The sequence below is a fragment of the Panulirus ornatus genome, chromosome 3, assembly GCF_036320965.1.
Source record: "Panulirus ornatus isolate Po-2019 chromosome 3, ASM3632096v1, whole genome shotgun sequence".
In the NCBI taxonomy this organism is placed as follows: domain Eukaryota; kingdom Metazoa; phylum Arthropoda; class Malacostraca; order Decapoda; family Palinuridae; genus Panulirus; species Panulirus ornatus.
Genome location: NC_092226.1, coordinates 19,675,780 through 19,747,868, shown reverse-complemented (window position 1 = coordinate 19,747,868; position 72,089 = coordinate 19,675,780). Strand labels below are relative to the sequence as shown.

The 72,089-nt window shown below is 45.5% G+C and overlaps 2 protein-coding genes across 5 annotated transcripts in view; one reads left to right on the top strand and one right to left on the bottom strand.

The window, feature by feature from the left end:
- LOC139759766 (uncharacterized) overlaps positions 1-12,943 on the top strand; it is a 19,078-nt gene extending 6,135 nt beyond the window's left edge. Inside the window, exons 2-13 of the mRNA XM_071682216.1 lie at positions 1,254-1,360; positions 1,773-1,817; positions 2,410-2,548; positions 3,988-4,118; positions 4,763-4,891; positions 5,187-5,291; positions 5,598-5,867; positions 7,292-7,395; positions 8,603-8,727; positions 9,194-9,411; positions 10,662-10,894; positions 12,453-12,943. Coding sequence (XP_071538317.1) covers positions 1,254-1,360; positions 1,773-1,817; positions 2,410-2,548; positions 3,988-4,118; positions 4,763-4,891; positions 5,187-5,291; positions 5,598-5,867; positions 7,292-7,395; positions 8,603-8,727; positions 9,194-9,411; positions 10,662-10,894; positions 12,453-12,617 — 1,771 coding nt within the window. The 3' untranslated portion in view covers positions 12,618-12,943. The remainder of the gene's footprint in view (positions 1-1,253; positions 1,361-1,772; positions 1,818-2,409; positions 2,549-3,987; positions 4,119-4,762; positions 4,892-5,186; positions 5,292-5,597; positions 5,868-7,291; positions 7,396-8,602; positions 8,728-9,193; positions 9,412-10,661; positions 10,895-12,452) is intronic.
- Positions 12,944-33,518: 20,575 nt separating this feature from the next.
- On the bottom strand, positions 33,519-56,577 carry LOC139761149 (uncharacterized). Of its 4 annotated transcripts, none has more exons than XR_011715469.1 (4): positions 49,005-49,137; positions 37,591-37,773; positions 35,472-36,486; positions 33,519-35,408 (listed from the first exon to the last, which is right to left on the bottom strand). XR_011715469.1 is itself a non-coding variant. In XM_071685127.1 (3 exons), the coding sequence occupies exons 1-3, from the start codon at positions 55,695-55,697 to the stop codon at positions 36,349-36,351; spliced, it is 357 nt and encodes a 118-aa protein (XP_071541228.1). In that variant the 5' UTR covers positions 55,698-56,577; the 3' UTR covers positions 33,519-36,348. The 4 variants fall into 4 exon arrangements, 2 of the variants coding, with proteins under 2 accessions (XP_071541228.1, XP_071541211.1); XR_011715466.1 differs by having other exon boundaries at positions 33,519-35,328; XM_071685127.1 differs by lacking the exon at positions 49,005-49,137 and adding an exon at positions 55,662-56,577 and having other exon boundaries at positions 33,519-36,486.
- Positions 56,578-72,089: the final 15,512 nt, after the last annotated feature.

Here is a 72,089-nt window from a genome sequence, read left to right as displayed (position 1 = left end):
CCAGATACAGAGAAAGTGTGTCACTAGTAATGCTTGTAATAAATCATGATATTTCTCACACCGCTAGTTTCTCTGGTGTGTGTGTGTGTGTGTGTGTGTGTGTGTGTGTGTGTGTAGCTCACGCGTGCAATGATGTCTCTGTAAGCCTTTTCATGCTACATAAGCAATGTGTATTTAGGTACTTGATAACCAAATAGATATAAGATGTGTAGCCTGTATGTAGGTATATACATACACACACATGGACTTGCGTGGTCATTTATATGTAGAGCTGTGTGTGAAAACAGTCACATAGGAAGGGTTAGCTTTATCACATATACTAAATTATTCTCCAAACCACATTTTATGAAAAGTACATTACTCCTATTAACGACCAACCGCCCATCATCTTTATAAAAGAATCTCTTGTTTAACTATAAACCAAACCAAACTACAGATTTACAGTCTGCAAGCAAGTTGTTCTATCTATATGTTGTACATATTGTTTCCTGTGTTGTTGTGTACTTATTGTACAGCGGTACGATACTTTGCCTAGGTTAGAATACTGTACAGCGGTACGATACTTTGCCTAGGTTAGAACACTGTACAGCGGTACGATACTTTGTCTTGGTTAGAACACTGTACAGCGGTACGATACTTTGTCTTGGTTAGAACACTGTACAGCGGTACGATACTTTGTCTTGGTTAGAACACTGTACTGCGGTACGATAGTTTGTCTTGGTTAGAACACTGCACAGCGGTACGATACTTTGTCTTGGTTAGAACACTGTACTGCGGTACGATACTTTGTCTTGGTTAGAATACTGTACAGCGGTACGATACTTTGCCTTGGTTAGAATACTGTACAGCGGTACGATACTTTGGGTCGTATCAGGCGTAGGACAAGAAGGATGGATGCGTCAGGCGCACGACGCTCCCATGACATAACTATACGACAGTACGACCCTATAGTACGACGGCAGGACCCTTGTGTACTCCTAGACTTGAACCTGGTCCCTAAGAGGTCAGGTCAAAGGTCAGAGGATGTGGCAGAGTCATGTGAAAATGAGGAGGAGAGGATCAATGTGGTGTGGTGAGTGAGTGTAGGTACGAGGCGTTGAGGTGGTATGAGGAGCGAGGGGCGACACTCCCGCTGTGTGCCAACGTTGATGCAGCAGCACGAACGCGCCACCTGTGTTCTAAGCGTACCGTCCAGGATGAGGATCAGTCCTGCGACGCTGTTCATCTCGTGACGTTCAGTTCCTCGGTTGCAGGACGAGTCTGAGGTTGTCGACGGCGCTGGTCGTGGCCGTGATGTGGACGGCCGCCGGAGAGGACGCTGCCTCCAACATGGACAGGACGTTGCAGTTACGTCCCAGGCGTGAGTATGGGGAGGGTTGGTGAGTGGGGGATAGGGAGGTAGGTAAGGAGGGATAGGTGTACATAGCCTGAGGTAAGGAAGGAGGGAGGGATGGGTTCTTATGGGTACCTCCCTCCACTGATGTAGCCAGGTTCATGTGGGTCCCTCAGAATAATTGATAAAGACTAATTGAAAAAAAGAGAGAAGTAATTCTAATGAATAAATAAATCGATAGAATACTGAATGAATAACTACATAATCATATATGAAACTGTGTGTATATGCAAGGCTGGATAGTGGATATATGGAGAGATATAGATCAGACTCACATGTATTCGCTCACTGTGTAGGTGGTAGTGTTACATTTACCCCCACGGTAGGTGGGTGTGTGTTACAGCCAGTGTCCCGCCTGACCTCTGACCTCATGTTTCAGCCTTCCTGACTGCCCTCATGAACTTCAGTCCAGCCCGCAACCAAGGTGAGCTCCTGCCCCAGTACCAGTACTCCTCATGTCCACACCTTCCATTTTCCATCGCATAAAAATCACATAAAGAAAAATAAAACGTACAGGAAAGAGGATATAGCTGGATATAGAATTCTTCAATAGACCTGTATGTTACAGTGGATTTATCTATTCTAATCACGTCATCATTCAAAACAGCTTTAGAATTAAGTTGTTCTCATCCACATATCTGACCCTTGATGTCTGACTCATACACACCAACATAAACAAAGTCATATTTTCAAGTTTTCAGGAAAAAATAGACATAGACACGTAACACACAGACACACATGTATCGACCAACTTACAAGAAATAAAAAGGTCTACTGGTATAAACCTCCCTACTCATACTGTAGAAACAGGTCATTACAAAGAGGTTATTAAAGAGAAGAACATGCACACAAACACATAACAGTGGCAACAGTGGACAGGATCACCCAAGCCTAACTGACATGTTCTGAAGAAGACACAAAGAGACGACAAAGACACAGACAGACGACAGAGACAGACAGATGACAGAGACACAGAAGAAGGATTAAGCAGGGTGGTGTGTGTTGCCTCCTGACAGACACTGTGGTGACCTGTGGCGAGGCGTCGGACTCTGAGTGGACGGTGTGGCAGAGCCCGAAGTACCCGCAGCGGGAGGACCATCTGCCGGCGCTCTGCACCCTGGCCCTCACCCCACCCAGAAACACCTGTGCACTTAGGTAGGTGGATAAAGGGGTTGGAGATGGGGAGGGGAAGGCGGTGGGTGGAGGGGTGGAATTAGTTGGAGAAGGGTTGGGATCTGTGGGTTGGAGGGTGGGGTTGATGAGTGGAGGGGTTGGGTTTGTGGGTGAAGGAGAGGTGTTGGTTGGTGTAGTGAGTGGGTGAAGGAGGGGAGGTTGTTGGATGGAAGGGCGGGGTGAGGGGGAAGGGCCAGTGGGTAAGACTGGTGGGTACATGGGAAGGACAGATAACAGGAGACCTGATGATCTATGACGAGGTCGCCTGCAGAACAGTAGTTCCCACTTCCATTTGAGATAGACAGAGGATAGTAATGCAGAAAGCAACCTCCCTACCCACCTCTCCCTCCGGCTCAACATATGGCAGTGGAAAACACTAATAAGGTGCACCATGTGGTATAGAGAGAATATACTGATATGGAAGTTCTTTTGGAAAATGGGAATAGGAATCATGAGATATTAGACATTTCAAAACTGGATACTGAGGAAGGAGGCTCAGACATAAAAAGATATAGGCTTTTCTGCTATTTTAGAATACCGACGTGTCTTGCCAGAACAGCATTACTTACTGATAAACTGAAATCATTTCAGCATTTGCACCGTAACTGATTCCAATGTTCATCTCAGCAGCTGGAGAAGCTTTAGCCCAGGTTGTTGTCGCTCTCCTTTTTAACCTTCATCCTGCCGACCGTGGCTGTTCAATCTCTGACTAACATGAAGACACTGGCGTGTTTATCGGTAAACACATCGACCAAATCTCGGGGTCTACGTTTGCTTGAGGGATTTCCGAGTTTTTTTTTTTTTTTCATACTGTTTATTTCTGAGGCGAACTCAGACCAATAAGACGACAGGTCGAAGTGCGGTTTTTATTTCGTCTTTCGAAGACTTGTGTTATATTCGGAAACTTCAAGTCATTCAGCACTTCCCCTTCCTGCAGCGATTTGCTGAATATTTCAGTGATCGGAATTGCAATTTGCTACCTTACTTTCTTCATCATTACGGGCAAGATGTCGTCAGGACCTGATGACATATTTGGATGTCAATTTTCCCCACATATCTAATGTTTCACAGGTTTAGATATTATAACGTTCTGGTATGTTTTCTATCCTTGGCTATATGATTTGTATTTGTGGTATAGTCGGCATAGTTTTGGTAGTCGACAGTTGGTGGAGAGGAGGGAAACAGTGGGTGGAGAGGAGGGAAAATTGGGTGGAGGGGTGGAGACAGTGGGTGGAATCAGTGGGTTTAGTGGTGGTGATGGAAGGCTGGGGCAGTGGAGTGGATGGTTTACTGACACGGATACAGTGCGCCTCCTCCACCTCACCGGCCAACACACACACACACACACACACACACACACAAACACACACAATGACTCCAGTGTAACACTTTGTTGTTTGTCTGTCTTCTCTCTCATCTAGAGTCATGTTCGATGACCTGTACATCGTGTCACATGCTCCTGGAAGCTGCGAACACAACAGCGTCGTCTTCAAGATGTCTTACAGTAAAGGCATCACTCCCGCCATCTGCTCTGCCGTCACAGGTTACGAAGGTACGTCCAAGATTCCACAGCTCGTCCTCAGATACCACACTGCTCCCCTGGGGTACGTTAGGTTTCCCCTTGGGTTAAGTAAAGTTTCCCCTGGGGTTAAGTAAAGTTTCCCCTTGGGTTAAGTAAAGTTTCCCCTGGGGTTAAGTAAAGTTTCCCCTTGGGTTAAGTAAAGTTTCCCCTGGGGATAAGTAAAGTTTCCCCTGGGGTATGTGTGATGTGATATCCGACAGCTAAGGTGACGTATAGATTAAACGTTACGTTGTCCCAGATCTTGAGGTAATATGAGGCTCTCTATATACACCTTTGAGACAGTATTGTATACACTTGTGGCTCTGCGGTAGAACCTTCAGTCTGCACTCACAAGCACAGACCTCGCTCATGCACACAGGTATAACGCTTCGTCATAATGACAAACCATCTAACTACAACATATACAATCATATCAGTTGTGATCTCTCATATAAGGTTGCCACCAGACCACATAAAAACAGACTTAGGTAGAAGTAACTGTCATGCACCTCACTTGGTTCAGCCAGGAGTGAGGAAGAACCACAGTGGTGGGTAGGAACTGATGGAGTTAGCCACAGGGGTAGAGGAAGGTGGTACAAGAGGCAGCGCCACGTGACATGTTCCTCCTCCCACAGGTGTTCTGGAGGTGGATCCACAGAGCTACAAGCCCTTGGTGCTCCTGCTGGAGCTGGACCCCAGCCTCACCTTCAAGTTCAAGATCAGCATCACCGCAGTTGCTTGCAAGGACATCCACCAGTACCGCTGTAAGTAGAGAGAGGGAGGGAGGGGAATGGTCTGGGGACAGAGGGAGAGAGGGAGGTAAATGGGCATGTGACTGAAGTCTAGCCTCATACAAGGTTTGATCTCTCTCCATCTGAATGGCCTTCATTAAACCTCATATAAACTACACATGTCTCTACCCCGGGTCTCAGCAACTCTGTAAACTGCGGTCGTCTGATCGCAGGACACTTGTTCATCACAGAGACTCTAGTGGCTTAGAAATTCCAACAGTTCATTTCTTTCTTTCCTTAAGACTCCTAATTGTCGTTTCCTCTGCAGCGCCTAACATCTGTGGCATCAAGAACCAGATGCCATACACTCCCAGCAAACCAGACGAGATCTCGTCCAGCCCCCTCGATGTAACTACGAAGTTCCCACACAGAGGTCAGTCTACCCTCACTATCTACTTCCCACTCAGAAATCCATCCTCCCAGTTCTTTGCAACCTCAACAACAGGTGCCGTTCATGTACCATTAACTCAGCACATATAACGCAAGATTTAATGGCGTTAGCAAGGTTATACTTGACTCAATCCACTTCATATCTCAGTTGTGGTCTAGAAGTCCAGTTCAAAGATCAAGGGTTTAATATCTAGCTGCTAGATGGGGGTAGTAGGCTGGTGTGGGTGAGCACCTTGGTCAAATGTGGAGCAGTCGATTTTATCTCTTCCATCCCCTTCTCCGTCTATAGGGGCGACTGTGGTCCAGAACGAGTCGACCGTGGCTCAGAGGAAGGAACTCCCACCCCAGGATCGGTCTACCGCCGGTGATGACGAATACGTGGAGGAGGAGGAGGAGGAGGAGGAGGAGGAGGAGGAAGAGAAGGTTCTGGCGTCCGAGGCGTCGGATGAGGCTGGTCAAGAGCGGGAGCCCAGGGGACGCAGGAGGTTCAACAAGTCTGAGTCTCACAGGAGAAGCTTGATCAAGATGCTCAAGAAGAAGGGAGACTTTTTGTCCAACTGTGAGTCGTGTCGTGTACTGTAGGGTCGTGTAGTGTACCATAGGGTAGGGTAGTGTACCGTAGGGTAGGGCAGTGTACCGCAAGGTCGTGTCGTGTACTGTAGGGTCGTGTAGTGTACCGTAGGGTAGGGTAGTGTACCGTGAGGTCGTGTAGTGTACTGTAGGGTCGTGTAGTGTACCGTAGGGTAGGGTAGTGTACCGTAGGGTAGTGTACCGTAAGGTCGTGTAGTGTACTGTAGGGTCGTGTAGTGTACCGTAGGGTCGTGTAGTGTACCGTAGGGTAGGGTAGTGTACCGTAGGGTAGTGTACCGTAAGGTCGTGAAGTGTACTGTAGGGTCGTGTAGTGTACCGTAGGGTGGTGCAGTGTACCGTAGGGTGGTGCAGTGTACCGTAGAGTGGTGCAGTGTACCGTAGGGTGGTGCAGTGTACCGTAGAGTGGTGCAGTGTACCGTAGGGTGGTGCAGTGTACCGTAGGGTGGTGCAGTGTAGCGTAATGCTGTTGTAACGAGTAATGCAGGGATGGTTAGTGCAGTTTAAGATAGTGAGTGGTCTGTGGTGTAAGGTAAGGATGGTATAGTAATACGCAGGGGTTTGGTCAGTCTTGTTTGTACACAGGAGTGTGAGCAACAAGGAGCAATGGTGTAGCACGTACACCCAGCAGACGCCGGGGAGGAGGAGGAACGATGAGAAATAAGCGTGACAGGATATCATAGTCACTGGTTCCAGAGGGTCACGAGACGAAGCAGAGTGAGGTCACACGGCTTGAGGTCACTAGTTCTGGAGGAACCCACGGCTGAGGTCAATGATCCTTCTGGGGCACACAGTTGAGGTCACAGGTACTGAAGAGAGGGTCATGCGATTGAAGCGGGGTGAAGTCATCAGTCATAAGTCCTGGAGGGTCACACGGCTGAGAATGGTGAGGTCACTAGTCCTGGAGGGTCACACGACCGAGAATGGTGAGGTCACTCGTCCTAGAAGGTCTACAGGGAGGAGGAGGAGGCTGGAAGTGCTTGAACGCTCATGAGATGTCGATACAAAAAAAACTGTACATATCAGTCCACCATCTTCTGGTGTGGGGTATAGATAGAGTTCTGCTGTCATGTAGAACACCGTTTATAAGACATAAGAAAGATATCTAAGTACACCGTGCGGGAGATTAGATCCAACAAACGACTAAAGATAGATGTAGGACAGGCAGAGAGGACGTTTGTTGCATGGGGGGTAATGGAAAAAGAGAGAGATAAGTAGAGTCATATTAGAAGTAACAAATCGCAAGAGATATGTTGATATGGTACAAGTATGAGGAAGACCTTAGACGAACGAAGCCAAGATAGTATGAAAGATACGAGGCAGAGTGTGTACCTGAGTGAGCTGATAGGATTGTGTGTCAGGCTTGACTAACCTCCTGGTGCGTGTCCTCCTCAGCGATGGCCTCGGGCATCCAGGCGGGTGTGGTCGAAGTGCTGAACCCCGTGAGACAACGCTTCTCCCAGCTAGACGACTCAGGCATCGGAGAGTGGCCCTGGATGGTGCGTAATACACTTGATCCTCTGCTCCATCTCTCATGTGCCTGTGGAGTTTCTACTGTTTATTGTCTAGTATATATATATTTATAATCAATAACATTATAATTATTATCATTATCATCATTATTATCATTGTTATCATAATTGATCGCCTTTTACCGCGTTAGCAAAGTAGCGCCAGGAGACAGACGAGAAAAGACCCACTCATATATGCCTATACGCACATAACGGATATATATATATATATATATATATATATATATATATATATATATATATATATATATATATATATATATATATATATATGTGTGTGTGTGTGTGTGTGTGTGTGTGTGTAACAGAAGGGTAAGAGAGAAGTGTGGTAATAAAAGAGTGTAGATGAGAAACCTGAGGAGAGTTTGCTGAAATGGTTTGGACATACGGAGAGAATGGGTGAGATTAGGTTGACAAAGAGGAGATACGTGTGTCAGAAGTGGAAAGGACAAGGACAAAGGGGAGACCAGATTGGAGGTGGAAGGTTGGAGGGATAAAGATTTTGAACGATCGTGGCCTGAATATGCAAGAGGGTGAAAGGCCTTCATGGGTTTGAGTGAACTGGAACTATGTGGTAGAAGCGGGTTGACGTGCTGTCATGGACTGAACTAGGACATGTGAGGCGGCCGGGGTAGATATTGGAAAGGTCTGTGGGGCCTGGATGTGGATAGGTGTGGTAGGTTGGCGAACTCCTACGTGGACCTCCTCTCAGAGTCTCGTCATGTACGTTGTGACATACATAACACCCTCCTGACAGCGGCAGGACTCGAACCGGTACCATTTGTGTTGGAGCTAGAAACGCTACTTGGGATCTTGTAGCTTTCCTAGTTCCCACACGAACGATAGTGGTCAGAATCTTGCTATCAGGAGGGCATTATATGTTCTATGAGAGTGGACGCATGTTGTACTATAATCACATTGTGATATATGTACATTACTCCCTGACTTTCAAGCAACGCTGAATGATCATGCTTCAAGGAACAGCATCAACGAAGGTAACGATATATTCCAAATAGGGACACAAATATTTCACACTATAGACCAGAGTCTTGGATCTCAACCACAGGATTAACAAAAGACATATAAAGTCTGTCTTGTTCTCGCTCCTACGTCAGTCTCATCTACTGCCAATCAATGTTGCCAGAGATGGCGATTGTAAAGATACGTCTTGCAGGTGGCGATTGAACGCAAGATCACGGAGGACTACGGGAAGATCGAGCGGTTGAAGCCGTGCACGGGCGTGCTGCTAGACCACGCCCACGTCCTCACCGCCGCCTCCTGCCTCCTGCCCACCGACAAGTACGTATGTCCTAAGACCGACCGAGACTGAAATACGTAGAGCAGATGATGTTCTGAGATCAGAGTCAATCGACAGGATAGATAGATAGATAGAGATAGAGAGAGAGAGAGAGAGAGAGAGAGAGAGAGAGAGAGAGAGAGAGAGAGAGAGAGAGAGAGAGAGAGAGAGAGAGAGGACCTTAAGTCAAGGATCACTGGCGTTAGTGCTGGAGGAAATGCGAAACAATTGACCTGTCCTTGTGAGCAAAGTGGACATACAGACAGCATCATAATAGACGTAGGTAATGGAGAGAAATCACAAATCTATATAGAAAACGCGAAGGTAATGCAGACGTGGAATTGGATTGCAGTAGAAATCAAGAGACTTAGAAAAATGATTCAAGCAGTGTGAAAATCATGAATTGCTGAGAAAGTGAAAGTACTGGCGAACTGATATGAAGGACTTGGGTGTTTCTTGCCTCCACAGGGTCGGATCCGTCAAGGTGAGGGACATGAGGGTACTGGTAGGAGACCACGACTACAACACCACCGAAGAAATCGACCACCAACGGGTCGACGTCTCCAGGGTCACCTTCCCACTGACCTTTGACGACAAGGTCTCGGGTCACGACCTGGCTGTGCTCACACTGGACACCCCTGTGGACTACACTGGCCACATCAGGCCAGTGTGCCTGCCCGTCAAGCGTGAGTATTGCTTGCTTTGTGTGTGGACTGCCATGTTGATACGTGCCTCCTGGCGTACATGGCCCACCCACCGGACCGACACATTACTACACACACACACACACACACACACACACACACACACACACACATGCATATGTATTCAATCTTGTCCGGCGTTTCTCGCGTTAGCGAAGTAGCACCAGGAAAAGACGAACACATGACTTCATTCTCTGGCCGTCAAGTGTAATGCACCTGAACCACAGCTCCCCTGCCTACAGCCAGGCCCCACAGACCTTTCCGTGGTTTTCCCTGACTTCTTCATATGCCCTTGTTCAGTCCAATGACAGTACGTCGACTCCTGTATACCACAAAGATTCCAATTCATTTCATCCGATGCACGCCTTACACCGCCACCCAACACTGCATGTTCAGGCTCCGAACACTCAGTACCTTGTTCATTCCATCCTTTCATCTCCAATTTGTTCTTCTTGTTCCCTTCACCTCTGACACATATATCCTGGTGTTAAGTGGTTTGATCAAATAAGTAACAAAAGTGTAAGAGAGATGTGTGGTGATAAAATGAGTTTAGTTCAAAGAGCAGAAGCTGGTGTGATGAAATGGTTTGGACGTAATGGAGAGAATGAGTGAGGGTAGGTTAACTAAGAGGATGTATGTGTCAGAAGTGGAAAGTACAGGGATAACGGGTAAACGATATTTGAGATGGAAGAATGGAATAAAAAAAAGAATTGAGTGATCGGGGCCTGAACTTGCAGGAGGGTGAAAGGCTTGCGCGGGACGGAGGAACTGAGACGATGTGATATACAGGGGTCAACCTGCTGTTAATCGACTGAACCAGGGCATGTGAAGTGGAAGAGGGGAAATCATGGAAGGTCTGTGGGGCCTGGTTATAGATAAGGGGCTGTGGTTTCGGTGCATTGTCGTGAAATATAGAGAATGGATGTGAACGAATGTGGCGCTATATAACTAACGCAGGAAACGACGAAAAAGTATGATATATATATATATATATATATATATATATATATATATATATATATATATATATATATATATATATATATATATATATATATATATTACGGATCGAAAGAGAGTTTCCATAATCCTGTTCTGATTTTGATAAAAGGAACTGCTTTTCTTTTCGTGTTGCTATGATCAAATGTGAGAGGAGCTCCATCCATGTTTAAAACGACTCAAATCATCGCGACGCCCAAACCCAGAGCGATGATCCTCTTGTTCTTCCTCAGACAACGTCTTCCCGAAGCAACGCGGCCTTGTGGCAGGCTGGACTCGAGACACAAGTTACTATAGCAGTAAGGCGACGTCCCTCTTAGCGGCTCAGGTGCTCGTCCTGCCCCAGGCAGAATGCACGGAGAAGATATCGAGTCTCGTGTGGCCCAAGGAACATCGCAAGATCAAGTTTGATGAGGGAGGCTTCATGTGCAGTGCTACCCATTATTATTCCTCACCCGTGTGTATAGTAAGTATCCTTCTCTCCGTACTAAAAAGCTTTCATTTTGGTCAGTGGCATAAAGATTCATCAGTGTCGTCCATTTGCTCAACACTTCACAGAACAGAGGTAGGTAAGTACCTCTTCGATATGATCGTTGCACCAGCAAGCTCGTGGAGTGTGGTGAGGTACCATTTCAACCATGTGCGTTTCTCTGCAATTCATCCTCTGTGTCAGTAACTGAAATCCACGTCTGCCATTACATCACAGGTCACCTCGTCAACTGGGCACGGGGTGTGATGAAGACTGTAAGGTCATTAGGAACGTCATATCATCGTCAGTAGGTTGTGTTCATGATGGGGTTGAGGAAAGCTTCAAGTTGTTGGTCTGATGATTGTCGTCTGCCTGTAAGGTTAATTTAGCTGGGGCGTCTTTAAGATATCTAGAGGTTCGCCTTGATTCATCTTGTTTCTAAATCTGTAATTCGTAGATGGTTTGTTAAATGCGACAGAGAATGGCGTCTGGTACTGCACAGCAACCAGAGTAGAACAACACCTTCAACCAAAAATATTTTCATACACTGGACGTAGATCTCCCCATTCAGGACGTCCTGTCAACCGTGACTGTATTTCGAACGTTGTTCTAATACACATCCACGTCATAAGCCACAGTCCTCTAGCGCGGATGGTGAACACCTTTGCTCTGCTCCTGCCCTGGTGATCGCGGCCAGTCTACTGCAGAAATGTTCTCCACCCCGAGCTATGTAGTAGGGTACTGCCTCGTCTCACCAGCAGAGTAGAAGAGGACTCAAATAGCATCAGCTTTGGCGCTTCATGGGAATCCATACTGACCCTCCTCATCCAGGGTGATGCGAGGCGTCTTCCAGAGGCAATGTCAAGGGTCGTCGAGCGTCCTGATAACCTTGATGGCTCCACAAGTCTCACTAGAGTCTAGAGTAAGGCCGGAGGGACAATACTTCCATACCAACCAGTGTTAACATACACCGGGTATAGTAACACAGATATGTTGTGGCTGAATGCTTGGACTTTATCATAAGACCTGGGCTGTGTCATAAGACCTGGGTTGAGTCATAAAACCTGGGCTGTGTCATAAGACCTGGTCTGTGCCATAAGAGCTGGGCTGTGTCATAAGACCTGAGCTGCATCATGAGACCTGGGCTGTGCCATAAGACCTGGGCTGTATCATAGCACCTGGGTCAACACGTGTATCCTACAGTACCTAAGTGTTCCACCTGGGCTGGCCCTGCTGGCATCCTCCTCCCCTCACCCAGGGATCACATCCACGCCAGTAAACACCATTGGTCTGAGCCAACTGACCTGATGATGACCTTGACCGTCCGTGCAGTACATAGGTAGGTATGGTACATGATATAGGCATCTAAATAACTTTAAACAAAACCTCGTATCTGACCATTCTGTCACCACTTAGGTCCTCGTTCCTGACTCAAAAAAACCTCAGCCTTTTCTCAGGACGAAGTACATTATCATAATCTCTTATCAGACTCATCGTCGTCTGCGATATCTTCGTGATGATCATATTACATTAAACCATCCTCCTGATCTTCCAGTTTGGACCGGGGGTGCCCTTGGTGCAGCGGGATCGGACGGGGGCCCATTACGTGATGGGGGTCAACGCCGGCAGGACCACTTGTGGCACCAACTTCCCTGACCTGTACACACGAGTGGCAGCTCACCAGTGGTTCCTGAACCTTGCTCTCTCCTACAACTCTTGAGGAACATTCGATTCGCTAGCACGAAAGAAGTTCGACCGCGTCCCAGGCTCGTACGGCCTTAGTTTCATCGTACTCAGAGAAGCTGCGGAAATAGGGTTTTCATCCCTTGATGTTGTCGCTTGATGGTAATCAAGTCCTGGAAATTCTCAAATAAATGTTAAGGAAATTTTGAGTTAGTGGACTTCACTTGGTTTATCTCAATGGCGGGCGAAGTGCTCAGCTGGAGTCTGAACTGGGCGAAGTTACGAGAAAAAAACAATTTCGGAGTGACTAATTTGTTGTTATTTATATCTAAGTTATTTAGTATCATTGTTGGAGGAAATAGATCACCAAACACGCTGGACGTGTTCGTAGACTACATTGTTTCCATTCTCCCTGACCTGTGTCATGACGACCTGCCCAAGCACGAGGCTGAGGGAGGAGGCTTCCTGTATCGAAGACACACTCACACACACACAAACATACACACACACACACATGGATGAGAGGTACTGACACATCGTCATAACTAGATCTAGCTATGTTCATACATACTACCAGTGTTATAATCGGTATCATTTATGAGACACTGATTGGAAAGTTTGGTCATGTAAAGCTGAAGTTTGATTATGTGGTAGACGAGGAGATACAAAGGAGAGAGATGAGAAAAGATTTGTAGACGAGATATAATTATGGAAAGTATACAAAAATTCAACAATCTTCATGGTAACAGGGATCGGGAATTGGAGGTCATTAAACAGACTCCAAAGTTTTGTGGCAAAATGTTCTGTGAGATTTACAACGAATGTGTAAAAAAAAAAAAAAACTTTTTTGAAATCACACGAGAGAGCTCAGTTTTAGACTTAGAGAAGGCTTTGGTGGATTATTCGCATCTGGACTGCAAGAAAGCATTTGACACTATCCCACATGGGAAGGCTGATTAAGATGCTGGATCACACGGCAGGAATAAGGGAGAGACTCCTTCGTTGGAGACGATTATGTACGAGGAATTGAACAAAAGAAGTATGTCAGGAAAGCCATCTCGAAGGAGGATCAGGTCAGCAGACAGAAGATGTGGGACACCTTCCTGAACATGTCTGCAGATGATGCCAGGGTCATGAGGGATGTGGCAAGCGTTGAGGAGATGGAGGAATGAAACGAAAGAAGCTTTTAGATGTCGGGGCACACAGCGCCATACAGGTATTTACCACTGGGACACAGAGTACCTACAGGTGTTTACCACTGAGACAGACAGTGCCAGGCAGGTGTTCACCACTGGGACTCATAATGCCAGGCGGGTGTTTGCCACCGGGACAAAGTGCCCAGCAGGTATTGACCACAGGTACAAAGTGCCAGGAAGATGTTTACCACTGAGACAGACAGTGCCACGCAGATGTTTGTCTTAAGGCCTGTCTACACGAGCGGGCCTGATCGGCGGGTTTGCCCGTTAACGAGCAAATTCTGGCGGGCCTGCCCGTGAATGTTGTCCACACGACCGAAGTGATGAACAGCCGGGCCTGCCCGACGATGTTGCCAGTAGCGGGTGGAGTGCGGTACGAGAACCATGGTGCCTAGCGTTGTCAAGAAAAAGATTTTGTGCTCTATGATAATAGCTTTGTGTCTCAAGAAGAAAAAGAAGAAAAGGATATGGTGTAAAGACGTATCCTCACCATTCCCAGTGTTTTGGCTTGTGTCCAAGTTTGACAATGAAGGTCTTGGATTATCACTGTCATAGAGGAAAATCAGGTCATAGAAGCACCACAATTTAGGTACATAGATATCCTCACTCCCAGCTCCTGACATCTGTGAATGCTTTACTTTCTTGCATTCACGCCGAAATGGGTTACGCAGCGTGTCTATTTTCTTTTTTATGTCATCCGTCGTAACGGAAGTACCATGCTCTCTCATCTCCGCAGCAATAGCCTTCACTGCTGTTATGCGTTTGTCTCTGTTCTTATAGCATTTCAGCTTCACATTCCATAAACATGGATTCTTACGATAAAGGTCAATCAAAGTACTAGTAAGTGCTTTAGACCAAAAAATTGTTGGTGGCTCACTAGAGTTATCCTGGGCTGCCATCGTTAAATGTTCACTGTGCTACTATGCCGTGGGATGTGGATGAAGGCCCGCTGTGGGTTCACGATATTATCTTGCGTCTGGCAGGGTAGAAACTCCAGCTACCGGGCACCAGTTCAGTGATTTCGCTCGGCGGGCTTTCGGGCAATTTGATCGTTTGCCCGTCAAATATGCCCGTTAACGGGCAAGCCCGCCGATCAGGCCCGCTCGTGTAGACAGGCCTTTGGGGATAAGGTGCCCAGCAGGTATTTACTACTGGTACAAAGTGGCAGGTAGGTGTTTGCCACTTGGAAACACAGCACAATCCATGCGTTTACCACTGAGAGCTAGTCAGACTAAGATATAAACAACATTGAAATACAAAGAGAATATATATTTTTTTTCATGTATTCACTGTTTCACGAGTTAGCGAGGTAGCGTAGGGAACAGGTGACTGAGCCTTTGAGGAGAAAATCCTCACTTGGCCCCTTTCTCTGTTCGTTCTTTTGGAAAGGTAAAAACTGGAGGGAAGGATTTCCAGCCCCCTCCCTCTCTCCCATTATAGTCGCCTTCGACACGCAGGGAATACGTGGGAAGTATTCTTTCTCCCCTATCACCTCTCTATATATATATGTATATATATATATATATATATATATATATATATATATATATATATATATATATATAGTCCCTAAACTGTCAAAGCACCTAAAGATAAAAAAAAAAAAAACAGACCAGAAGACTTAATGGATGTACCCATTCGCGGCTCTAAGGGTGGCCTGCGGCAAGTGGGTGCGGTGTGGCCTGCGGCAAGTGGGTGCGATGTGGCGGAAAACAGACAATGTGGCTGGGAACGTACCGCAGCCGACCAGGGGAGACGAGCAGTTTACCGTATGAATGGATCTCATTGTCTCCAGCATGCCAGACATTACCCGCCATGACTGTAATGCTGGCCTAATGCCTTCAGACATGAATGCCTCGAACTCGCCGCGAAGTTCTGAGTAGTCTATTCCGCAGTGATCTCCTCCTCCTCCTCCTCCTTCTCCTTCACTTCCTTCTCCTCTTCTTCTCCTCTTCTTCTCCTCCTCCTCCTCCTGCTCCTCCGCTTCCTTCTCCTCTTCCTCTACTTTTCTTCTTCTCCTCCTCCTCCTCCTTCTTCTATATGTGACACTAGATGTATGTAGACGTTCTAGGACTCTTTTATCCCTCGAAGATGTAAGTAACATGAGTGTGGTAACGTGTGGTGCATCATGTTTCCTATTGACGGTAAAGGAATTGGGAGGTGGAGTCGAGTGACCTAGAACCTCAATGTTGTGGTGAAAGGGTCTGTGAAAATTTACAGTGTGGGAGTAGGAAGGTAAGTACTCTGGGTTCGAATGCAAGAGAAGAAAAATTTAAGAAAAAAGGAGAAATGTATCAGTTGAAGTTGTGGATAAGCAATGAAGCCTCGAAATGTGCTATGATGGTACTCCGACCAGCAAGTATTTGTAAGGTATAGGAGATCGTGGAATGAGTACAGGAAAATAATTAAAGAGAAACAATTAAACTTTGAAATTAATATTATGAATAAGACATGAGAAAATTCAACATTTCTCCACATATCACCAGGAATATATGTTGTTTAAATAGCAGGTAATCAGGCTCAGGGACTGAGAAGGGCGGAATTCTACATGATGATGTAAAGAAATGTGAGGAATTGAATAACAAGTTCAAAAGTATTTTCACGATGGAAGACACTGTAGTCCCAACACCACTGAGACAGAATGGAAGAAGGTCTCAGGCGGCTGTGATATATATGTAGAAAAATTGAGGTCCTGTTGGAACTTTATCACAACTCATGAAGACGTGTACAGATACACTTGACGGACCTCTTGAAATAGCGTTCAAGATGACGCTGGAGAGAGAGAGAGAGAGAGAGAGAGAGAGAGAGAGAGAGAGAGAGAGAGAGAGAGAGAGAGAGAGAGAGGCAAGGTGACAAGGTAGTAGAATGAGGCTAACGTCATGCGTGTCTATTGGGAAACGAGACCGTGGAAAAGCCTTGAGGTTAAGAACAGTCTTAGTGAGGATTGTGATCTGACAGGTACTGGAAGAGATGGTCGAAAAGCCAATAGATGGCTTCCTGATGAGGAGATATTACCGAAGTGAGAGTCAGCACGACTTCAAGGAAAAGGGAGTCATGTGTAACGCGCCTTAGATTTCTACGAGAAAGTGAGCTCAGCATTGGACAAATGAGAAGGCTGGGTGGATTGTTTGTATCTAGAATGACATAGAGCATTTGACGCTGTGCCGCATGGGAGAATTAGATTGAGAATTTGGATCACCAGGTAAGAATAAGGGGGAGACTCCTTTGATAGTTAGGTGAAGATTATCTGAGTGAAAGGGAACAAAGGATGTGTCAGATGAACCTTTTAGAAATGGGTTGAAGTCACCAGTGGAGTGCCGCAGGGTTCTGCTTTGGGATCATTACTTTTCTTGGTTTTAGCGAATAACTTGCTCAGAAGATCTGAATATGTTTGCAGATGATGCAAAGGTCATGAAGGAAGATTGCATCAACTTACAAGAGAACCTTGATAGACTACAAAGTTGTTTTGATACATGGTTGATGGAATTCAACCCGAGAGAACGTAATGAGCATGGGCCACGTAGGAGAATGCCTCGATAATTTGGGAATCGATATAGTGTCGCCAGAGTCCCACCTTAGCGGAATACTTCGGGACACCAAACGTCTGCTGGCAAATATTTGGATTGCATCGAAGTTCATGGATAAGGATATATTCAGCAAGCTGTTCGCGTCCTGCACAAGGCCAGAACTAGGATGAGTTTCTCAAGTTTGGTCGTCGTAGTTACAGAAGCGCAGCCAACTTCTACAGAAGGTCTAGAGGAAGGCAAATAGTAACAGAAGTGAGATAGCCGAGTTAAATGGAAATATTATAGATCTCAAAATTGATCAACAAAGATGAGAGAGGAGTGAGAGGTGACCCGATCAAAGCCTTTAAGCTTTTAAACCTGGCTGATGAAGAAGACAGCGAACAGTTGTCTTAAAGACGTAGAGATAGAGCATCCAGAAAACATAACTTGTATGAGAAGTGGGCGAATGGAAGAAACCGAATGAGAATATAGTGACTGAGGACAATCACACAGAAGTTTATGATGTATGATAGCAGAGATGGCTCAATAGATGGGGCCTTGCGAGTACAGAACTCTCTCTATGTACAGGAAGAATAGATAATCGCACACACACACACACACACACACACACACGTGAGCACGCAAACTATGCTATTACTCATTACATAAACACAGGGGACATGGGTCATAAGACTTATCTATACTAATTCTGGACATAATTTCTCGCCTCAGAGCATTTTTCTTTTCAAGGAATTTACTGCTCTTAAAACTGTAGTGTTGACCTCGATAATGTAACATCATGGTCCATTATCCCGTAATTTGTGGGTGATTTTCGTACTTATGTTCATAATTTCCTTCACTGCATGGTCTTCCCCAGACGCGTTCTGATTACTCTTTTCCACATTTACTGAAGACGTGTAGAAGTGATGCTCCTCTGGGATCTACAGTTCCCCAAGACGTTCCACATTCTGTCGCTCGGAAAGACGCCGTTTCAACTCTCATGTTTAAATGGTCTTCGATCCTCTATGGCCCATGAACACGATCTCAATTATATGTAGGACATTTACCAATCACACTGTTTACATATGCTCAACAACGTTTATAAATACGTACCATAATAACATCAGCGATCCAGGTTCCCTGTTGGACACAACGGAAGGAATATTTTAAGGCTGATGGCTGTAACCAGTCGTGTCCAGGTTGAGCCTCGTCCCCTTGTCTGAGGCAACAGTTACCCTTCATCCAACCAGGCCTGAGGAGAGCTTTTCCCGCCCAGACGTAATTGCCAAGTTGCGATAATCTTCGTGAAAATATCTAGTAAACATCGTATCTGTATTACATAGTTAATATCAAGACGATATAAACTAGATCAATTTCAACAGCAGCGTTTATGTACAAATTGGGCTGTGTTTGAAAGTTTCGTGATCCCACAAGTGATGATTCGAGACTCGTTTCGAACCAATGAACGCTAAGATAGCAATAAACGAATCTAACAACACACAGAAGCTTAGATATACAGCAATTACAACATTACATGGCCGAATGTGACACACACCATTCAGTTTCACTTGAAAGAAAATCACTTTTGACGTGGGAATTCTTCAAGTGCATTGTCTTCAATTAGCCACATCAGACAGTAAACGTGACTCAAAATCACCCACTCAAGTTCGGTCGGGTTCGGAACAAGGTACACGTAACACAAGAGGTGACAAATGACAGATAACTTAAAGTTTATGAAAATAGTTTACAGCTGACAAAAAGATCAAAGAGATATTTGATGGTACAGGAAGTCCTCGAGATGAAGCACCACCATTATGCAAGTCCCTCCCAATACTGTACAAATAGGGACAGTAATGATGACACATACCTCAAGTGAATGTTCTCAAGCACACACACACTCATACATGCAGACACACGTACACAAACAAGCGCATAACCGATCAACAAATGCACTCAAACGTGAGCGCATTTGTACATTACACTGGGAAAAAAAATCATCTCCATGTTGCTCTTGACTCTACCTGGAAGAAACTCTATGTTCCATATATAAACGAATGAGGTCTGGAAATCCTTTGTTGTCTAGGAGTAATATTATGTCTTAGAAATATGAGGAGTAGGTTGGTTTTCATGCTGATTTATATTCAAATCGATCCTTACTGACAGGACGAGATGTCACCCATGTAAGGTTGAGCTCAGGTCCATCAAGAAGGTTTCTCTTTCATGTCTCGCCTCAGAGATGACGAGGATATCACACTCGGGGATCAAGCTGACACGGGAGGCAAGTGTCGCAGGCTGGGCCCGTCAGCCTCGAGTGAGGGACCATGATCAGGTCACAAATTTGCAACGCACGAAACTCAGTCTTGATGTCATGTTCAAAGCCAAGATCCTCGGGGATCTGTGACGATCATAGGAGCCAGACTCAACAAAAACATGCACAACTCCCACGTACTTCCAAACACCCGCCTCTGCCAGGCCTCGCTCAGGGAAGCCCAGACTGGAGTACAAACAAGACGTCCGAACGTTGAATATCCGAGCCAATGAGAGAAGAGAGTTATGATCACGTGAGGTTTGTGTGTATGGCAGGATTGATCTGACTAATATGTTCGGTAATACCGGTAAGTTCATTATGTACCCCAAGTGAGTGGTAGTACAATAGGATTACAGGGGTCACAAAGGGTCTTACTCAGACCCCAGTGGGTTATATTACATAAGATGTTACAAAGTTGATTCACAACAGATGTTTAATTTCTCACATTACATAGTTTCATTACATACATTACACAGTTTCATTACATACATCACATAGTTTCATTACATACATTACACAGTTTCACTACATACAGTACACAGTTTCACTACATACATTACACAGTTTCACTACATACATTACACAGTTTCACTACATACATTACACAGTTTCACTACATACATTACACAGTTTCATGAGGTAAGTTTTACCCACTAGATGCAAAAACTTGTGGACACAAACTCAGAATCTCAGGGACTCGTTATCTACCCTTAATCTCACACTAGCCACATGAGCCCATCAGTCTCCCGCGCAGCGCCTCCCTCGTGCGGACATAACCCGAGTGTTACATGGGTTGAGGATATCCCTCATCCCTGACGCCCTGGCTGGTCCTGCCCTCAAGATCTGGGGCCAGATATGGACGCTAGACGCCGTGACGTCACAGCAGGTCGGCGACGCCAGTGATACGAAAGAGATTTACTTTGGTTTATATATATATAAACTTTGGAGTATACCGTACTTGATCTTGTTAGCAAATGTTTTACTGCGAATGAGGCAAAGTACTTTTTCTTCAAGAATTTTAACTTAACCTTTAAAATCATTTTGAAAGTTACACCGCAGGTACTTTTTTTTTTCCTGCTTAAGCAATTGAGCATTTGAGGATAATCTGCTTGTCTGCAACCTCTTTTTCTACTTTTGGAAGGTAATAGTTATAAGAAAGAAGGATTTTCAGCCCCCTGCTCCTTCCCCACTTAGTCACCTTCTATGACATATAGGAGACTCAACATGGCATTAGTATGATATCCTTTCACCCTTAACCCCACATGTTTGAAAATAGACATGATGAATGCTATGCTTCAAATATGCAACTGAAATTATTTGCATCTCTATAGATACAGGTATAAAGTTCAAGGATCTTTGTGAAAGTCTTTTGTTTTCTTTTTCTCCTCAAATACAAAGCTCTGAGTCTGTTATCTCTTCTGTAACAATTAGCCTCAAAAGGATCCAGTAATCATATGCTTTTTACATTCTTTTGTATTATCAGTTAATTACATTTTTTAACTCCCTGATATATACGTTAGTTTTCAGTATGTCGGATTTACCATCTCTCTCTTTGAGGTATACCAGAAACAGATGACTGAACGATTATGGAAAATCCTGACTTTCCTCCTTCTTTTGTTACTTATTTTATAAAGATATACAAGAGGGAAGGGCTTACAACACACATGAGTTACTTTAGTATTTATTATGACAATACATATCCAGATTTCCTCCCCTCTCAATTTTTTTAATTTTCCAAAAGAAGGAACAGAGAAGGGGGCCAGGTGAGGATATTCCCTCAATGGCCCAGTTCTCTGTTCTTAACGCTACCTCGCTAACGCGGGAAATGGCGAATAGTTTGAAAAAAAAAAAATATATATATATATTATCCCTGGGAATAGGGGAGAAAGAATACTTCCCACGTATTCCCTGCGTGTCGTAGAAGGCGACTAAAAGGGAAGGGAGCGGGGGAGCTGGAAATCTTCCCCTCTCATTTTTTTTTTAATTTTCCAAAGGAAGGAACAGAGAAGGGGGCCAGGGTGAGGATGTTTCCTCAGTGGCCCAGTCTTCTGTTCTTAACGCTACCTCGCTGAGGCGGGAAATAGCGAATAGTATAAAAAAAAAGAAAGATATACATATATATATATATATATATATATATATATATATATATATATATATATATATATATATATATATATATATATATATATATAAAGAAATCTGGATATGTACTGTCATAATAAATACTAAAGTAACTCATGTGTGTTGTAAGAATATATGGTGTGGGACGCAAGTTGTTAGAAGCAGTGAAAAGTTTTTATCGAGGATGTAAGGCATGTGTACGTGTAGGAAGAGAGGAAAGTGATTGGTTCTCAGTGAATGTAGGTTTGCGGCAGGGGTGTGTGATGTCTCCATGGTTGTTTAATTTTTTATTGGATGGGGTTGTTAGGGAGGTGAATGCAAGAGTTTTGGAAAGAGGGGCAAGTATGAAGTCTGTTGGGGATGAGAGAGCTTGGAAGTGAGTCAGTTGTTGTTCGCTGATGATACAGCGCTGGTGGCTGATTCATGTGAGAAACTGCAGAAGCTGGTGACTGAGTTTGGTAAAGTGTGTGAAAGAAGAAAGTTAAGAGTAAATGTGAATAAGAGCAAGGTTATTAGGTACAGTAGGGTTGAGGGTCAAGTCAATTAGGAGGTAAGTTTGAATGGAGAAAAACTGGAGGAAGTAAAGTGTTTTAGATATCTGGGAGTGGATCTGTCAGCGGATGGAACCATGGAAGCGGAAGTGGATCATAGGGTGGGGGAGGGGGCGAAAATTCTGGGAGCCTTGAAGAATGTGTGGAAGTCGAGAACATTATCTCGGAAAGCAAAAATGGGTATGTTTGAAGGAATAGTGGTTCCAACAATGTTGTATGGTTGCGAGGCGTGGGCTATGGATAGAGTTGTGCGCAGGAGGATGGATGTGCTGGAAATGAGATGTTTGAGGACAATGTGTGGTGTGAGGTGGTTTGATCGAGTAAGTAACGTAAGGGTAAGAGAGATGTGTGGAAATAAAAAGAGCGTGGTTGAGAGAGCAGGAGAGGGTGTTTTGAAATGGTTTGGGCACAAGGAGAGAATGGGTGAGGAAAGATTGACCAAGAGGATATATGTGTCGGAGGTGGAGGGAACGAGGAGAAGTGGGAGACCAAATTGGAGGTGGAAAGATGGAGTGAAAAAGATTTTGTGTGATCGGGGCCTGAACATGCAGGAGGGTGAAAGGAGGGCAAGGAATAGAGTGAATTGGATCGATGTGGTATACCGGGGTTGACGTGCTGTCAGTGGATTGAATCAGGGCATGTGAAGCGTCTGGGGTAAACCATGGAAAGCTGTGTAGGTATGTATATTTGCGTGTGTGGACGTATGTATATACATGTGTATGGGGGTGGGTTGGGCCATTTCTTTCGTCTGTTTCCTTGCGCTACCTCGCAAACGCGGGAGAAAGCGACAAAGCAAAAAAAAAAAAAAAAAAAAAATTATATATATATATATATATATATATATATATATATATATATATATATATATATATATATATATATATTCCTATGAGTCCACGGGGAAAATGAAACACGAAAAGTTCCCAAGTGCACTTTCGTGTAATAATCACATCATCAGGGGAGACACAAGAAAGAAATATAACAGTCAGTTGATATACATCGAAGAGACGAAGCTAGGACGCCATTTGGTAAACATGATCACATGTTATATATATATATATATATATATATATATATATATATACAACTTCTACCTAGACCAATTTCCATGAGAGTCGTGATGTTACCCATGATCTTTCCAAAAGGACCCTGCAGCCTAGGGCTGCGCAACTTCCAACTGCAGGGAAACGTATGCCCCTTTGAAGTGACCAGTTCACTGATGATGCTTCACAGCCTCGCCAAAGGTGTAGCTTCGAGCAAGCTGAGTCCGACAACACTTTACGAACATGAAAGTCGAGAAACTTCTGACAAACAACGACTTTCATAGTTTCGCGTGTATTGTATGCGAGCATTTCATAGAGGTAAGTAAATTGCTTTGTGGAGGGACTGAGTACCAGAAGAGTGGTGTGTGGAGGGAGTGAGCACCAGTAGAGTGGTGTGTGGAGGAACTGAGCACCAGTAGAGTGGTGTGTGGAGGAACTGAGCACCAGTAGAGTGGTGTGTGGAGGAACTGAGCACCAGTAGAGTGGTGTGTGGAGGAACTGAGCACCAGAAGAGTGGTGTGTGGAGGGAGTGAGCACCAGTAGAGTGGTGTGTGGAGGAACTGAGCACCAGAAGAGTGGTGTGTGGAGGAAGTGAGCACCAGTAGAGTGGTGTGTGGAGGAACTGAGCACCAGTAGAGTGGTGTGTGGAGGAACTGAGCACCAGTAGAGTGGTGTGTGGAGGGACTGAGCACCAGTAGAGTGGTGTGTGGAGGGACTGAGCACCAGTACCGTTGAGCAGTGACCTTGCAGACACACATACGTCAAGTCTCTATCATTATACTACGGCAGGGAGCTCCTTAGAGCCGGCTCCCTCAAGTAAGTGTTTCTCAGAAATATGTCTCATCTCATTTTCGAAGTTTGGGTCTGAAGAAAACGACGAAACTCAATTTGTCACCTTCAGGAATTATCTTGCGACCTACATGACGTAGATGAGACTCAAAATATTACCGTCATTGATCACGGACAAATTATTCCGACATACGTCACCCCCCATCACCAGCCCCTCCATGTATACATATATACATGTTCCTATGAGTCCACGGGGAAAATGAAACACGAAAAGTTCCCAAGTGCACTTTCGTGTAATAATCACATCATCAGGGGAGACACAAGAGAGAAATATAACAGTCAGTTGATATACATCGAAGAGACGAAGCTAGGACGCCATTTTCGTGTTTCATTTTCCCCGTGGACTCATAGGAATATCTTGATCACGCGCAAAATTGTGATCCTTTCCAATATATACATGTATACAGTTCCAAGTAACGTCATGACACTCTCTCGCAAACTTCGTATTTAAATGGTTGAAGAAATATCGATTCTTTTTTTCGAAATATTTTCGTACAGGAAGATTTTTTTTTTTCTAATCTTTCGTAGTGAGCGAGAAAGCAGTGGCAGATCTGTCCCCAGTCAAAAGGTCATCTTGCTTGAGAGGAGAGAAGTATGAAAGAAGAAAATGCAGAAATCAACCAGGGTTCCGTAGGTGCTTGTAGACCTAACTCCCAAATGCAGAGAGGTTATCAGAAGACGGTCACACGACGAGAAGAGGAAGAGAAGTCCACGGCTTAAGTGCTCGACGGAAGAACGAGGCATCATAATGGTCAATCCTCGAGTACCCGTTGTGTATACAGAAACTGTGGGAAGCAGCACCAGCCGTCTAGACCCGTGCCTGGAGTAAGGCGGCAGAGTTATGTACAGACGGCTCACTAGAGCAGTGGACAGAATGATACCTCTAACTACCTCTGCCTTCGCGGTCTAGTGTGTAATAATCACATCTAAAACTGTCTGATTTGGAAGACGGGTTTCCTTAATTTTCCTTTTTCAAAACGCCGACGCTTCGGGAAACGAGAACCAAACGAATGTGGTAGAGTCTCTCTCTCTCTCTCTCTCTCTCTCTCTCTCTCTCTCTCTCTCTCTCTCTCTCTCTCTCTCTCTCTCTCTCTCTCTCTCTCTCTCCTCAAGCCTCATCAAAACACAAGAAAAATATATCAGTAAACACGAAGACAATCGTTGCCCGTGACTCCGCCACTCGCTGGCTTGGTGTTGGCGTGCGTAGCAGCGGTGTGGTACCGGGGTGAGGGCGGAGGTCTTCACGTTGGTAGGTGTGTGTAGGTGAAGTCACCGGGGGCAACACAGATGTAAGACGTGACCCTGAGAGAGTGAACGGTGGTTGGAGATAAAAGTTTTGACAAGTTACCCTCAACAGGGTCGTAGGACATGCAACATTTAGCAGGAGCTGAGGGGGTGGCGGGCGGACGATGGTGGAAACACCTGACAAACAAGTTGTGAGCGGTGAGCGCTTCCCGCTAGGCCGTGCCACCGTGGGTACATGCGAGCCGTTGGTTACGTAGGTAGGCAGGCAGGCAGGCGGGTGGGTAGGTAGGTAGATATAATTAGTGATGGAAATCGATATATTTGGCATTAAGTTTTCAACTGTGTATAATAAACCCAGTGGAACTAACTAGCAATTAGATGGTCACACTCGATCACCACCACACACCACCACCAGCAGCTAACCCACACAACTCTGCATCAGTGCTACCCAGGCCTTGCTTGGGGCAGGAGGCAGGCAGGATTCGTACAGCACAGTACAGGTAGTGAGGTGACATATGACATTCACATGTCAGGGAGAACTACTTGGTTATCACAGACGTATGTGTTGCTGACTCGGGTGTAGGTTCTGCCGCGAGAATGTAAACACGTTGAGAAATCTTCTTGGCTATAATGGGAAAACAATAATGCTCGAGATTTATCGTTAATATGAAAAGAAATACATTAAATGTAGTGAATGAAATACATTAGAAAAATTTGTGTTCGTGGTACTGCTTGACCCATCTGCCAAACAGCGAGGGTAATGATTCATGACTTCAAAAGACGAAAAAAACTATGCTAAGAATGTTGTGAGATATATTGTTGCTATGTATGACATATACTGTATGTGCTGGAAATATCATAACGTTTGACGATATCATGAGTATGTGATACGTGGTTATTAGAGACATTATAGAAATTCTATACTAGTACTGCGGATGTAGTGTGACAGATTGGAAATCAGTGTGATAACTTTCTGAAAATAAAGAAATGGGCACTCGTGACTGATGGTCGAGACAGCACTACACCTGCCGGGCCGAGGAAGGTAAGGAATATTGTTACTGTGTTGCCTGTTTGGTGGTCATATTTCACCTAATTATGTGGTATATTCTGAACGTTGTTTGGTGGTTATGTTTCTCTTAATTACATGGTAATCATAATGTTTGGGTCATCCAACGAATTTTAGGTTAGGTTTGGTAGAAATTGTTTTTGATGTCTTTTGAAGGATTCTGTTCATCATTTCTGTAGTGAATCACTATTGTTTTGGTTATTTATCCCACCCAAAACCCCGGTTACCAGGCTGTGTTCCGAACGCTGTTTCGTGGTCGCGTTTCAACTAATTAGAAGTAACAGAACATAAGGAAAATAACCGAACTGCGGAAGGGTCGCTGTCCCACGCGCGCCAGCTCCTGTGTCCATTCGCCCATTTTACTAGTTCGTGTAGTAAGATAAACCATAACGACATTCAGAAGCGACCGGCGTAACCCGCACTAAACGACCATTCGTCCGGACGACCAGGGTTTGAACGCCCCCTTGCAGACGTTGGCCTATAAATGAAGCGGTTTCGAAATCGTATTCATCAATTATCAACCACAGTAAACACATCACAGGGTCTGACTCCACGTCATTACAGTCATTAACCAATGAAAATACGAGAGACGATAGATAATAATTACATTCATTCACTGAAGTACGAATACGTAAAATAAAACTAATTCACTGTATAAACGTCTGATATATATGTAAAGAATTACATTAATTACTTAAAGAAATACTATAGTACAAAATACAATGTTCCCTTGTTATAAAACACGAGATGGTCAAACACATCATTCACACAGGCCACATATGAAAAGACAGTCTTCATAGCTTGGTATTATAAGATACCAAGGGGGGATCATACAGCCATATTATCGTGCCTCCGTACCTCAGCATCTCACTCAGGGACTTCACAACACTTCACAACACTGACCTCCTCTGTAGACTCTTATGATTCACAAGCAGCAGAGGTTCAGGGCATGGCTGGCCAACGTGTTCCAGAGGGTGTGCCCAGATGGTGGATAATCTTGGAAAAAAATTCTTTCACGTACCCACGGGAACTTTGAGCAGCAAATTATTATTATCAAAGCTGGCCGTGCCCTCTCGACTAACATAGAGAAACAATACCAAGTGCTAAGAAAATATTCTCGTGTTCCGTCAAGGTGTGTCAGCCAGGGTTAGGGTGTGTGTGTGTGTGTGTGTTGATCCTCTCATACATTACATATCATGTTTGAAAAACCTGCTGTCTATATTGGTACCACATATGCATGACATCAGTTTCCAGTACAAAATATGATATGTAGGTCATAAGCTTGAGTAGATAAAAATAATTCATTGATGATTGTTATACAACTTACGTCATAGTCATTTTGTTGAAATTAATATGATTTATTCAGATAAGTAAAGGAACACCTCTTGCATAAGTACAACATAATCACGATTATCACAGTTATTAATCTACCTAAAAAACTGGATATTGATTAATGGAGGATAAACGGGAACGCGGTTGACAGCTTGTAGGGTAGTGACGTCAACTGTACCACCACTCATCTTTCATTTCTCCCCTCACCATATGCCACTCCGTTATCTCTGCTTCTTTTCCAAGCCCACTCACCTTGGCAAGCGAGGCAAAAGTGAGGGCTCGTACAACACAGGTAATAGATACGGTCGAATACACCTGGTAAGTTGTGTGGGAGAGTGATGGGGAATGAGAGGGTGGGAACATTTGCAAAATATCTGATTTGCTTTGGGGCTGTTTGGCCTCAGGAGAGGTAGCGAATGTGTGGGACGGATGTTTACAGTGAAGAAACTTGACGTGAGAGATAATTGCAGAGAGTGAATCATATGTGGTAATTATGGACCTAAGGAAGGGCCTACGAATATATGGGGTAAATTGAAATGGTTAATTTACGAAGAGAGAAATAATTTTACTGGGAGAGTAAAAGATAGAATGGGGAGGGAAGAGGGTGAGTGGTTAAAATGGGATGGAGAAAATTGCAAGGATCATGGAGCGGGGGTAGGTCTCCTGTATATCGAGGGGTGGACAGTGAGTGGCACGGGAGGTATATCGATCGCTGTTTGCAGATGATACGATTCTGGTGGTAGATAGAAACTCCAGAAGCTGGTGATGGAGTTTGAAAGAGTGTGAGTGAAAGGAGATGGATGATAGTGAGTATTAACTAATGAAATGTACCAGAGGGATGAGTCAGGAAGGTTAGGGTGTATCTGTGAAAACACGTATCCAGCCAGCCAGCCAACCTGCCCCACACCTCTGTAGCAACTTTACCCCGTAACTTTTTTTTCCTTTTCTAAGGAGTACATTGCTCTACTCAACCACTGCTTCTTCTTCCCCACCCTCACTCCTCTAAGGACAAGGGACTTAAATGATGGACGGTACGTGGAAGTGGACAAGGCATACGGAGTGAAGCGAGTCACAAGGTGGGAGGACAGGATGGGTCCTGGGTGCAGTATGGAGTGTGTGGAAGGAGAGGTCAGTGTTTGTTAGGGCAGAGATGAGTATGCCTGAAGGCACGATAATCTTGACTCTCGTAGGGATGTGAGTCTTGGCACTTGAGCGCATAAAAGCCGGGAGAAAGTGGACATAGCGGAAATCAAATTGCATTCGATTATAATTATCACTGACTGATTACCCCGCTAAGAGTAATTTCCTGTCTATTGAGCTCGTAGCTTTTAATTGATGACATGCAAGTGTGACGTGTTTGTGTGGACGTTCGTCAGACGGAGAGACGATCAGGTTGCTCGTTTGTATCTCCCTAAGAGCTTGTCCTCGCATGCCTCGAGTCCTGAGCTCTTGAGAACGTTCACCTGGTGTGGTGATGGTGTGTGGTGGTCGCTGGCGTGACCTTGCGTGTCGTCAGAGAACATCCTCGCCAATGCGATCGATTCGACCAGCTCTCCTTAGTGGCTCTACCGTCAGGCCACTTCACCTGCCCACGGTGGATAAACAGAGATATGGATCTTAAACTGCATGACCCAGATATGACGGTACTCACTGCATGACCCAGATATGACGGTACTCACTACATGACCCAGATATGACGGTACTCACTACATGACCCAGATATGACGGTACTCACTACATGACCCAGATATGACGGTACTCACTACATGACCCAGATATGACGGTACTCACTACATGACCCAGATATGACGGTACTCATTGCATGACCCAGATATGACGGTACTCACTACATGACCCAGATATGACGGTACTCACTGCATGACCCAGATATGACGGTACTCACTGCATGACCCACATACCCCGGTACTCACTGCATGACCCAGATATGACGGTACTCACTGCATGACCCAGATATGACGGTACTCACTACATGACCCAGATATGACGGTACTCACTACATGACCCAGATATGACGGTACTCACTGCATGACCCAGATATGACGGTACTCACTACATGACCCAGATATGACGGTACTCACTACATGACCCAGATATGACGGTACTCACTGCATGACCCAGATATGACGGTACTCACTACATGACCCAGATATGACGGTACTCACTGCATGACCCACATACCCCGGTACTCACTGCATGACCCACATATCCCAGTACTCACTACATGACCCACATAACCCAGTACTCACTACATGACCCACATAACCCAGTACTCACTACATGACCCACATACCCTAGTTCTCACTACATGACCCACATACCCTAGTTCTCACTACATGACCCACATACCCCAGTACTCACTACATGACCCGCATACCCTAGTTCTCACTACATGACCCACATACCCCAGTACTCACTACATGACCCACATAACCCAGTACTCACTACATGACCCACATACCCTAGTTCTCACTACATGACCCACATACCCTAGTTCTCACTACATGACCCACATACCCTAGTTCTCACTACATGACCCACATACCCTAGTTCTCACTACATGACCCACATAACCCAGTACTCACTACATGACCCACATACCCTAGTTCTCACTACATGACCCACATATCCCAGTACTCACTACATGACCCACATACTCCAGTACTCACTACATGACCCACATACCCCAGTACTCACTACATGACCCACATACCCCAGTACTCACTACATGACCCACATACCCCAGTACTCACTACATGACCCACATAACCCAATACTCATACCTCAGGGCCTCCTATTTGCTCCTTGCTGGGACTAACAACCCTTCCCTCCCCAAGTATCCCCACCTCTCTCCCCACACTTCCTGTGGTGCATACAATGGTAAAAAGACGCCCGTGAATGCTAGGTCTACAGTATGTCCACAGAATGTACACCTGTAAGTGCACTGAAGTGTGTGAGTGGTTTATTGAGTATATATATATATATATATATATATATATATATATATATATATATATATATGGCGACCTAATTACGTCTCTTCGTTGTATATCAACTGAATGTTATATTTCTCTCTTGTATCTCCCCTGATGATGTGATTATTACACGAAAGTGCACTTGGGAACTTATCGTGTTTCATTTTCCCCGTGGACTCGTAGGAATATATATATATATATATATATATATATATATATATATATATATATATATATATATATATATATATATATATATATATATATATTTATATATATATATAAATATATATATATATATATATATATATATATATATATATATATATATATATATATATATATATATATATGTGTGTGTGTGTGTGTATGTATATATTTTTTTTTTTGCTTTGTCGCTGTCTCCCGCGTTTGCGAGGTAGCGCAAGGAAACAGACGAAAGAAATGGCCCAACCCACCCCCATACACATGTATATACATACATCCACACACGCAACTATACATACCTACACAGCTTTCCATGGTTTACCCCAGACGCTTCACATGCCCTGATTCAATCCACTGACAGCACGTCAACCCCGGTATACCACATCGATCCAATTCACTCTATTCCTTGCCCTCCTTTCACCCTCCTGCATGTTCAGGCCCCGATCACACAAAATCTTTTTCACTCCATCTTTCCACCTCCAATTTGGTCTCCCACTTCTCCTCGTTCCCTCCACCTCCGACACATATATCCTCTTGGTCAATCTTTCCTCACTCATTCTCTCCATGTGCCCAAACCATTTCAAAACACCCTCTTCTGCTCTCTCAACCACGCTCTTTTTATTTCCACACATTTCTCTTACCCTTACGTTACTTACTCGATCAAACCACCTCACACCACACATTGTCCTCAAACATCTCATTTCCAGCACATCCATCCTCCTGCGCACAACTCTATCCATAGCCCACGCCTCGCAACCATACAACATTGTAGGAACCACTATTCCTTCAAACATACCCATTTTTGCTTTCCGAGATAATGTTCTCGACTTCCACACATTCTTCAAGGCTCCCAGAATTTTCGCCCCCTCCCCCACCCTATGATCCACTTCCGCTTCCATGGTTCCATCCGCTGCCAGATCCACTCCCAGATATCTAAAACACTTCACTTCCTCCAGTTTTTCTCCATTCAAACTCACCTCCCAATTGACTTGACCCTCAACCCTACTGTACCTAATAACCTTGCTCTTATTCAGATTTACTCTTAACTTTCTTCTTTCACACACTTTACCAAACTCAGTCACCAGCTTCTGCAGTTTCTCACATGAATCAGCCACCAGCGCTGTATCATCAGCGAACAACAACTGACTCACTTCCCAAGCTCTCTCATCCCCAACAGACTTCATACTTGCCCCTCTTTCCAAAACTCTTGCATTTACCTCCCTAACAACCCCATCCATAAACAAATTAAACAACCATGGAGACATCACACATCCCTGCCGCAAACCTACATTCACTGAGAACCAATCACTTTCCTCTCTTCCTACACGTACACATGCCTTACATCCTCGATAAAAACTTTTCACTGCTTCTAACAACTTTCCTCCCACACCATATATTCTTAATACCTTCCACAGAGCTTCTCTATCAACTCTATCATATACCTTCTCCAGATCCATAAATGCTACATACAAATCCATATATATATATATATATATATATATATATATATATATATATATATATATATATATATATATATATATATATGAGTGTGTGTGTGTGTGTATGTATATATAGTTATTGTATATTTGGTGCCTTATCTGTGTGTATACCTCTGGCAGACTGTGTCTCAGGTCCGGGGTGATTTGTTCTTTATCATCACTTATATATACACATATGCACACATATATACACACACCACTGTGTATGCCAGTTGTGTGTGTGTGTGTGTGTGTGTGTTAGTTCAGATGCTATGTGGCTCCGTGGTGACCAAGTGTATCCCATGTTTGTGTTGCTATTGTGTACGTCTATAGATTTTGTCTTCGTCTTTTGTTTTCTAGTTGCGACGATATTTCCTGCGTCTGTTGTCTTAAACGTTTGTCAATTGTTCTTAAGGAGTAGATGTTGCTCTCCAGGAGCTCCAGTCTTTGCTTGTATGGAGAGGCTAGGTGGGTGGGTGAGGCCTGGGGAGTAGTTTAATAAGGGGAGGCTAGGTGGGTAAGTGAGGCCTGGGGAGTAGTTCAGTATGGGGAGGCTAGGTGGGTGAGTGAGGCCTGGGGAGTAGTTCAGTATGGGGAGGCTAGGTGGGTGAGTGAGGCCTGGGGAGTAGTTTAATAAGGGGAGGCTAGGTGGGTGAGTGAGGCCTGGGGAGTAGTTCAGTATGGGGAGGCTAGGTGGGTGGGTGAGGCCTGGGGAGTAGTTTAATAAGGGAAGGCTAGGTGGGTAAGCGAGGCCTGGGGAGTAGTTTAATAAGGGGAGCCTAGGTGGGTAAGTGAGGCCTGGGGAGTAGTTCAATAAGGGGAGGCTAGGTGGGTAAGTGAGGCCTGGGGAGTAGTTCAGTATGGGGAGGCTAGGTGGGTGAGTGAGGCCTGGGGAGTAGTTCAATAAGGGGAGGCTAGGTGGGTAAGTGAGGCCTGGGGAGTAGTTCAGTATGGGGAGGCTAGGTGGGTGGGTGGGTGGGGAGCAACTCTTCACCACCCAGCCACTTGAACAAGGAAGGTGGGAAGAAACAACGCCAAATGGTCATCACCTTTTATTAATAAATGAATATAATATAAATTCAGCTTCTGCATTTATCCATTGACATCACGTGGTGCGTGTGCGCGCGCGCACACACACCGGCGTCCTTCATAAATACAAAGTCAAATAAATAGAGTCATGAGGATGTGAGTAAAATATAAGAACATGATTTGTACATGAACCCAAGAGGAATGAAAACGGGATGTGTGTGTTAGGGCGCACACACGGGCGGTGTGTGTGTGTGTGTGTGTGTCCGGAGGTGTCAGGTCAGAGGGGATCTACCAGCCACAGAGGTCACGACCTGCTGACCCCACACACTCATCCCACAGTACGTGTATTCTGCCTCTCCGTGGGCTTCAACATGGCTGCTCGCTCACACTGTAATTCTTTCGGAAACTTTATGTCAGTCTTGAGAGTAAGTCTGCGGTAAGCATTAGCATAGAATAAATAAAGATTTTACTGAAGGATTTACCGTTTGTAAATATCATGTAAGTAAACACCAGTTCGGAGCCACTCTTCAACTAAGGCTGTATAGCACGGGGGTCCTGACCCTTGTGAAACTAACACAACTGGGGTTCTTGATCACCGTGAAATTATAAACCCGGGTCTTCTGACGCTGGGGATGCCTCAGATCCTCAGTCCCTGTGAAAACTTTAGGTTCACAGCCGTTTAGAATACTTCAGGTTCACAGTCCTTGGGAATATCGTAGGATCTTAGTTCCTGGGAATACCTTAGGATCTTAGTCCCTGGGATTATCTCAGGTCTTCATTCCCTCGGAATATATTGGGTTCACAGTCCCTGGGAATGCCACAGGATCTCAGTCCCTGTGAATATCATGGAGAGGAGCCGACCCGTGCAACCTCCACCTAAAATTGTTGCTTACACATCGCCCAATGAATTCTGTCACTTGATTGGCTCATTTTGATTTGCCAGATCTCGCAAGTGCCCTTAAGTGAACCCCTGTTGTTCTTGCATCTCACTATTCTTGCCCACGGAAATACGTTTTTGTTGAATTTTCTTGGCGGACTCTTGACAAAACACATGAAATTTGAATGGTGACATTTCACGGAACGTCACCGCCCGCTGGTTCTTCATGTTTCTACATTGAATCGTAATGAGCATGCGTACCAAATCCGGTGTAAATCCTGACCGGATCTCTTTGGGCGCGACCTGTCCCCCTCTGTAGGCGAGCGTAGCGAGAGGCGAGAGGAACAGAGAACGAGTCTAACCTCTACCCTTCCCTGGGTCGGTTTTAAGGAGACGTCAGCAAAGCCTAGATAACAACTGATTAATTAACCCTTACCCTTGCCATGCCCAGAGTTAATGCGACTTATGGTTAAATCTATTCATGATTGCGAAGACGATTAGCAAGTAGGAATTAAACGAAAAAAAATGATATTGGAAACGCATGAATATGATCCCTCAAGCGAGTCTTCCCTAGTAGTCTAACTAGCAACAGAGCCACTGGGAGCACACACAAGAGAGTTGTTTTCGTGATCATGATAACATAACACGAAGTGAATTAAAGCATAACATGACATCATGTGACACAGATGAGCTACCATCAGCATCATGGCTGTGGTGTTGACATATATATAGAGAGAGAACAACAGAGTGGTTACTTCGAAAGTGGCTGACGGGGAAACCCATGATTAGTTTTCAATAATGATGTTAGTGAATTGGTGACTATATATTTGCTACTGTAAGATAACTGACTGTTCCATGGTATATATTTCCTGTTTTCCTCGTAATGAAGCAGCAGAAAAGGATAACTCGTGATGCATTACCTTCTGGTCGATCGACAAGACCTTCTGGTAGATCGACAGGGGCTTTGGGATAGTTGACAGGTCCTTTGGTTGATGCACAAGACCTGGTTGATCAACAAGACCTTCTGGTCGATCGACATGACCCTCTGGTCGAGCGACAAGACTTTCTGGTCGATCGACAAGACTTTCTGGTCGATCGACAAGACCTTCTGGTTGATCGACAAGACCTGGTTGATCAACAAGACCTTCTGGTCCATCGACAAGACCTTCTGGTTGATCGACAGGAGCTTTAGGTTGGTCGACAGGTTCCTTTGGTTGATGCACAAGACCTGGTTGATCGACAGGGTCCTCTGGTTGATGGATAATGTCTGTAGTGTTGGCCACCATCACAGGCCACGCGTCGGGAGGGCACGTTAATACGTCTCACTCTGACGTAAGCAAGACGTACACAGCCAATGACCCTTCCTTCCTTCCTTCTCTCTTCGTCTAGTCGTACAACCGTCTGTTTCGGGCGCATAAAATCGCTCGTCACCTGATTACAGAGTTCATTTTTCTTCGATGTCCTGTGAAAGGCCCACAGTTAGATGCCACTCATTTTCAAAGTCGTCTTCACAGTATCGTGAGGCATATCTTGGTTCACTTGGAAGTTTTCAGAGATACTGAGGCAGCGTTTCGAAGTGTCACATCAGGGGATATCGATATAGTGTTATAATGAAGCAGCGTTCGAAGTTTCACTTCAAGAATTTGGAAATGGCGTATAAGGTTACTGAATTTGAGGTTCGAATTGTGAGTGTTAGTAATTACAGAAGCACATGAGTCTCGTTTCAAGGATTCAGGAGTTCGGATAAGTGTTCGAGGCAATAGCCAAGCCACAGAGAGGCTGGTGTGGCAACTGAAGCCTCGTTCCAGGAGTATTGGTTCGGAGTATATCGTTCGACGTAACTAAGTCTGGGATTCAGGAGTCGGTGTTGAAGAACTGAGGCTTTGGGTTCAGGGTTTCGGAAAAAAGCGGTTGTGTTGATCGGCTGACAGTATCCTTCTTGGAGGGTCGCATGGAGGGCTTCAGACGCTGTTGATGCCGTAAACTAAGAAGCTTTGACACCATGTCTGGGCGTCGTCCGAACCATTGCAGCAGAGGGTGTAGACCTGGAGGGACTTCGTCTCCTTGGCGCACATCTCGCACATGTACTGCTTCTCAGCCTGAGGGCAGGAGGAGCACCAAGGGTTTACTTTGGGAGGGAGAAAACGGATGAGAGAGAGAGAGAGAGAGAGAGAGAGAGAGAGAGAGAGAGAGGGAGAGAGAGAGAGAGAGAGAGAGAGAGAGAGAGAGAGAGAGAGAGAGAGAGAGATTAGGTACTGGCAGTTGCCATAGATAAGATTCGAGCCAAGGGGTTAAATTCTAACTTTGTAAACAAAATTGACAATATATCAGAAAAGGGAATCATGACAAATCATTATATATAACAGAGAAGTAAAGGAATTATACACTAACAGATAGAAATAGATTATTACATGTCTATGATTGTTCTTCCTTGTAAACACACACACACACACACACACACACACACACACACACACACACACAAATAAACAAACAAACACAAACAATACACACAAAAACATAAAAACAAACTTACAAACATATAAACAAACAAATAAACAAACAAACAAACACACACACAGACACACACACACAGACACACACACACACACACACACACACACACACACACACAGACACACACACAAACACACACACACACACACACACACACACACACACACACACACAGACACACACACACACACACACACACACACACACACACACACACAGACACACACACAAACACACACACACACACACACACACAGACACACACACAAACACACACACAAACACACACACACACACAGACACACACACACACACACACACACACACACACACAAACACACACACACACACAGACACACACACACACACACACACACACACACACACACACACACACACACAGACACACACACACACACAGACACACACACACACACACAGACACACACACAGACACACACAGACAGACACACACACACACACAACACACACACACACACACACACACACACAGACACACACACACACACACACACACACACACAGACACACACACACACACAGACACACACACACACACACACACACACAGACACACACACACACACACACACACACACACACACACACACACACAGACGTTGGGCAATGAGGAGCGTGGAGGTGTGGTCGGGTGGGTAACTCACATCATTGGAACACTGGGTGTCGGACCTCCGGTCTGGGCCGGAGCCGTAGATGCTCCTCCTGAATATGGCCAAGTTGGTCTGGCCGTCGTCAGGTAATGCTGAGGGCGCCGCCTCCACCACCACGCCCGCCGCCAGCAGCAGCAGGAGCGCCACGCACGCCACGCCACACACCGCCCGATGCATCTGTGTCAACCAGAGATAAACGTTATCAGACATTGTGGGAAATCCTCCCTTTACTATCTATCAGGAAAGTGTTATCAGTGCTTGGAAATGACGCTGATATCTTCCTACAGTGAAAGGATGTACTGGAAGATTGTACTGGAAGGATGTATTGGAAGATTGTACTGGAAGGATGTATTGGAAGATTGTACTGGTAAGATGTAGTGGGAGGATGTATTGGAAAATTGTACTGGAAGGATGTAGTGGAAGACTGTACTGAAAGATTATACTGGAAGGACTTACTGGAAGATTGTACTGGAAGGATGTATTGGAAGATTGTACTGGGAGGATGTACTGGAAGATTGTACTATAAGGTTATACTGGAGGACTGTACCTGAAGAATGTACTGGAAGGATGTACTGGAAGATTGTACTGGAACATTGTACTGGAAGACTGTACTGGAGAGATATACTGGAGGATTGTACTGAAGGGATGTACTGGTAGATTGTACTAGAAGAATGTACTGGAAGATCATATTAGAAAATTATATTAGAAGGATGTACTGGAAAAGTGTACTGGATGGATGCACTGAAAGACTGTACTGGGAAATTATACTGTATTAAAAGATTGTACCAAAAGGGTGTACTGGAAGACTGTACTAGAAAGATGTACTGGAAGACTGTACTAGAAAGATGTACTGGAAGATTGTCCTGAGAGACTATACAGGGAGATTCTACTGTAAACATTTATTTGAAAAAAAAAATATACACAAAATACATCTTAATAAATAAATGGGAAATGCAAAAAATCTTCCCTGAAAAGCAATCAAACAATTAACGCTGCTGTAAGAAACAGTACACTGAAGTACACTTCTCATCCACCCTCCTCCTCCCCTTTCCTTTTTATGGAGGGAGGGAATTTAATCAAGATGAACATACGGGACTACAGTGTACACACAATGACTATACTCAGGTGAAGTTCAACTCGACCAGACCAAAGTCACATGATATGACGGATCTCTTCACATACCATCCATCTAGGTGGAATGTGTCATGTGATATGCTAAGACGAGGAGGATGCTTCGCTGAGATAATGAACGTATGAGACTCTGGATGCGACAGAATTTCAACATAAATGACAACAGATGGTGAAGGAGAGGAGTTGAAGAATAACGGAGCTTCATATGTTCCATGGTACGTGTTCACACATGAGCCACAGTGAACACACTTGTGTGTGTGTGTGTGTGTGTGTGTGTGTGTGTGTGTGGAAGTACCTCTCTGTACTGTAGGTGGAGGGAGGTTCACACTAGTGAGTGCCCCATCTCTTGAACCTGTCTCCTCCATCATACAACTTGTTGAATTGAAATATGTTTACTGCACGAACCATGTCCTCAATCATGTGTGTGTATGTTGAATTGGAAACGTTTACCATACGTTCTATATCACACACACACACACACACACACACACACACACACACACACACAGCACTGACGAAATGTGGAACGTCACAATGACGCATGTGGATGGTTGAAGTCAAGTGAAGAGTAGAAAGAATTCTTATATATAGTCTCACGTTGAAAGACGTTTTCGTCATGTAGTGTGTTCTCTATGTATTAAAGTCTCCTAGCCTATTTGTGGGTCCGACTGGGTAATCTTAGCGAAATCATTTGCCAAAATCATACCCAAGAAAATAGAGAAACATATAAAACCAGGACCAGATAGCTATCTCAGTAACTGTCCATGTGAGAAATGAATTCTTATTGTTTGCATCCGTCGTTATGTAGACGTAAATGGAAAACAAACTAAGCGATGATAGTGATGTTTCCAAGAATCTGAGCTTTGTGAAGTGATATTATTAGAGTTACTGGTAACTAAGTCTACAAAAAACGAATTTCATATAAATAAAAGAAAACGATCATACTCGTTAAGGGTAACATAACAAAATAAATATTATATTTCTTCGTCGATATTTCTCCTTGATGGTGAACAAAACATATAGAACTCCTCAGCATGTGTCGTTGATAGTTCCAACCTTGAAACTACCAGCAATACATCAGCTCTCCAAGGACCAGTAAACGACAATAACAACAGAATGATAAGATACTGAATATACATCATTCTTTTTTCTCTCCGTCAGAGGCGGTCTGAGTAAACGGTTCAACTTTTATTATCGCTGATACACACAGTTCACAGTTGTTCAAGGTCTGTGCATAAATGAAGAATGAACTTTCTGTTTATCAGTCTGGCCTTCCTTTGTCATGGCGACCTTTGAGAAGCTGGACCAGCGTTCGGGGATCTCCCCGTCCGCCAAGGCTTGGGAGCTGCCCGTGTTTTTCTGTTGTTTACCGAGGCTGTTGTTGTTGGCGGTGGGTAACTGGCTGGTCTAGTGTAACTGGCTGGTCTAGTGTGGACTGGCTGGTCTAGTCCAGCAGTGAAAGTGAAGGCTAACGGAACCGGCCCTCTTCCTATGTCAAGTCCTACTCGTAAGTGTTAAGTTCTGGAGGTCCTCTCTCTCTCTCTCTCTCTCTCTCTCTCTCTCTCTCTCTCTCTCTCTCTCTCTCTCACACACAGTAGGGGGCTGGAAGTACTGGCGAGACATTTGACCTGGAGGCTATAGAGGTATCGATCCCTCGACTGTGAGGTCGTTTCTGACCGATTTTGTCGTTTGACCATGACCCTTGTGCTGTGATGTGTGACCCCCTTGGTTGTTGGGGGTAGACCCCCCCCCCTAGCTCTGGTGTGTAACCTCCTAGCATGTGGGTGTGTCCTCCCATCTCTGGGTGTGACCTCCTCTGATTGTGGTGTGTGACCACAGGGCTGAGTGTGTGTGTGTGTGTGTGTGTGTGTGTGTGTGTGTATAGCGTATATTGAACTGCTTTAATGAACTGTTGCAATCTACGTTAACCTGAACTATCTATTTGGTCTTCTGAAGGTGGTGGGTGAACGCCTGAGCACAGCAGGAGGCAGTGGAGGATGATACAGGGACAGGGGTCATGACTGTGGGGGTCATTATTAACCCGGCGGTCGCTGTGTTGTGACGCACGGCCGCCACCTTGCTTTGACCCCGCGATCACATCACTCTGGCCGACTATATAACGTGCAATACTCCTTCTTGCCTCATCAGTCTCATCGCAGCAATATATATATATATATATATATATATATATATATATATATATATATATATATATATATATATATATATATATATATTATCTTGTGGAGGCTAAGGTGAAGATTAGTATGGGTTTTCAGAAAAGAAGAGTGAATGTTGGGGTGAAGAAGGTGGTGAGAGTAAGTGAGCTTGGGAAGGAGACCTGTGTGGGGAAGTACCAGGAGAGACTGTGTACAGAATGGAAAAAGGTGAGAACAATGGAAGTAAGGGGAGTGGGGGAGGAATGGGATGTATTTAGGGAATCAGTGATGGATTGCGCAAAAGATGCTTGTGGCATGAGAAGAGTGGGAGGTGGGCTGTTTAGAAAGGGTAGTGAGTGGTGGGATGAAGAAGTAAGAGTATTAGTGAAAGAGAAGAGAGAGGCATTTGGACGATTTTTGCAGGGAAAAAATGCAATTGAGTGGGAGAAGTATAAAAGAAAGAGACAGGAGGTCAAGAGAAAGGTGCAAGAGGTGAAAAAAAAGGGCAAATGAGAGTTGGGGTGAGAGACTATCAGTAAATTTTAGGGAGAATAAAAAGATGTTCTGGAAGGAGGTAAATAGGGTGCGTAAGACAAGGGAGCAAATGGGAACTTCAGTGAAGGGCGTAAATGGGGAGGTGATAACAAGTAGCGGTGATGTGAGAAGGAGATGGAATGAGTATTTTGAAGGTTTGTTGAATGTGTCTGATGACAGAGTGGCAGATATAGGGTGTTTTGGTCGAGGTGGTGTGCAAAGTGAGAGGGTTAGGGAAAATGATTTGGTAAACAGAGAAGAGGTAGTAAAAGCTTTGCGGATGATGAAAGCCGGCAAGGCAGCAGGTTTGGATGGTATTGCAGTGGAATTTATTAAAAAAGGGGGTGACTGTATTGTTGACTGGTTGGTAAGGTTATTTAATGTATGTATGACTCATGGTGAGGTGCCTGAGGATTGGCGGAATGCGTGCATAGTGCCATTGTACAAAGGCAAAGGGGATAAGAGTGAGTGCTCAAATTACAGAGGTATAAGTTTGTTGAGTATTCCTGGTAAATTATATGGGAGGGTATTGATTGAGAGGGTGAAGGCATGTACAGAGCATCAGATTGGGGAAGAGCAGTGCGGTTTCAGAAGTGGTAGAGGATGTGTGGATCAGGTGTTTGCTTTGAAGAATGTATGTGAGAAATACTTAGAAAAGCAAATGGATTTGTATGTAGCATTTATGGATCTGGAGAAGGCATATGATAGAGTTGATAGAGATGCTCTGTGGAAGGTATTAAGAATATATGGTGTGGGAGGCAAGTTGTTAGAAGCAGTGAAAAGTTTTTATCGAGGATGTAAGGCATGTGTACGTGTAGGAAGAGAGGAAAGTGATTGGTTCTCAGTGAATGTAGGTTTGCGGCAGGGGTGTGTGATGTCTCCATGGTTGTTTAATTTGTTTATGGATGGGGTTGTTAGGGAGGTAAATGCAAGAGTCCTGGAAAGAGGGGCAAGTATGAAGTCTGTTGGGGATGAGAGAGCTTGGGAAGTGAGTCAGTTGTTGTTCGCTGATGATACAGCGCTGGTGGCTGATTCATGTGAGAAACTGCAGAAGCTGGTGACTGAGTTTGGTAAAGTGTGTGGAAGAAGAAAGTTAAGAGTAAATGTGAATAAGAGCAAGGTTATTAGGTACAGTAGGGGTGAGGGTCAAGTCAATTGGGAGGTGAGTTTGAATGGAGAAAAACTGGAGGAAGTGAAGTGTTTTAGATATCTGGGAGTGGATCTGTCAGCGGATGGAACCATGGAAGCGGAAGTGGATCATAGGGTGGGGGAGGGGGCGAAAATTTTGGGAGCCTTGAAAAATGTGTGGAAGTCGAGAACATTATCTCGGAAAGCAAAAATGGGTATGTTTGAAGGAATAGTGGTTCCAACAATGTTGTATGGTTGCGAGGCGTGGGCTATGGATAGAGATGTGCGCAGGAGGATGGATGTGCTGGAAATGAGATGTTTGAGGACAATGTGTGGTGTGAGGTGGTTTGATCGAGTAAGTAACGTAAGGGTAAGAGAGATGTGTGGAAGTAAAAAGAGCGTGGTTGAGAGAGCAGAAGAGGGTGTTTTGAAATGGTTTGGGCACATGGAGAGAATGAGTGAGGAAAGATTGACCAAGAGGATATATGTGTCGGAGGTGGAGGGAACGAGGAGAAGAGGGAGACCAAATTGGAGGTGGAAAGATGGAGTGAAAAAGATTTTGTGTGATCGGGGCCTGAACATGCAGGAGGGTGAAAGGAGGGCAAGGAATAGAGTGAATTGGAGCCATGTGGTATACAGGGGTTGACGTGCTGTCAGTGGATTGAATCAAGGCATGTGAAGCGTCTGGGGTAAACCATGGAAAGCTGTGTAGGTATGTATATTTGCGTGTGTGGACGTGTGTATGTACATGTGTATGGGGGGGGGGGGGGTTGGGCCATTTCTTTCGTCTGTTTCCTTGCGCTACCTCGCAAACGCGGGAGACAGCGACAAAGTATAAAAAAAAAAAAGATATATATATTATCCCTGGGGATAGGGGATTAAGAATACTTCCCACGTATTCCCTGCGTGTCGTAGAAGGCGACTAAAAGGGGAGGGAGCGGGGGGCTGGAAATCCTCCCCTCTCGTTTTATCTTTTAATTTTCCTAAAGGAGGAACAGAGGGGGGCCAGGTGAGGATATCCCACAAAGGCCCAGTCCTCTGTTCTTAACGCTACCTCGCTAACGCGGGAAATGGCGAATAGTTTAAAAGAAAATATATATATATATATATATATATATATATATATATATATATATATATATATATATATATATATATATATATATATATATATCATACTTGTCTGCCACATCTGCACACACTCAGTCTCTAGCTGTCATGTATAATGCACCGGAACCACAGCTCTCTATATACATATATGATCTGGGAGCTCGAGTTCCCGCAGCTTCCAGGGCTCCGCTACTTTCAGTAACGGGGAAATTATGGACTCCCTTTGAGTGAGAAAACCTACCACAAGATTGTAGTCCCTTTGACAATGTGTGGACAGAGATGAAACTTGATTACGATAGATGGGAGGAGCTGAGTGTGTGTGTCAGCAGTTTTGATGTGAGAGCGAGCGAGAGATCGGGTGGGTGAGTTGAATTCGCAAGTGGATGATATGGCAATCGAGGGTGTAACTAAGGGGCCAAGGGATATTCAGTGACGCGAATGGAAATGGTGAACACCTTGTCGGGTTTGGGTGTGGAGTAAGGAACAAAGTGGATCGGAATACCTGGTTTATAAAGAGGAACCCTAAATATGTGTTGGTGAGCGAGACGTAAAGATGGAGAACAGGTGTTACTGGATTACGTACTTAATGATAGGCGTGCAAAAGAGAGAGACTCTCGGAAATGAACATTCTGATAGGGGCAGCTGGGGAGGGGGATGTCTAGTCATTACTTGGTGGAGACAAGATGAATATCTGTAGACGCTTTAGGTAAAAAGAGGAAGTGAGGTGAGGTGAACGAATGGGGCCTTTGGTGTCTTTTCCTAGCGCTACCTCGCACACATGAGGGGGAGGGGGTTGTTATTCCATGTGTGGCGAGGTGGCGATGGGAACAAATAAAGGCAAACAGTATGAATTATGTATATGTGTATATATGTGAGTGAGAAGAGAGTGGTGAAAAAGAGCTTGTAAAAAGAGAGTGGTGAAACAGAGCTTGTGTAGATCTTGTGTAGGACGGTAAAATGTGAGGGTAAATGAAGATAAGGGAGTGAATGAGGAATGGGAGTTGTTGAGAAAAGCATTGCAGACATGCACGAGAAAGGTCTATGGCATACGGAAGGTAAGCTTTGGGTATGAGAGAAAAGGTAGTGAGTGGTGGGACGACAATATTAGGTTGGCAGATAAGAAAAATAAGCGGTGTGCGGGCGTTACGAACAGAGAAAGAATACGTATGATTGGGACGAATAATGAAAAAAAGGGCAAATGAGTCAGAGAGAGCGAATTTCAGCAAACTTTAGGGAAAGTAGGAAAATGTTTGGAAAGGAGGTTCCCACTGTAAGAAAAGCAAGAAATCAACTGGGAACATCGGTGAAGGGAGCAAATGGGAAAGTGGCGATAGGTAGAGATGAGGTGGATAGGAGACGGAATGAGTACTCTGAAGGATTGTAGAATGTGTTTGATAGGGTGGGAGATATAGGGAGTTTAAGTTGGGGAGGTACGCAAAATGAGAGTCATGACGGGAACTGAGATGAAAAGAGAAGAGGTGGTGAAAGCCTTACGTAAGATGAAATGTGACAAGGTATTTGGAGAGGATGCAATTAAAGGTTAATTCCTTAAAAAAAGGGTGTGACTGTGTTGTTGACAGGTTATTTGGGATCTTCAGTGCAAGAATGGATCATGGTGAAGTGCCTGAGGAAATGGAAGGATGTTTGGATAGGCAGAGGGATGTAAGGCATGCACTGAGTAGAGTGGATCTTATCGATGTGGTATTTAGGGAGCGACGTGCTGTCAAATATGAAGGGGCCGGAAGAACCCACAGCAAGGTCTGTAGGGCCTTTGTGTGGACAGATGTCTGAGGTTTCCGTGCATTACGCATGACAGTGAATGTGAGCGTATGAGTCCACGTCTTCGTCTATTCCTGGCGCCACCTCTCTAACCAAGATAATGTCAAACAAGTATTAAGAAAAGAATATATATATATATATATCAGCCTTATTATCTCAGGATTGTGTGTGAGAGCTAATAGGTTCTTATTGCCTCTGTCTATTTTAAACTGTTCATTAATCACATTTCGCCCCGTAACCAAACAGTGATGAAATGAATTGTTTGCTGGGAGGCTGGAGACAGGCAGGCAGGCCGGAGGAGCAGTGGAGGCTCGTGTGGTTCTGATGGTGAGTGGGACTGTGCTGTGGCTGGGGCTGTAATGGGTGACTGTGGCGTGACTGTGAGTTAAGAGGTGGGGCGTCGATGGTGAAGGTACGAACGAAGGACCTGAGGTTTGGATGGGTAAGAGGGTTAGGGTGAGCACCGAGGACAACAGAGCCTACCGACATAGCCATAGAGGATAACCAGATAATGAACTAGAAGAGCTAGATCACACGGGGTAAAGCTGCCCTGGCTGGATAGCTTGTACAGGTTCTGGTACCTACTGGTAGAGGGAAACAGTCCACCAGGTACAGATTATGTTCCTCCCCGTACTGACCTTCTCCCCAGTGCCCAACACACCTCGTGTCTAAATCACGCACGCTGAAGCCACAGATGATACAACATAAGGTTGTACGATTCATCACTGACGAACTATTCCCTTACTTCGAAAATACCAAAGAACAACATGAATATGAACGTCATGTAACCAAGTACTACACATGGGTATGGGTGGCTGGATATGGTGTCAGTAGCTACGTATGACGTTACGTCACACATGAATCGACTCCGTCACAATCACCTCACCTGACTTCTTACTCCCGGAGAGGAACGGTGGTAATGTTCATGACGACCCATGTCCCACAGTGTACCTAGCCTCACCCCGGGGGTCATACAGTCTCATATGAGGTCAGAGCTGGCGACTTTCGACCTTATCGACGGCGGATCCACTTTCTTCACGTCAGCTTCCACTCAGCGGTGGTACATCCATCTTATTTATCTCTCGAGCCAATCCTATCAAGCTCGCGCAACTCCCAAGAAGACATCATCGTATGTGAGGTGACCTGGTCACCCGGTCATACCCGGGTATTATCAAGGGCGAACCATTCAAGTGGTCGACTTGACTCAAACAACAAATGCAACGTTCTGGTGCCTGAAATCTGGGCCACACGACTTTGGGGACGCGTTTTCAGCAGTGTACTCTGTGACTCCTGACTTTTCTCCTCACTAGCTGGGCTCTGTGGTGCTGCATCCTTTACTGTGCCCTTTGGCAGGACTCATCGTGGGACGTCGCCACCGCCCGTCTCGAGAAGTAAGTCGAACTATGGGACCTACGGCCTCGCTCTTCTGTTACACACAGGACTAACGGCAACTGACCACCACCTTAGAACATTGGATCACCTCTTTCTCCTGCAGAAGTTCCACGAGACCCGGCAGTCACGCAACTCTTAAATGAAGCACCTGCCTCATCTCCTGCACCTCAAACAGTAAACCCTGTAACTAACCTCTATTTATCAACTGTTCCTCCCCTTCACCAACGCCGTCCTTCTGCCTTTCTGACCACCTAATCAAAAAATGGAAGTGACTCACGGGGGTGGAAATGAGTAAAATGAGGAAGGGATTAAGGCTGTAGCGATCTAGAGGGTCAGGCAGTGTGTGTGAGGTGTCAGGTAAGAGATGCGAGGGATAGGGTATTAGGGATGAGGTGTGAGGGGTAAGGTATCAGGGATGAGATGTGAGGCGGCAGAGCGTCGGGGTAGAGGTGGGGGATCAATACAAGTTGGTAATCAAATCATCAAACATTATTTGTTTTGTTTCTCATAACAAACAACGTCGGTCATTCTGTCAGACTGACAAGAGATCACCAAGATCACCACCCACCATCGCCAGCATCACCAGGCGCTGCCCTCACGCCACCACGTCAGTTCCTCGATGTTCACCACACACTGGCTGGAGGAGGTTGGGTTAGATTCTACTCTGGTCAAGACCTGGTGATCACTGACGAGAGCAGACGTGTACCATTTCAGTCTCAGCCAAAATCACCCATGTAGGTCGACAGGAGATGGGTGGTGGGCGGCCTGGCGACAGCTGGTGGGCGGTCTGGTGACAGTAGCGGGCGAGGAGAGGCAAATTGATGGATGACCTGCCTATAGATGGCGAGGTAGTAGATGGCACGAGTGACGTGAGGCGCTTTCCTCATTGTCTTTGGAAATGAAGTAAAACTGCAACATAGTGGCAGTGACTTGAGGCGACGTGGATGATAGATGGCCTGACCACTGACCACATAACAACCAACAGGTCGTCCTGCGGTCTATCTATCTCCACATCAGCAGCTTTCCGCAGAGCCGCCATCTTGACATCTCTCACAATTGATCGTGAATATTTTTCCCTTAATTATCTACAGCTCAAACCCGGCCGGGCTGACCCACTCACAAGGATATGCCAAGTGACGCCAATGCCTCTGTGTTGAGGTAGGTAAACACTCACGCATTCTGGTAGGAGGCCATGATAGATTTCAGGAAGTCTATTCTGCTCATGCATCGTATACTTGAGAAACGACCCTAGTGATGATTTGCTCTGTAGGTGAAGGGCATCGTTGATAAACACCTGTAGTGATGAACTTCCTGATTATGACTTTGATCTTCCGTAAGTGACGGCCGTACACACTTTATCTTCATATCTGTAATCTCGATTTACGCAAGTAGCTGTGACCCTCAGTAAGATACCCGAAATCATTTACTGAAATGGTAGAATGTTCTTCAATTTCGCCGCAGTGCTGTTTGAGGACACAAAATATCTGATGAGTTTAACATGGAGGGAGGATTCAAGAGGACAGTGTGAGAGATTCGACACAGGTTCAGATTCTTTCAGAGAGCCCAGAGGGAGCTGCGACACAGGCGGCTTCAACACAACTTCATGAGACAACTGTGGCACAGCTTCAACCAAAAGATTCAATGTCAGCTTCATACACCTTCACCGAAGCCTTTGACTGAACCTCAACACAGTTTGAGTTGGACTTGGCAGATATGAAGCAGGTCTGACCCAAACGAAAGACTACGACCGGTCGCTAGTGTCACGTAACATCTGCAGCTACGTTCTAAGACACCAGCTCTCCACCAACCACCACGTCAGCGTCCCCTTCAGGTACTTCTTTGACAGAGCAGCGACGCAGGTCTCTTAGCCATAGATATTAGAAAGCCACACTAGTTTAGAAACTGGTTCACATCAGTTCATGGACACCTTTGGACCAGGAATAAAAACTTATCTCTGAACTCGAGGAGTTTTATCCTGGTGGTCACCACGGCTGTGATAACCTTACCCCACCGTCCTTATCACAGTTACGTGGCAGGAAATTTATCACGTGTAGTAATTTTCGAAACGAGGAACTCCATCTCACGAACCTCCGAAGCTTATTCGTGTTCTTCATAAGTTATACGAACGAATGAATGTCACTAGTCTATTGTTTTTCAGTTTGAAAGTATAGATACATTTGATGGCGTCAGGTAAGCAGCAGAGTTATTCGTCGGGAACTTCGTCAGATGTCTGGCTCGGGGTCTTTGGTTCCTCCACTGGCAGTGGGCCATCCAGGTCCACGAAGATCCTCGAGTCACGATGGCAGTTGTTACGGGGGGGTGGCGGCGGCAACGGCGGTGGCTGTTACGTCCAGGTGGTTGTGATTATATATATCGGCGCCTCGAGTGGAGCGGACGATAATACCGAGCAAAGGTCTTGGTGTGTTAAGTGCGTCGAAGGGATAAGAGCAGCGAGTTCTCTGTGTGAGTCATTGTGTTAACCAGATGAAGTCAAGTGCTCGTCTTGTTTTTTTTCGGGGTTTTTCTTTATCACGGAACGAGAAAATGTAGCGAGTTGTGAGTGAGGCTTATGACGCGTTCCAGTTCGCGTAGAATTTAGGGCAGAGCGAACCCTCTGCTTCCCTGCCACACACACACACACACACCCCAGCTCTCATAGCGTGTGTGCTGGCAAGTTCTCTGCTCTCACAGACTGTCTGTTGGCTAATAGCAAAGTCTCATCATAGTATATAATCGATACATTTTCCAAAACCTTTTCGTAGCGTGAGTTAGACTAAAAGTATATTAGACTCAAGTTTGGTCAACGCACTTAAAGAAATACGAAAGAACTGAGAGAGAAGGTCCAGAGGAAGGCAACGAAGATATTACCAGAGTTAACATGAAATGAGAGACTATTAAACGCCATAGGTTTGTCTAATATGGAAGAGAGAAGGGCAAGGGGTGACTAGATCACAGTTGACAAGTTTTTAACCAGTTGGACGATGTCGCAAGACGCAAATACTGACCAACTACAGAGCCATAAGATTAAACCTCCGTGGTGTGGTGGTTAGCTTTCCTGATCATGACGCATTCACAGGCCGCCCTGGGTCGAACCCATGGGTTCGAATCCTGGTTACGGCAGTCGGTCCACAGTCATCCCAGCTGTTCATCCACTCTGGAGGTTTGGTCGATAAACTGGGTACCTGGCTCAGGTTAGGATGTAGTGCTAATGAGATGGCTTTGATTAGGTCCTCATGTGCCACTAACGTCTCAGCTAACATAAGAAAAAAAAACTGATACTTGTTTGAAAATATGTTATAAAAGAGTACGTATATCACATGAGACTTGACGATGATTGGATTAAACTAGATGATGAAACTGCCAATGTTGAAAAATTGCATAAAAAAAAAGTGATGTAATAGTAGAAATTGAACGAACGGGGTCGCAAGAATGTAAAACTCCCTACCGTACAGTACAAGAGATGGGGCTCCCACAAGTGTAGAACTCCCTCCCCGTACAGTACAAGAGATGGGGCTCCCACGAGTGTAAAACTCCCTCCCGTACAGTACAAGAGATGGGGATCCCACGAGTGTAGAACTCCCTACCGTACAGTACAAGAGATGGGGCTCCCACAAGTGTAGAACTCCCTCCCCGTACAGTACAAGAGATGGGGATCCCACGAGTGTAGAACTCCCTCCCGTACAGTACAAGAGATGGGACTCCCACAAGTGTAAAACTCCCTCCCGTACAGTACAAGAGATGGGACTCCCACGAGTGTAGAACTCCCTCCCCGTACAGTACAAGAGATGGGGCTCCCACGAGTGTAGAACTCCCTCCCCGTACAGTACAAGAGATGGGGATCCCACGAGTGTAGAACTCCCTCCCCGTACAGTACAAGAGATGGGGCTCCCACGAGTGTAAAACTCCCTCCCGTACAGTACAAGAGATGGGACTCCCACGAGTGTAGAACTCCCTCCCCGTACAGTACAAGAGATGGGGCTCCCACGAGTGTAGAACTCCCTCCCCGTACAGTACAAGAGATGGGACTCCCACAAGTGTAGAACTCCCTCCCCGTACAGTACAAGAGATGGGACTCCCACGAGTGTAGAACTCCCTCCCCGTACAGTACAAGAGATGGGACTCCCACGAGTGTAGAACTCCCTCCCCGTACAGTACAAGAGATGGGGCTCCCACGAGTGTAGAACTCCCTCCCCGTACAGTACAAGAGATGGGGCTCCCACGAGTGTAGAACTCCCTCCCCGTACAGTACAAGAGATGGGACTCCCACGAGTGTAGAACTCCCTACCGTACAGTACAAAAAAAAGTCATGATCATCACCATAGCCCCTATTTTTTTTATCTTTTTCTCCACCAGCCACACCCCAGCACTTACTGACATTAGTACAGGGGTGCGTGGGAGAAAGTTGGCAGGGCGTGGGAGATTGTTGTAAAGCGTGGGAGTATGTTGGGGAGCGTGGGATAATATCAAGTGAGCATGGAAGACTGCTGAGAAGGGAGGGTTAGTTGTCGGGAGCGTGGGAGAGTATTAGGGATGCGTGGGAGAGTCTTGGGGAGCGTGGGAGAGTATTGGGGAGCGCGGGAGAGTATTAGGGAGCGTGGGAGAGTATTGGGGAGAGCGGGAATGTCTTGGGCAGCGTGGGAGAGTATTAGGGTGCGTGGGAGAGTCTTGGGGAGCGTGGGAGAGTCTTGGAGAGCGCGGGAGAGTATTAGGGAGCGTGGGAGAGTATTAGGGAGCGTGGGAGAGTATTAGGGAGCGTAGGAGAGTCTCGAGGAGCGTAGGAGAGTATTGGAAAGCATGGGAGAGTACTGGGGAACGTGGGAGAGTATCAGGGAGCGTGGGAGAATATTGGGGAGCTTAGGAGCATGAGACCGTAAGAATGTTAGGAAGGGCAGAAAACGTGGGAGAACGTTGAGAGAAATATAGATGGATGTTGGCATCACTGGGGTGCGTGGGAGAATGTTGGACATCGTGGGAGAATGTTTGAAGAACATGGAAAACGGTGGGGGTCGTGGGGAAATATTGGGGGTGCGGGAAAATTGGATAATTTGGGAGAATGTTGGATGACGGGAGATAATGTTGGGAGCGTGGTAGAGTCTGGGGATCACATACGAATGTCGGGGAGCTTGAGTGAATGTTGAGGGCATGGGAGAATGTTGAGCGGTGTGGGGGAGAATAGTGGATGCTCTGACAGAATTAAAGAGCTTGGGAGAATGTTAGGTAGCAGGGGGAGAATGTTGGAGAGCGTGGGAGAATGTTGGAGAGCGTGGGAGAATGTTGGAGAGCGTGGGAGAATGTTGGAGAGCGTGGGAGAATGTTGGAGAGCGTGGGAGGATGTTGGAGAGCGTGGGAGAATGTTGGAGAGCGTGGGAGAATGTTGGAGAGCGTGGGAGAATGTTGGGGTGTGGAAGAATGTTGAGAATAATAAGGACATGTTGGAGAGCGTGGGAGAATGTTGGAGAGCGTGGGAGAATGTTGGAGAGCGTGGGAGAATGTTGGGGTGTGGAAGAATGCTGAGAATAATAAGGACATGTTGGAGAGCGTGGGAGAATGTTGGAGAGCGTGGGAGAATGTTGGAGAGCGTGGGAGGATGTTGGAGAGCGTGGGAGAATGTTGGAGAGCGTGGGAGAATGTTGGAGAGCGTGGGAGAATGTTGGGGTGTGGAAGAATGTTGAGAATAATAAGGACATGTTGGAGAGCGTGGGAGAATGTTGGAGAGCGTGGGAGAATGTTGGAGAGCGTGGGAGAATGTTGGGGTGTGGAAGAATGCTGAGAATAATAAGGACATGTTGGAGAGCGTGGGAGAATGTTGGGGTGTGGAAGAATGTTGAGAATAATAAGGACATGTTGGAGAGCGTGGGAGAATGTTGGAGAGCGTGGGAGAATGTTGGAGAGCGTGGGAGAATGTTGGGGTGTGGAAGAATGCTGAGAATAATAAGGACATGTTGGAGAGCGTGGGAGAATGTTGGGGTGTGGAAGAATGTTGAGAATAATAAGGACATGTTGGAGAGCGTGGGAGAATGTTGGAGAGCGTGGGAGAATGTTGGAGAGCGTGGGAGAATGTTGGGGTGTGGAAGAATGTTGAGAATAATAAGGACATGTTGGAGAGCGTGGGAGAATGTTGGGGTGTGGAAGAATGTTGAGAATAATAAGGACATGTTGGAGAGCGTGGGAGAATGTTGAGGAGGCTGGGAAAATGTTTGACAGTGTTGGGGGAAAACGTTGAAGGTGGTGGTTGGGGGAGTCGGTGGGTGAAGGAGGGGGGGGTAGTGAGAAAGCCCCGGATTAGCGAGCGGGAATTCTCATGAACCAATGACGTCACGCCGTCGGGGACAGAAGTAAAAGAAAACAGACGTGATCTCTCTCTCTCTCTCTCTCTCTCTCTCTCTCTCTCTCTCTCTCTCTCTCTCTCTCTCTCTCTCTCTCCAGGAGTATTCATCATGTAACAGCCGTAGGTCTGAGAGAGAGTCTGTTTCCACTTGGTGGACGTGTTAGAGCAAGCGAGAAAGCACCTATTCTTTAGACAGATTCTTCCTTCACTTCTTTTTTTTCACCCCTTGTCAGCGGACAGAGCGCATCTCCCGTCGCTGAAAAAGTTGATATTCGTGAGTGTGACAGTCGTGGAGGACGAGAGGTAGTGTGTCCAGCAAGGAGGGAGGGAGGGAGGGAAGGAGGGAAGGAGGGAGGGAAGGAGGGAAGGAGGGAGGGCGCGTGTGTACCATCGGTACATGTCGAGGACACGACAGACCCGCCACACTGATATGTGGTGTGGACACAGCGTGTGTGTGTGTGTGTGGGGGATGATGGGTGGGTTGAACGTGGGGGTGTGGTATACTCCCTCCCTCTCCAGATGAATCATCCTTACAGGTTCTCTGAATTCCTTCGTATCGAGGGAGGGAGTCTCAGTGGTCGTGTATGTACTGACGAAGAGGATGACGAGGATAGAGAGAGAGAGAGAGAGGATCAGATCTATGTCTTCAGAGAACGTATTGAATATCTTTTAACCCAGTTATGTTTAACCTCTTCAACGTGACGGTACGACCCTTCAGCACGACGGTACGACCCTTGAGCACGACGGTACGATCCTTGAGCATGACGGTACGACCCTTGAGCACGACGGTGCGACCCTTGAGCACGACGGTGCGACCCTTGAGCACGACGGTACGACCTTTGAGAACGACGGTGCGACCCTTGAGCACGACGGTGCGACCCTTGGATAAGATACCGTGACTTTTGACCTGACCTTTAATACCTTTATGCCTGAGGGCGGCACCATCGTGCTCAAGAGGTTTACATCTCCTGTTCCCAGTGTGAGGCGGGTCGTCTGTATGTCTTAGAATCTCGGGGAATTGGTCCACAGGTTATCGTTTCATGTGTAACGTAGGAGAGTAATCCCCCGGGGCCTGACACAGGGTAGTTCAGGGAGTCTGGCGTTGTATTGTGTCGACTGCGATGGCACTTGCCAGCCTCGTGCTGAGGGAGTCTCCCACCTCCTCCTCCCAGCCTGGAGGTGGTGGTGGTGGGTGGTGATGACGGAGACCTCGCCCACCTCCCCCGTCCTCGTGCCGCGCGTCACACAGGCGGACGCAGGACGGACTACAGTACATGATGTTGTGGTCAAGGGGAGGGAGGCTGGTGCTGCGTGGGTCAGTCAGTATATCGTCATGCAAGATGAACACACGAACGGTCCCACAACCTCCCGTGTATGTCTAACGTGAGTGACGTGTTACTAGCTCACAACCCATGTATGTCTGGCATGAATTATATTACAGTTCACAACCCATGTATCTCTGGCATGAATTATATTACAGTTCACAACCCATGTATGTCTGGCATGAATTATATTACAGTTCACAACCCATGTATCTCTGGCATGAATTATATTACAGTTCACAACCCATGTATCTCTGGCATGAATTATATTACGGTTCACAACCCATGTATCTCTGGCATGAATTTTATTACAGTTCACAACCCTTGTATGTCTGGCGTGAGTAACGTATTACAGTTCACAACCCATGTAAGTCTGGAGTTAGGGACACACGACACTCGCCTGCAGATGGACACAACAGAGGCACAGTGAGGAACTATATGTCTTTGATTTTCAAGGAAAGTTGTCCTGTTTAGCCGTCCAGGGAGACAGTCGTGTGTGTGCAGTGAGTCAGAGAGACAGTGGCTTGCGTCTAGCAGTTTAGAGAGACGGTGACATGTGTGCAGCAGTTCAGAGAGACAGTGACATGTGTGCAGCAGTTTAGAGAGACAGTGGCTTGCGTCTAGCAGTTTAGAGAGACAGTGACATGTGTGCAGCATTTCAGAGAGACAGTGACATGTGTGCAGTAGTTTAGAGAGACAGTGACATGTGTGCAGCAGTTTAGAGAGACAGTGACATGTGTGCAGTAGTTTAGAGAGACAGTGACATGTGTGCAGCAGTTTAGAGAGACAGTGACATGTCTGCAGCAGTTTAGAGAGACAGTGACATGTGTGCAGCAGTTTAGAGAGACAGTGACATGTGTGCAGCAGTTTAGAGAGACAGTCATGGTGTATGTAGGAGTTTAGAGAACGAGAGAAGCATGCAGGTGGCGTAAGTCAACTGGAAAATATCTATGAGAGCAACGGAGCCAGTTGGCGAGGTGAGAACTTGTGAGACACAGGTCCCCAGAGAGAGAGAGAGAGAGAGAGAGAGAGAGAGAGAGAGAGAGAGAGAGAGAGAGAGAGAGAGAGAGAGAGAGAGAGACTCTTAGTACGTGCAACAGAGGAAGAGAGAGGAGAGAGGAGAGAGTAGCAAAAACATGGATATACAGGATAGGCGTTGTGTACAGCATGACTGATACTCACTGTTAGGTGTGTGTTAGTATTACAAGAGCAGGCCATCTCACGGGTGAGGGGACTCTTTGGTCTTGTGTCTTCCTGACAGATTAATGTCACCGTCTGCACCAGAGGTTGTGATTTCTCCAGAAATGTTTATTTAGTGATAAGAGACACTGGGAAAAGTAACTTCAATCTTTCTCTCTCTTTTTTTTTCACTCGTTAGTTGGAACGTCTTTCGGTTCTAGTCAGAAGCAACAGTTAGGAGGGAGTTGCGCAGTCTTGTGCTCCAGCCGGAGGAACGAGGCACACGCTCGTCTTGTTTGTACCTCGGTGGCAGGAACCGATGCTCTCTTGTTGCCGGCCGGTGGCGCTCCACTTGTCCTCTCACTTCTCCAGCTGACACCAAACTGCGGTCGGCACCTCCTGGGCTCTCAGCGGGGATGACTTAACAACGCGTCGCGCGGGGTAGGAGGAGGGTGGCAGGCACCCACTGTCAGGGAGACGAGCCACGTGGTTCCCAAGGTGAGGCGGGCGGCCTCGGGTGTCAATAGAGGCAAGTAGAATTATAGCGGAAGTGAGGCAGCGTTGGAGCCTTTCACTGGCTCTGCCTGGGTAGCCTTGACGGGGCAGTGTGCGGCTCCTCTTCCGGGGTGCTTCACTCGCTCCTTTCGCTCAGTACTGTCACCCGAACTGGTTCCCCCTTCAGGTAAAATCCTGTAAAGGAACGAGCACGTCTCTCTCTCTGTATGATACTCACTTTTTTTTTTGTTTAGGTTTTTTTCGTTTTTTTTTTATATGAGACACTACAGCTTCGCACGGAGCTGATGTCTTCTGTAACGCAAGTTCTTCACGATGACCACTGCGTTGTGACGAGGGACAAACTCGCAGCAGCAGCAGCAGCAGCAGTAGAGTAGGTGTGTCTCTTCCCCACCGACGTCTTGGTGGCGAGTGAGTGTGCTTTGCTGCCGACCTCCGCTTTATATACCTCGTCCAGTGGGGGGGTGTGTGGGTTGATGCCAGAAACCGACCATACCTTTATGACCTTTCGAGTTGGCTGGAAGACTCGCCTTAGGTCTTCGTCGAGCCATTTGTTGGCGCTGCGATCATTACGACAGAGGAAGATTGTGGGTTAAAAGGAAAGATTTGGGTTATTTCATAAACAAATTAGGCATCTCTCTCTCTCTCTCTCTCTCTCTCTCTCTCTCTCTCTCTCTCTCTCTCTCTCTCTCTCTCTGTTTTGTCTGTTTTCCTGGCGCTACCTCGCTGAAGCAGGGGGTAGCGATGTTGTTTTCTGTGTGACGGTGTAGCGCCAGGAATGGATGAAGACAAGTAAATATGAATAGGTGCATGTGTATAAATGTGTATCTGTATCTATATGTATGAATACGTGTATATGTTGATATGTATATGTATGTATATGTGCGTGTATGGGCGTTTTTGTATACCTATGTGTATATGAGTGGATGGGCCATTCTTCGTCTGTTTCCTGGCGCTACCTCGCTGACGCGGGAAACGTTGGTCAAGTATAATAAGAAATAGTAATATATATATATATATATATATATATATATATATATATATATATATTTATATATATATATATATATATATATATATATATATATATATATATATATATATATACGTTCTTACTTGATCGCCGTTTCCGAAATTTGTAAGGTAGCTCCAAGAGCGGATGAAGAAAGCCGCATTGATTCACATCCACTCTCCAGCTGTCATGTGTAATGTACCGAAACCACAGCTCCCTTGTACACGATCAGAACCCACAGACCTTTCCATGATTTCCCACGGCCGCTTCGTATGCTCTGATTCAGTCCATTGATAGCTCGTCGACACCTGTATACCGTATCGTTCCAGTTCATTCTATACCGTGCACGCCTTTCACCCTCCTGCAAGTTCGGGACCTGATCACACAAGATCTTTTTCACTCCATACTCCCATCTCCAATCAAGTCTCCCTCCCCTCCTTTCTCTTTGTTCCCTCCACTTCTGACACATCTATTTCCTCTATCTCAACCTTCCCTCACTCATTCTCTCCATGTGTCCAAACCATTTTACCAAACACTCTTCAGCTCTCTCAACCGCATTTTCTTTTACCGCATTTCCCTCCTCCCCTTTTGTTACGTACACGATCAAATCTCCTCATCACATATTGTCCCCAAACATTTCATTTAAAACACATCCACCCTCCTCCACACATTCTCATCTATAATCCATGCATTGAATTCGTATACATTGTTGGAACTACTATACCTTCAAACGTACCCATTTTCGCTCTCCCAGATAGTAACTAGCTCTCATTCCACACATTCTTCAATTCTCCCATAATCTTCGCTCCCTCGCCCACCCTATGACTCATTGTCGCCTCCATGATTCAATTCGCAGCCATGTTCAGTCCCAGATATTTAGAATACTTCATTTCCTTCAGTCTCTCTCTGCTCAAAATCACACCCTTACTAAACTGTCCCTCTACCTTGTTAAACCTGATAACATTGCTTTTATTCACATTTACTCTCAACTTGCTCCTTTCCCATATTCTTCCAGACTCAGTCTCCAAATTTTGCAGTTTCTCACTCGAATCTACCACCAGTGCTGTGTCATCAGCAAACTATATATATATATATATATATATATATATATATATATATATATATATATATATATATATATATTCCAATGAGTCTACGGGAAAAATGAAACACGATAAGTTCCCAAGTGCACTTTTGTGTAATAATCACATCATTAGGGGAGACACAAGAGAGAAATATAAAAGTCAGTTGATATACAACGAAAGGACGTAGCTAGGACGCCATTCAGTAAACAAGCGATTGTCCAAGACAGACACAGGACAGGGCGATCAAGTATATATATATATATATATATATATATATATATATATATATATATATATATATATATATATATATATATTATCCCTGGGGATAGGGGATTAAGAATACTTCCCACGTATTCCCTGCGTCGTAGAAGGCGACTAAAAGGGGAGGGAGCGGGGGGCTGGAAATCCTCCCCTCTCGTTTTTTTTTTTAATTTTGCAAAAGAAGGAACAGAGGGGGCCAGGTGAGGATATTCCAAAAAAGGCCCAGTCCTCTGTTCCTAAAGCTACCTCGTTAATGCGGGAAATGGCGAATAGTTTAAAAGAAAGAAAAAAGATTTATATATATATATTTTTTTTTTTTTTTTTTATACTTTGTCGCTGTCTCCCGCGTTTGCGAGGTAGCGCAAGGAAACAGACGAAAGAAATGGCCCAACCCCCCCCCCCCCCCCCCCATACACATGTACATACACACGTCCACACACGCAAATTTACATATATATATATATATATTTTTTTTTTTTTTTTTTTCAAACTATTCGCCATTTCCCGCATTAGCGAGGTAGCGTTAAGAACAGAGGACTGGGCCATTGAGGGAATATCCTCACCTGGCCCCCTTCTCTGTTCCTTCTTTTGGAAAATTAAAAAAAAAAAAAAAAAAAAAAAAAAATATATATATATATATGTAAATTTGCGTGTGTGGACGTGTGTATGTATATATATATATATATATATATATATATATATATATATATATATATATATATATATATATATACATACATGTATTGGATAAGATCACAATTGAGGGTATAATCATCTACATTCCTTTCTTATCCACAGGGAAATGGAACACGATAAGTTCCCAAATGCATTCCTGATCATTGTATTAACTGGAGTAATGCCATCTCAGGTATTTGCTCTAACTCCTGTGCCACGAGAAATATTCAATCTTCTATTATTGAAGACACAAAAAACTGTAAAATTGATATCAGTGAAAATATGTACAAATTAGATAGCTTTGTTGTTGATAAGATTTGTAAACAATTACCATTCTTGTCCACAAAATAAATCTTATGTTGCACATGTTGCCAGACTTCAACGCACCCGACCCGACCTCCATTCGGGTAGTCACTTGTTTACCAAATGGCCTCGTAGTTACGTCTCTTCGTTGTATATCAACTGACTGTCATATTCTTCCTTGCATCTCCTCTGATGATGTGATCATTACACGAAAGTGCACTTGAGAACTTATCGTGTTTCATTTCCCTGTGGATAAGAAAGGAATATATATATATATATATATATATATATATATATATATATATATATATATATATATATATATATGCATATATATGTATATATATTATGAGAAAGAGAGGAGAGAGGAGGGAAAAATTCTTCCTTCCTCACATTGATATAGGGTGACAGATGTCGGGTGATTTGGATCGAGGCGACAGGCCTAGTGAGAAAGTCCTGGCCAGTGGGTGATGAGAAAGTATAGTGAAAGTTTGGCGTAGGATGAAGTGTGGCAAAGCGGCCGGAGTGGATGAAATTGAAGTTGAAGACCTACCTAGAAAGATGAGGGTGACGTGGGTCGGTTATCTAATGATTTGTAATGTATCTATACCTCACGGTGAGGTGCCTGAGGATTGGCAGAATCCCTGTATAGTGCAAGGGGGACAAAACTTGAATGTTCGAATTACATCGGTGTAAATCTGTTGTCTATACCTGGTTTATGGGGGACTGGTGATCGTGAGGAAGGTGTCATGCACACAGCATCAGACTGGGGAGGAACAGCGTGGTTTCAGGTGTGGCAGAGGAGGTGTGGATCAGATGTCTGCTTTCTAGAGTGCGTGCGAGGGATACTCACAGAAAGAGAAGGATTAGTACTTGGCGTTTGTGAAACGGATGATAGCGCATGACAGTGTTGATAGAGACGCTGTGTGTGGAAGCGTATGCACTGTTGATCATCCACTTCTCGTATATCCACTTCCAGTTTTGCTCACATCGGTCCGGGGCTTATTTTCTTACACTTTTTCACACATGCCAACAACTATTTCTTAATCTACACTCCTGCTCCAGGACCCCGTCTCTACCGGGGGTTTTCGCGGCTTTCAGGAAGCTGGTCACATCCACCAGGCGGCAGCGCAGATCAAGAAGGGTAGTTGTATTAACAGGTAATTTGGAGTGGGGACGAGAAAGACTAGGTGCTTTGAAGGACTGCTGAATGTGTTTGATAATATGGTGGCAGATGTAGGGTGTTTGGGTAGGGATGGTATGCGAAGTGAGAGGGTCATGGAGAGTGATTTGGTGAACAGAGTAGAAGTGCTGAGAGCCTTTAGTAAGGTGAAATATGGCAAGTCGTCTAAAGTGGATGGTATTGCAGTTCAGTTTATTAAGAAAGTGGGTGGCTGTGTTGTTGATTGGTTGGTGAGAATTTTCATTGTATGAATTGATCATGGTGAGATGCCTGAGGAATGGCGGAATGCATGTATAGTTCCATTGTTTAATGGCAAGAGGAGTTCAGGTGAGTATTCAAACTACAGAGGTATAAGTTTGTTGAGTATACATGATAAGTCGTATGGAAAGGTATTGATTGAGGCAGTGAAGAGATGTACAGAGCATCAGACTGGGGTTTCAATAGTAGTAGAAGAGAGAGCAGAAGAGGGTGGGCTGAAATAATAAGTTAGCAAAGGTTGACAAAGAGGATACTTGTATCAGAAGTAGAGAGAAAAAGGGGAAAGGGGTCACCAAATTGGAGGTGGGAGGATGGATTGAAAATATATTGAGCGATCGAGGCCTGAACACGCAGGAGTGTGATAGGCGTGCACGGCATAGAGTGAATTGGTACGAAGTGGAATAATGGGTTCGACGTGCTGTCAGTGGACTGAATCAGGGCATGTGAAGCGTCTGGGGCAAATCATGAAAAGGTCTGTGGACTTGGTTGTGGATAGGGAGCTGTGGTTACGGTGCATTACACATGACAGCTAGAGAATGGATGCGAGCGGATGCAGCCTATCTTAGTATGTTCCTGGTGCTAACTCGCTAACAGGGGACGGAGCGATAAAGTGTATATATATATATATATATTTCATCCCTAGGGATTGGGGAGAAAGAATACTTCCCACGTATTCCCTCCGTGTCGTAGAAGGTGACTAAAAGGGGAGGGAGCGGGGGGCCTGGAAATCCTCCCCCCCCCCCTGTTTTTAATTTTCCAAAAGAAGGAACAGAGAAGGGGGCCAAGGAGGATATTCCCTCTAAGACTCAGTCCTCTGTTCTTAACGTTACCTTCCTTACGCGGGAAATGACGAATATGCATGATACATACGCAGTCATAATCGGGAAAGAATCACCAGGGCTTGGATGATGATGGCCTTTGGTTTCACTGGGTTATGTTTACTAGGTAATGCCATATACCAACCTCAGAGCCTGTAAAAAAAAAAGAGTAATATGCATGTAGCATCTACCATAACCGTGTCTATACAAACCATTAAGTACAATGGAATCTCAAATGTTTCTCGAGTAACTAAAAGGCCCAACGTGAAGTTAATGATAAGGAAAGAATAAAGATAGGTAAGCAAAACTACAAATAAACAACAATTCGACCTTATGTAAGATACCTTAAAACATGACACACATATAAATTCAACTGAGGCAATATCGACTAGTCGAGATTAGAATTACGCAATTCTCTATTGAATATTGCAAAGTTAAAACATGCATTTAAAACAACTAGACGAGTCTACACGTAATAAAAGCACAACAACTCTACTGATGCATCATTGTTACTTACGGTGGGTTTGTGCCTGTAAGACATGAGGGACCCCAGTGTTAACACATCAGTGTGTGTGGTGACTAATTGATTGGCCAGCAGAGAGAAGCTCGTTGTGGACACAGGGTGGTCATTGCCCGGAGCGTGATTCCGTACGGCTGTGAGGGGCTGTCTGGTAATATTTTGTTCATATTACCTGAGATGACACGGGCAGCTAAGGCCCTAATCAAGGCCACCCCATTAACGATTATGTAGTTTATATATCCTAGTTTGAGCCAGGTACCCATTGTATGGGTGTGCGTGCAAGATGTGAGCATATGTGCGTGTATGTGCGTTAGGTATATTACCCGGTGCTCGAGCAGTGCAGTTCATCCTACTGTTGTTGTCATCGTCCGGCCACAACCACTTCGTTGGTATCTTGGGTATACGGGACGTGGTCAGGTGGTTATCACTGAGCGGGGCCCACCCTCCTCTGTGTGGATCCCGTATGTTGCTGTATGAAGCCACACCTGTTGCTGTATGAGGCCCCACCTGTTGCTGCGTGGGGCGCCACCTGCTGTTATGTGTGTCTGAGGCTCATCTGTTGCTGCTGTTGCACGTGGGGTTAAGCTGCTAATGTGTGTCTGGAACCACCTGCCCTTGCAGTGTAGACCTATCTGATGCTGCTGTGTAAGGTCCTGTTGCTGTTCTGTATGGGGTCCCACCTGCCACAGTCTGGAGCCAAGCTACTGCTGTGTGGGTTCCAGGTACTGATGTGTCCAGAGAACAGTGCTGTGTGGGTCGTGAGGGCATAACGCAGAGCTGTTTGATTTCACTTCATTTTTTCTCTCTATCTTTATTTCTAATTGGGCGGAAGGGGGTGTTCAAGGATTGTTAGAGCACAGAGGGTGGCACGTCTTTTGTTCAGTGAGGTGTGGTGTTCGAAGCAGTGGTAGTTTGTCTGTCTGGTCTGTCTGTTAGAGCAGTCTGTAGTGTCAGTACACTGGTTACCACAGCAGCTGTGCTGGCTTGGTCTGTTGATCTAAATGGAAGTCGCTTGACATACCTCCGTGTATCCAGTGTTCACAGCCATATGGGTGTTCAGAGACCAGCCATATTGGTGTTCACAGATGACACACAGACGTGTTAACAGACCAGATACTGTTCAAGTGTTTATGTCATTACGATTGTGCAGGACGACTGATATCATCAACAGCCCCAGAGTAATTCCTCCTAAGTGTTTGCAGTCACTTACTTCGAGACTAGTAGAACGCTCGTCGTCCTAGGTAAGACCACAGAACACACAGTGAGAGTTACGATGCATCTCCTTCAAGTCTTACACGAATCTGGCTTTTTAGATGCTTCTTTGTGGAGGGGTACGGGACCGTGAGCAGCCAGCCAGCGGGCTGTGAGAGGGAGAGAAGACCCAGGAGGCAGGGAGAAGAAACGACTGTGATTCCAAGATGGTCGAGGGTGTTCTACTCCGCCGTGAAGATCCCGCGGTCTCTCAGCCGTCTGATTTGCGAAAAGGTAACAAGTTTTCATTGTCTCCGGGAAGGATACGCGTTGGACGTGCCGCCTCGCGACTCAAGATGCGCCTGACACCGGCGGGGGGTCGTGGGGCAGGGCGAAGGGATGGGAGGAGGCTGGTGGTGTCCTGACCGTTCACAAGTCATCCAGAGCGTCACAAAGAGTTCCTTTACTCCTCCTCCTCTCCTCCGTCAACTCTTCCCTCGGCATTCCTCCTCTTTTGCTCTCTGCTTCTCATAAAGTTTGATGACATAGAATTCCCTGCCATCTCTCTCTCTCTCTCTCTCTCTCTCTCTCTCTCTCTCTCTCTCTCTCTCTCTCTCTCTCTCTCTCTCTCTCTCTCTCTCTCTGTTGACTCAACTTCAGAATTCTCCTTGGTCCTCTCCTCTCCTATTTCCTCATAAAAAAAATCTGTATGTCTTTCTACTCCTACCACAATAACCACAATAAGTGTCACTTCTCTTCCACTATTACGAACAGCCTTGTTAGGAGCCAGTGATCTATTACTGTCTGAATCCAGTTGTATCCAGGTGTGTCCCCTCACCTTGAAAACTCTCACGGTTTTCCTCTCCACCAGAAGTGCAGCGTCTCTTCCTCACCTCCGCCACACGACTGTGGTTCACCTACGGAATCCCTCGCCACCCTGCCAGGGCCCACTCGCCACCCTGCCAGGGCTCACTCGCCACCCTGCCAGGGTCAACTACCCTCCCATCACTCTTTCTTAACGACGGGAACAACGAAAGAAAAGCGCTATCAAGGGATGATGAATTAGCTCTCCACAAGGAGCAACGGGGTCCACCCCCTCCCTCTGCCCACACACCTTAGTTAATGATGTGACGAGTGTTGTGGGTGGGGGCTCCTCGTTCCCCTGACGTCGTCAAGGGTCAGGCAAAGCTGTCAGAACCAGACAGACTCGTCTCCTAATGACACCAGTTGATGTCAGGAAGCGGGTCTTCGCTTGGTGAGGACACACTTCGTGTGCCATTACAAACTACCCCGTGTTGCATGGTAACTCCAGGTCACGCAAGATGTACACAGTCATCAGTGTCTCGTGATGTGGTGTTCCTCCAGTGACCACGAGTGATGGAAATGCACCTCCCTTCATGCCACCATCTCGGACGTCGATCCAGGAGATCTCAAGTGCCACTCGTCCGCGGAGTACATGTGGGAGGTCGTTGGTGAGGAAGTGAGACGGCGCGGCAACACCTGTGGACGTGGATGTTGTCCTGACTCCTCGCATCTGGAAGCGATGATGTGTCTACTGTGTGTTGCTTGACCTACAGACCTGACGCTAGACGTACGTGTGTCCCGCTTGACGTGGTCATACGTGTGTCCAGCTTGACGTGGTCATACGTGTGTCCTGCTTGACGTGGTCATACGTGTGTCCAGCTTGACGTGGTCATACGTGTGGCCTGCTTGACATGGTCATACGTGTGTCCTGCTTGACGTGGTCATACGTGTGGCCTGCTTGATATGGTCATACGTGTGTCCTGCTTGACGTGGTCATACGTGTGTCCAGCTTGACGTGGTCATACGTGTGTCCAGCTTGACGTGGTCATACGTGTGTCCTGGTTGACGTGGTCATACGTGTGGCCTGCTTGACATGGTCATACGTGTGTCCTGCTTGACGTGGTCATACGTGTGTCCAGCTTGACGTGGTCATACGTGTGTCCAGCTTGACGTGGTCATACGTATGTCCAGCTTGACGTGGTCATACGTGTGTCCAGCTTGACGTGGTCATACGTGTGTCCAGCTTGACGTGGTCATACGTGTGTCCAGGTTGACGTGGTCATACGTGTGTCCTGCTTGACGTGGTCATACGTGTGTCCTGCTTGACGTGGTCATAGTCGTGCCCTGTATAATGTACCTTTTGATACACTGACATTGCACCAGTCGAAACAGTGCCCGTGTCTGACATAGGCGTTGCCCTGACTCTCCTATGTTGACATTATCGGAAATTCGCTCAGTTGGTTCAACTGTCGGAGAGAAATGAGTCGTGCACAAGTCACGCGGGTAAGGTCACGTCAGACGCAGGTCCGCAAGACGGACAACCCCGACCTGGCCACGTCCTCCTGGCTAGGGACACAGTGATCACGCCAGTATAGAAAGTTCACTCCCTCCTCCACTCACTGTATCATGGCTTAGGCACGTATAGTACCACTAGAAATATATATTTATTCTATATATGGAACTCTAGTTTAAGAATTCCTATTTTCTAAGTTGGTGAACGAATGCATGGAGAGATTTTCTTACTTTGTCTGTCTATCATAGAGTCGTTTTCTGGTTGATGGATCTTGAGGGAGAGTTTCTGTGTAAATGAGATCAGTTTTCTCGTATTCGTGGTGGCATTTGCTGACGTATCAAGGGACGTGAACCCCTATCGCTCTAGTGTGTTGTAACACTGTACTGCTGTATTAGTTCCTGAGTGATTACAACACCATAACTCCCGCAACAACACCCAAGGAACGCCATATATCACTAGAGAACAATCTACTCCATGGAACCATCACAAGATCACTCATATATATATATATATATATAGGGGATAGGGGAGAAAGAATACTTCCCACGTATTCCCTGCGTGTCGTAGAAGGCGACTAAAAGGGGAGGGAGCGGGGGGCTGGAAATCCTCCCCTCTCATTATTTTTTTTTAATTTTCCAAAAGAAGTAATAGAGAAGGGGGCCAGGTGAGGATATTCCCTTAAAAGCCCAGTTCTCTGTTCTTAACGCTACCTCGCTAACGCGGGAAATGGCGAATAGTTTGAAAGAAAGAAAGAAATATATATATATATATTTTCTTTTTTTTTCATACTATTCGCCATCTCCCGCATTAGCGAGGCTGCGTTAAGAACAGAGGACTGGACCTTTGAGGGAAAATCCTCACCTGGCCCCCTTCTCTCTCTCTCTCTCTCTCTCTCTCTCTCTCTCTCTCTCTCTCTCTCTCTCTCTCTCTCTCTCTCCGTTTTTGGCATAGTTTTTGCAGAGCGACAGACCGTCTTTCTTCCCGCACAACACCTGGTGACTTCTGGTCCTCCTTCTCCTCCTCCTCTGCTTCAGGATACTGCCAGGTCGTCATCATCGGTCCACTCTGCCCCATCATGAGGGAATACGTGGAAGCCTGTGTACAACACAGAGCACTGCTGCAGGTGTGGGATCGATTCGTTTTGCGTACAGTGATGTGATGTCCTGGGTCATCATAGCCAGTGATATCCTCCGGTGGTCGTGTGGGACGTCATTTGCTGCCGTCACTTGATCCCGTCATTCGCTGTCGTGGTTCGTCCACCTGTCATTCGTTGTCGTGGTTCGTCCCCCCCATCATTTCGTGAAGCGAAGACCACATGGTCGTGAGGCGTCCTGTGAGGGTTGCGACGGGGTATCACAAACCCTCATCATCGTCTTCGATCCCACGTCTAGCGTTGTCACTTTCTTACTGTTTATATCAAGTTCCCTGAGTGATACGTCGGGGGAAAAATCGAGTCTCTTTTCCAGCATTATCTATGGAAAGTCTCTCTCGATGTCTCTTTGGTATTATGAAAAAGGCGCCGATTATGGACACTGGTGCCCAGGTCAAGGTCAAGACCCGCTGGGAAAAATACTGAAAGGCGTCTCCCGTTCCCCGACGCCAAACAAAGGCGAGGTAAGACGTGCCACACCGTAACTGACCAAAGGATTAAACACTTTTAATATCTGGTGAGAAATGACCTTATAACTTGGTGCCGCCTAAGGCTTGAGGTCTTCCACGACGTAAGGAGGATATTAATCAATAGAACTAAGGCAAGTGTGTCTTAACCTCCTGGCGTCGAGCGCTATGTTCCTCCGGACACCCTCTTCATCACCATGTCCCCGTCTGCCACAGGAACCATCGGAGACCAGCGTTGTGGCTCGGCTGACACCGATGGGTTGAAGAAAAGACGTCTTGCTCAGAGCTGTGCGAGACGTGACTGTCTGACAACACCTCCGCCAAGCCTCACACATCATTCCTACTGCAACATTGTCCTTGACTTCAGCTCAGGACATCCCTGGTGACGTGAGACTTTCAAAAAGTCACATCTTCTTAAACATCTGATTTGCTGCAACCCTAAGATACACCATGACGTTATTCGCATGACATCATGCGGTAATAGCCCTCATGACGTGCCAAAGAACCTTCCTTATTATGATTCAGGAGTCAGCCCGTGTACGCTTCCGTCTTCAAACCACCTCATCATGGTGTGTGTGTGTGTGTGTGTGTGTGCGCGCGCGAGTGAATCCTATGTGCGTGTTGTGGGTAAAGAGGTTTACATTCGCGTTTGCCCCGTCTCTTAATCATGTATATACATACCAAGTCTTAACCTTATGTATACACACATACTCACTCCAACCCCAAAAAGGAATGATGAGCACCTTGGGTAGACCGTGAGTCGCCTGCTCTGCCTGAGGATTCGAATCCGGACCCGTTGCACTGATGGGAGCATCGCTAACCACTGGACTCTTTGTACAGTCAGGAAGGGAGTTCTAATCTCATACGGCCTCATCTCTAGAGCTTTCCCCACCATCACACAACGTCTCAAACTCCTGTATGTTGACCACTCGCAGACTTTCTTCATTTTGTTTATTGCATTCGTTCATGACTCTCATGCTATAAAAGTATCCTTAATATCTTTTTTTTAACAATTTTCGTTCTGTTGATGCATGGTTCATAGAACCGTTCACTTTTGACATCAACCAGCTGGTTTAAAAGCTTAAGTTTATGATCAGGTCACGCCTTACCCTTCTTTCATCCGTGGTGGACAAATCTATGGCCTCTAGCCTTTCTCACTAACGTAGCTCTCTTCTTCCTGGTATAATCTTTTTCTCCATCCTTTGGACTTTCTCTGTTAGTTCTTTCTGCTTATCAAAATGCGTTGACTAGACTTGAGAGCATATCCTAGCTTTAGCTTTCTTCTTTCTAGTACAGTCTTTTTCTCCCTCCTTTGGACTTTCTCTGTTAGTTCTTTCTGCTTATCAAAATGCGTTGACCAGACTTGAGAGCATATCCTAGTTTTGGCCTCAGGTAGGACGTGAATAGGTTGCGGAGTATCTCCTTACCCATATACGTAAATACTATTCTGATATTTGCAAACAGAAAGTTTGTCTCCTTTTCCATTCTCTTAGGATCGGACCCCTGACGACAAGCTAGAAACGGTATCTATTCATAAACAGATTCCTGCAGCTTATTTCCTGTTGGATAACATTCATATTGAGGCTTTTTTTGTGCTCTGTGTTCATCACATTCACTCGATATCATCAACCATATATCAAACCTACTTTGGACTTTGTTTAGGTCTCTTTGTAGGTGGATGCAGTCCTCTTCGCTTTCCACATCCCTCATGATATCAGTATCACCGACCAAAATATTCAGGCAGGAGTCCAATCTTTCTGGCAAGTTACTTACATTGATGAAGAAGAGCAATGATACCAGAACGGACCCCTCCAGCACGCCACCGATGACCTTAGTTAGCCCATTTCAAGAAGGCTTCCATGACACGTATCCTACCTTCCCGTTTATTAGAGAAATCTTCTTTTCCTCGAAGTTGTGTCTCCCTCATTCCAGTGTGAAGGTCCAGCTTCACCATCCTTCTGTGTAACATACTGTTGAATACTCTCTGGCAGTCTTGATACAGACAGTCTACCCGGTCTAGTCTTTTGCATAAGACAGAACACACTTTCTCATTAATTTCCAAGAGCGTCGTTAAGCATAATCACCTTTCCCTCAAAGCCACGTTGTCTCTCGCTTAGGTGTTTTTTCCTGTGGAAGTCGTCGTTCATTTCTTTTCTGATTATCTTTTGCAGTCCAATATAGACCGAGTTCGTCAGGGTTACCAGGTTGCAGTTCAGTGCATCATCTCGGTCCCTTTTCTTGAAAGCTACGTATGACTTTTGCCTTTTTCCATTCACTTGGCATCCTACCTCTCTCTCTCTCTCTCTCTCTCTCTCTCTCTCTCTCTCTCTCTCTCTCTCTCTCTCTCTCTCCAAAGACATTCTTAACAACATTCTTAGTAATCTGTCATGTTTACCTACACGTATCTCATACATGGAGATTTTTCTCCGGAATCATACACTTGATATAGGTCAAAACTCTATGATATCTTCTTTGTCTTTCTTAGACATTTCAGAGTTCTCGAAGACCTCCGTTCCATTGCAGCTCACAGTGTTGAGGCTGCAGTACATATCTCTCGCTGTGAAAACACTTTTGAAGATGTCAGTCAATTTCTGGCTTATCTTGACATCATTCTCGACAACTCTCCTCTGAATCGCTCATCCTTTATTAGCTGCTTTTTGAAGGGCAGTCAATTCCTTATTGATTTATGGAAAAGTTTTGGATTGCTTTCTGCCTCGTCCACAGTATTCTCTCCATGATTTCTTTGTTCCTCCTTTCTTTTCTTGCTGTATTCATTCTTTTCTTCCCCATCTCTTATACCTCTTCACTGCTGGCTGAGCTGGGACCTCTCCAGCACCTTCGTCACAGCGCAACGCTGAAGTTCTTCGCCTTTTGACATGTTGAACCGCATCTCTTCTCTCAACTACCCACTGTATCTGAGGCTAAGGGTACACATGTTCTTACTCCTTCCTTGTATATTTCATGCTCTGCGTCAGTAAATAACTTATCTGTAATTACCTACATGTTCATTACGGGGAGAGAGTTGTACGTCTCATGATCTTCATTATCATACAGTTATTTCAACTTCTGTAACCTGTCCACATTCACCATCACACAGCTCAGTTTATGTTTGTCTTCTTGTCAATGTATGTTTGTTTGAGTGTCTACGTGTGTGTGTGTGTGTGTGTGTGTGTGTGTGTGTGTGTGTGTGTGTGTGTGTGTGTGTGTGTGCATTTAGACATATATGTATAAATTCTGTGAGTTCTTAGAAGTTCTTATGATAGCATATGCTTATTGTGACATCATACACGTCTCCCTCCCGCACTACGTATGTCACAACACCGTTGAGTCACCAGGTTCCCTGTACCACTGTACTTGTGAGTGGCGGAAAGTGTTATCTGGCAAGAGGAGGATGGTGTGGGAACCCCGGCAGGCTCCACGTAACCCTCTCCTCGCTCACAATACCTCGCTATCGTGTTCCCTGCTGGGGAAAACAGAGATGACAGAGAACAAATGTAACATGAGTTGCAACATCTTCCCCCCATACTGCTCCTTTGTGACTCGAGATTTTTAATCTTTTGATGATGCTTTTTCATTTTACATATAATGCGGTGATGAACTGAGATATTGAGGTGACATAATGCACATACGTGCCAACGTATAGGTACAAATGCCCACACAAACACAATCCCACACGACCATCACATTTAGATTTAAGAGGCTCCTTGACGGTGGAGACTGTTCAAGAGATGTGGTCCCACGGGCGCAGCAGAACTCCCTCCCCGCACCGTACAATCGGGTAGATACACACCAAGAAATGAGGAAAGGTGTGCAGGTTGGGGTAGGTAGCAACGCTAGCTCCGCAGAAGAGATGTGGTGAGGGAAGAATCGGTTGTTGAGGAAGAGGAGATGATCATGGTTGTTATGGAGGGTTGTGGACGTGATGGAGGCGACCAGTGATACAGACAGTTTGACAGAAGAGTCGAGACACACCGTGAAGGAGGGAAGGGAAGCCCTGTATAGGTTACGTGCTATTACTATACAGGAAAACTTTGGAAGTGGGAAGGGTTGTGCGGTGAGAGCGAAGAACTACCAGCAAGTGAGAATGAAAAACAAAAGAAACAGAAGAATGAAAGGGGAAGGAATTGAGAGAAGACAGATAAAGCAAAGAATTAGAGAGAGAGAGAGAGAGAGAGAGAGAGAGAGAGAGAGAGAGAGAGAGAGAGAGAGAGAGAGAGAGGTACCTTCGACACAAGAGAGCAAAAAGACAACGTTGTAAGGTCCTTCATGAATAGAAATTACCTATACAGACGTTAATAAACTCGCGAGACACAGTTAAGGGCTTGAAATCCAACACTGTGGTGGTGATGTGGGCGTCATGGGTTCAGTTCAGGGTGAGGGTGGGCCTGCGAAGAAAGCCCTTAGAGGCTAATCGTAGCACCTTTGATCAAGTCATTACGCCGATCTGGCTGTGAGAAGACAACACGACACATTGATATCATTCCTGCAGAAAATAAGAGAAAGAAGTTATCATTAAGTAGCTGTAATACCCATTGCTTGGGATGGACCTGATACAGGGTGTCCCATTGTCTGGGATGAACATGATTACAGGTCGTCCCGAAATGAATATGAACACTGTGTCCCATTACCTGGGATGAACATGAAAATATAGGATGTCCCATTGTCTGGGATGACT

Coding starts and splice junctions, on each gene's coding strand:
- LOC139761149 (XM_071685110.1), bottom strand. CDS start 49,100: ATGGCCCACTGCCAGTGGAGGAACCAAAGACCCCGAGCCAGACATCTG. Junction 37,774..49,004: donor CTTACCTGACGCCATCAAAT/GTATCTATACTT, acceptor TGGTTGACACAG/ATGCATCGGGCGGTGTGTGG. Junction 36,487..37,590: donor ACACCCAGTGTTCCAATGAT/GTGAGTTACCCA, acceptor TCCTGCCCTCAG/GCTGAGAAGCAGTACATGTG.